The sequence below is a fragment of the Lissotriton vulgaris genome, chromosome 5 (assembly GCF_964263255.1).
Source record: "Lissotriton vulgaris chromosome 5, aLisVul1.2, whole genome shotgun sequence".
Lineage (NCBI taxonomy): Eukaryota > Metazoa > Chordata > Amphibia > Caudata > Salamandridae > Lissotriton > Lissotriton vulgaris.
This window is the reverse complement of record NC_141693.1, coordinates 1966272861-1966344949: the sequence shown is the minus strand read 5'-3', so window position 1 is coordinate 1966344949 and position 72089 is coordinate 1966272861. Positions and strand designations below refer to the sequence as shown.

General features: G+C 44.1%; 1 protein-coding gene across 1 annotated transcript; it reads right to left on the bottom strand.

The window, feature by feature from the left end:
• Positions 1 to 14164: 14164 nt before the first annotated feature.
• On the bottom strand, positions 14165 to 58730 carry LOC147717897 (uncharacterized). Its single transcript, XM_086920581.1, has 3 exons — positions 58199 to 58730; positions 35443 to 35728; positions 14165 to 14339 (listed from the first exon to the last, which is right to left on the bottom strand). Exons 1-3 carry the CDS (start codon positions 58697 to 58699, stop codon positions 14332 to 14334), a joined length of 795 nt encoding a protein of 264 aa, XP_086776707.1. The 5' UTR covers positions 58700 to 58730; the 3' UTR covers positions 14165 to 14331.
• Positions 58731 to 72089: the final 13359 nt, after the last annotated feature.

Here is a 72089-nt window from a genome sequence, read left to right as displayed (position 1 = left end):
CCACCTGCTTGGCTCTCAGGTCTGTGAAGGCCATCTGACTTCTGGAATGCTATTTCCACGCGTTTTGGGGTTCAGTGGCTCAAGTCCTCCCAGGTGTTCCAGATATCCACAACCTATCCTGACCAAGCCATTCAGGATGATTGTGTTGCAACCAAGTTCAAAGTTTGTTCCGTCAGGCAGGGCATTCACCGCCACGTCTCTCTGTAGTCAACTGGTTAATCAGTCGGTATGCAATCATACCTTATGAACATGCCATTTGACTAAACTCGCCTGTTTGGGGACAAGGTAGATTGCACTCGGGAGTGGATCACAAAGCGCAGGGCCACAGCATACTCCCTGGGCTTATCTGCCTCGCCTTGTCAGCTGCATAAGCCCTGCTATTCCTTCTGCCGCTTCAGTAGAGGTAACCCATATCATCAGCCAATTCAGTCTCAGCAAGGTGCACAGCAGTTTCGTGCTGTGGCCAAGGTGTCACCACCATCACAGACATGTTCAGTGTGTCTTTCAGTACAGTTCCAGCCCCCTGTACATCCCCACCTGCTTAAACCCTTTAGAGTGCCCATAGTGAAGCACGTCTGCCTGGTCGGAGGCTAGATCTGATGATTCTTGCCAGGTTGGCCTCATGGATTCTGCAGACAGCCATGGCTATTTTTTGCCACTCTGTCACCCCTTCCACCATCCCCAGTGTGAATGACAAAGAATCATCTCTCTGTCTTATAGCAGGAAGTGCAAGTCCTTTTGACCAAAAGATCTATTGAAGTATTGAACAGGTTCTTGTGACAGAGGAAGGTTGCAGTTATTTCCACTATTTACTGATGAAGAAAGACAAAGGTCTATATCTTATCTTAGACCTATGGCCTCGCATAACCCCATCCTCTGGAATGGAAAATTCAAGATGCTCACATTGGCCAGGATCTTGGCTGCCTCGACCCTGAAGACGTAATGGGGATGTTAGACCTGCTGGATGTCTATTTCCATATACCTATCCTACAGGTCCATCAGCGTTACTTGCGGTTCGTGGTGGGAGAGGAGCTTTTTCAGTTCACCGGGGTCCTCTTTGGTCTCATGAGTGTCCCTCGGGTGTTCATGAAAGTGATGACCGTAGAAGCAGCACAACTTTCAAGGTCAGGGATCCCAGTCTTCCCCTGCCTCCTCCAGACTATGGAAAACCTGACACCTTTGGGGTTCATTATCAATCTGCTGAAGTTACACCTGATTTCTTCTGAAGCACTCCCCTTCATAGGAGCCATTCTGGAAACAGTGTGGTTTCATACCTTGGCATCAGAAAGGTGAGTCCAGGATATTCAACCTATGTTCCCAATCTTTTAGCCTCCGTCCTGGATTTCAGTGACATCGTACTGAGACTGATGTTCTACTGCATCCTCTGCTCAAGCACACCAGGTGGCTTATGTAGGCCCCGGGGGTTATGAATTCTCAGTGAGCCCAACTTCAAGGGCAACACCCTGACCACATCCAGATCTCGGAGGAGGCTGCAGTGGTTATTACAATATCAGATCAGGTCAGCAGCAGACCCCTCTCCCTTCACCACAACTTAGTTTAGGGTGGGGACTGATGCATCTCTTCTGGGTTGGAGCAGACATCTTGTAGCTGAGGGTCATCACATTGACTATGAAACCCTTCCTTACATCCAACAAAGGGAGGTTGGTGCAGGTGCTTAGAGACAATACTACTGCCGTGTGGTACTGCAACAAGCTGGGAGGAGGGGGTCCTGGTCCCTGTGCCAGGATACACTATGCCTCTGGAAACAGCTGGACCATCAAGGCATCTTCTGGTGGTGAGCCACCTGACAGGATTTTTAAATGCCTGGGAGGACTAGCTCAGCCATCGACGTCTAGTGGAGCATGAGCGATAGTTACACCTGGAACCAGTGCAAGGTCTCTTCTGTGAATGGGGAGAACAGTAGCTAGATCTATTTGTCACCGCAGAGAATGTTTAGAGTGACTCCGTAGGGTTAGCGGTATCCCAAGTGAACCATAGTCTATTGCCATGAATTTAGTTACCCTTGTTCTTAGGATTATTGGGTAAATTCAGTCGATTATTATTTGTGGCAGGTGTAGTGGCAGTGGGTGCAGGTGAAAATTCTACTGTGGAACATGGGTTGGCCCGGTGGCAGTGTTTGTTGCAGCATCCGGGTTGAGTGTGTACAGTTCGGCGATAGTGTTTCTTCAGGGTAGGGAGGGCCAGGGGTTGGGGCGGTAGGTGTGGTTCAGGCACAGATGGGCGCAGAAGGACTTGCCTTTGGTGTGCCAGCGGCACGCTCGCTGATCACATTGCGTCTTGCATGAAGTAGGTCCTGGTGTGGGCGAGATTATGTTGGCGGGAAGAACAGGGACTGGGAACACCCGGGTGGGACAATGGCATTGTCAATGGATCAGCCAGACTATGTTGCGCATTGACCTTCTTTGTCTCCCGGCAGCAGGCATTCTGCGGTTGTTAGCAGTTTGCAATATGCCCTAGGGGATCTTCAACAACATGACACTATTGGCCTAACTAGGTCTCTCCCTTCCCCTACCCTACAGCCAATGTGGCATTTCAACGCTTGGTGCACACAGGATCCAGAAAACTGTGACTATATAAAGTCAGAGAGACAATCCTTCTTTCACTCTTCCGATGGTTTCCCTGTTGCATACCACCGGAAATTTGGTTCCCTCCTGTTATCACTCGTGCTGGTCTTATACAATGAGGCAGCTGACATGGGAACCTTTCCCCAGAGCTAGACAGGTCCAACATTGTGGTGATCCCTAGGGTGGGCCGACTGATCTTCCTTATCAACACGGAGATCAAGGTGTTTGCCAAGATCTTGGCCAATGGCCTGCAAATGACCCTGCCCTATCTGATTAATCTAGATAAATGCAGCTCTATGCTGGCTCGGGGTACCCTGCACTGCATCCGGATAGTTCAAGTAGCGCTCTCTCAAGCATTTGCCCTTCAAAACTCCACGGCGCTGCGACTTTGAGAAAGCCTTCAATACACTTGACTGGTCCTTCATGGATGCCGTCCTGGAGCATGCCTGACTAGGGACCTACCTCTGTGGCATTATCAAGCTTTTAGATTCCCACCTGTCCTCACAAGTCTTAATCATTGGTCCCCTGTCCCTTCCCTTCCCCACCAAAAGAGGCACCTGGCAGGGTTGACCCCCCCCCCCCCCTGCACTTGCATTTGAGCCCCTGGCTGATCTCATACACTGTGATCCTCGTATATGGAGGTGGGCATGGGTTCGAAGGAACTGATTGCGCTACATGCAGATGATGTCCTCCTCTTCATAGTGGTTCCACAGACCCCTGGTCTGCATTGCTTGGAACTCCTTTACATCTATGAGGAGGCCTCAGGCCTCCGAATGAATTAAGCCAAATCCCTGCTGGTCCCAGTATGGGGAGACCTGATCACATGCGCCTGGAAGTCGGCGATCTCTGTGCATCGCCTGTTATTCCACTATTTGGGTATCCATATATCCCTGCTCCCAGAGTTGACATGGATTGTTAACCTGACTCCTCTTGTGGCCAACATGAAGAGAGACCTGCAGAAATTAAAACAAATTCTGTTGCATTTAATAGGACACGTGGCCCTCTTCAAAATGGTGGTGTTGCCATGTTTCCTCTATATCTTTCAAAATGTTCCTCTTCCAATCTCCAGGCAGTGCTCTGCATTTTCGTGTGGGCAGGTGGACGTCCTGGCATAGCAAGGGTTAACTGTCCGAAGCTCCTTACGGCGGTGGATTGGGGATGGCAGACTTTTAGGATTATTAGATGACATTGCAACTGGTCATAATTAACAAGTGCTTTAACTGACCCTGATGGGTTTGGATGGGGTAATGGCCATAATATATGAGGCCCAATCCCCGATATCCCTCCCGGCAATGACTCAAGCAGTATTCCTCAGATGGAGAGCAGCACTCCAACTCATAGGGTGGGATGGTAGGCTGACAGCGATGACCTCCCGCCACCCCTGGGGGGAAAAGCCTGCATCACACATCAGGATTGGAGGGGTTCTCCACGTGGGATGCTATAGGTACAACATATCTCTGAGATGTATGGGCAGGGGACCACATTCAGGCGTTTTAGGAACTGCAACAGCAATTCAAGGTGTCACACACTCAGTTTCACAAAAATTTGCAGTGAAGACATGCTCTCTTGGCTGACATCCCCCCGGACACAGACATCCCAGATTATAGCCCCCTTGAAGCTAAACTGCTGACCCGGAGGCTTCACAGGGATGCCATCTCCCAGATTTACTGCATCCTAGTTTTCAATGCACTGGACCACTTTGACAGACTGAGACAGAAGTGAGAGGTGTGGATTGGTGAGCTTGAGGACACAAAGTGGAGGGAGGCCAAGATGGCCTCCAAGAGTTGGCCATTTCCACAACGTTCAGATTGATCCAGCTTAATTACTTACATCTCACATATATGACCCTTCAAAGGTTACACCGAGCTGGCATGATTTCCGAGGCAACCTGCTTCTGCTGCTCCTCACCGGACGCAGGCTTCTTTTGAGTGGTGTGCTCTCTCCTCCACTATGACCAACTCTGCCGCTCAAAGCCAAGGGGGGCCTGCTGGAGACCTTAGGCGGGCTGAGGGTAGAACGTTTGTTAATTGGGATCCCGACATTGTTTACCATGAAGGGCACTGCACAGAAGTGGAATTCAGAGGGGCTGGAGGGCGGGTGTAGACTGGTGCGCCCAACAGGAAAAAACTGTCTATGAGGCCTGGGGATGCCAACAAAAGCACAGGAAGATGTGGAGCAAATGGTGGTAGTATCATGGTTTGGGCGGGTGGGATTGACACTGTTTTGACTATGATGTGTGGAGGCTGTGAGACAATTGCAGGGGCTGTAGGTGTCTTTTTACTTGTAAAAAAATCAATAAAGTTGGTTTTTCCCAAAAAATAATTCATAATGCTTTGTAACTGGAAGATTTGCACTATCAAAATTAAGGAATGCAAAATTAATAATACTTTATTAAAAACATTCTCATTCACTTTCAATTCCCTTTAAAAGTCGGACAATCCCATATTATTGGTTCTATTCTAAAATTATAAGTATCTATCACAATTCAAGTATATTGCAAAACTAAAAAAATGTAATACAAGATATTTCTCTTTCATTAATGTTTTTTAACAAATCAAACATTTACAACATACAACATAAATAACAAGCCAGACCATGTAGAAAAGTGTCTCTTTTTGCATGGTTAGCCCCTACTATTTGCTGGATATCTGATGTAATTTCGAAGTGTGAGTGTACTGGGATCCAGATAACCAGGTCCCCAGTGCCAGACCTCCTTCCCCTAAACATGTACCTGATTGATAACTTCAGTAAATCTTATAAGTCCCTAGTAAATGGTACCCCTGGTAACTAGGGCATTGTTACTGAAGAGGGGCCCCCAGAGCTGCAGCACAAACTGTGTCTCCCTAGGGACCCCACACCCTGACCATGCTGACTGCCCTCGTAGACTGCGTGTCATGGTGCAAGAAAATCCGAAGAGTCGACATGGCACACAGCCCTGTGTAAAAAATCAAAAATAAATGATTGTGATACGCTCAAATACACAAATATCGACAGTTGTTAATAATTTACATTACAATATTAAACAGAAATTTATAAAACTTTGTGTGCAATGCTCTAGAAGTACTCCACCCTGGCCCAAAGTAAACTCCAAAAAAAGACTAGGACAGCAATGTCCTAAAGACAGCATGCACAGTAATGCCTTAGGGCGTCTTAGTACACAGTGTGCTAAAACAAATTGTTCATCCGGTGATTCAAAAGATCAGGTAAACAGTCTTGCTCCAAGAAAAACATAAATGCATTCAATTGCTTGCGGCAAAATGATCCTCTTCACAAATGTTATTGTCATTTCATTTGCAAATTTTCAAGGATGTCGAGTCTTTACAGCAGATATATCCCCAAAATTTAGCTCATAAGGCCCAATGCATTTCGGGTGTAAATTACCTTTCATCGCGGGGTAACTATAAATGAAGGAAAATCACTCTTTACAAATTTGTCTTAGAACAAAGTTCAATAACCCCCCAATCATATATCCAGAGGGGTCCTCTTATGATTTGCATATCCGATATGTTTGAGGTGTTCATTCTTTACATTCCTGTAGCATGTTTTTAATCCATTTGGCATGTTTTTTTCTCAGGCGCATTATGTCATATGTGACACAATATTATTTTTCTGTGATTAGTAATATTTTTGTCGTAAGGGGTTTCTCTGGTTATGAATTGATCACCACAGAGAGGCATAAAGTGTTTACTCAGCAAAGACTGACGCTATCTCACTCGATTTACAGCAAGTTTGACCAGTTGAATAGTATCTTGTGAATGATCCTAGAAGCCATTTTCATGGTAGCCAACCAATAAAGCAGCATTCCAGATTCATCCCTCATTTCCCATACTAGCCTAGTACTCCAGTACTGCCAGGCTCCTTCGGGAGCAATTCGAGGTAGGGAGGCCCTATCTGTCTAATTGGTGGTGGAGGACCACTGATGTTTTCCTCAAGCAGCAACACTCTGATGTCAAAATCCAGATCTCCAGGGTGACACACTGTTTCTTCTTGTCCTGTTCCTGTTGTTCAACATAGGTCTTGGCCAGGCCTCTAATGGTAGCTTTCCCGGCCATCCGTAGCATGCCTCGGGAGAACACTGAGCCTTGATTCAACTCGACCTAGGATTGAATCTCAGTGGAGAGGTACTCTGAACACCGGTCATCAACTAAATGCCAAGCACCTATTCTCTATATGGGGCAATGGTCCATGTGTCTCAAACCCATCCTAATAGTAATTGGGGAGTGGTCTGAGATGACTCCCAGAAGAATGTTAGTCTCTCTAATGTGGGGCGTCCACTGTAATAAGGAGAAAATGATCTCTCCAGGATTAAGTCTTGTGTGCCGCAGACGTATGTGTGTATTGTTTGTCGTAGCAATGCTATATTCTACAGACAGTCCTGTAACACCTAGCCCTCCTTGCACTCTTAGCTGTGGGTGCACCCGTGGAGTCCATCAAGGGATTGGGCAGGTCAATGAAGTCCCCTCTGTAGATTTTCTATTATTAATCCTGTTGGAGAGATACTTTGAACATCGTTTTTTATGACACAGTATATTTGTCAGACAATATTTAGGCAATTACACACTGGTACCATATCTCACACTCCATTCCACTCTTCTGACCAACATATGTACAAAATCTAACAACTAAAATATTTATGTTACACATAATCCTTCAAATATACGATCTTGTGGGATGGAAAAGATGCTATTCATGCCGCGCCGGAATGCCACAGTGCTTTTATTCCGTCTTCGGCAAATTTAGTCTTGCCCAACTTATGACAAACCTTAACACACTTGCCATGAAGCACCACAGACACATTATATTTGTCCCACACTTTAATGTCCTCCTGATAGTTCTACATCATCTTTCACATCATTCATGTCCCCAGAGCCTTTCCATGGTTACCTCTCCACTTCTCTTGGACCACTTGTCTCACATCCACCACACCACTAAAATGCTCCTCGCTCACTTTTTATGTCCACCAACTCCCTGTCCCTACTCCTGCAAGGAAGCAATCATTCTACCCCTCAAAAATGTGAACAGCAATACCATCTACAAACACGCGGAGAGGTAAGTACTGCCCACAATATAGTTTCACACTGACTGAGTCAAAGGCTCCTGTTTGTGTACCACGCTGTTAAAACGCTCCAGTACCCGTTTGCTTCTAGGATGGTACAAAAACATCCTAGCATGTTCCTACCAACGTTAAAAATTAAATCAGAAGTTTTCCCCTTGTATTGTTTCCCAACAAATTACCCACCACTTCTGAAATATTCCTCCAGAGAGGACAGCAAAGGATCATCTCCAGACACATTCTTAGCATCTCCTCTGTACTTGCCCCCTCCAACACTCCAGGCAAATATATGCATTGCTGAGTCATTATAGGAACTAGACAATATGAGCATGGCTGCAACAGTGAATTAAATATAGTGTTCGGCTAAATGAAGGGAACTATTCTGAGCAGAGGAAGCTAGCTCCAGGTACTGAACCACATACAGAAGTGTACATTCATGTTTTCTTTACAATGATCTGTTCAACGTGGTTTGATGCACAAGTTAAGTAACAGTATTAATACACTCAGGGAAGACTACAGTAACAAATTCACACAGACAGGAAGGATCACTTATTTTAGAAGAGAAATAAAAAAGATGGTTGCAACTGTATGGTTTTCAAGTTTGGTAAAATAGAAAGCATGAATATCAATATGAATATATGTACATAATATGATACATTAAATGTTTTGCTACATAATAGTGCTGTGTCGTATTATGCAGGAAAGATTATGGGAAATGTATCTTTGTTAGGAAAAGGAAATTAGGAAAAAATAAAAGCATGCATTTGATATCTTTATAGCCAGTACCAAGCGTACTCTTTTACGACAAACACCAGAAAAACATTGTCATAAATAAATAGTCGATTTTATTGTCTCATTAATAAAAAATAATTACAATATATATAAAACATTAATTACAACACTTCACACAGCAATATCTTAATAGCAATCAAGGTAAATCTATGTTAAAATAAAACAAGTATTGGCACGGCCAATAGGTCTTGCCTTTGGGACCTTATAAGTGTTTAGACATAACTATTGGCTTTGCCAATGTTTTTAAGCTAGCAGTGTGGCTGATGTACACCATGTTGAAAAATTATAATAAAAAAGTGTTACAAGCATTTTAGTTACCTTATATTTACCCAAGAAGACATTTTGTACAACTGAACAACCCTATAAAAAAAATAATTAACATAAAAATGTCTTCTAGTTATTTTGGTCCCTTGCTATGCTGGCAACGTCTTCCTGTCTGTTCTAATGCTTGTTTGTTATAGTTTTGTTTTTAAATTATAGTTTGCATTTCCAACATGCAAAAATTGAAATGCATCATTAAATGAGCCAACACTGTTGCATCAAAACCTATACGCTTAAAGGGCAAGAAGACGGATCCACTAAATGAAGTTTAAATAAATGATCAGAAAAAAAGTGAGCACACAAACAAAAAAAAGAGACAGATGTCCTTTTAACCCCTTCCATGCTGATGACGGAACCGCTCCGTCATCAACTAAAGTTGAGCTGTGCTGATGACGGAGCGGTTCCGTCATGGCCCGGCCGCCGCGCCTGCGCGGCGCTGATTTCGCGCCTGCGCGGGCGTTCTAATGAGCGGGGCGGATCATGACGGAACCGCTCCGTCACCAGCATAGCTCAACCGCGGCTGGTGACGGAGCGGCTCCGAATGCATTAGCAGTCTGGCTAAGTCTAGCCCTCCAATCGCGCATAACCTTAACCCGGAACCTTCACCTTCATTTGAACACTTAACTAAGGCTCTAATTTTGGACAGTTTTTTGTTACCATTTACGTTTTACCCTGCCTGTTTAAAAGTAAATGCTATAGTCAACATAATGTTCATCCGCACAATTGGTCTGCATGACGCTCCGTTAATCTATAAACAAAAATAGCATGTTTAATTGAAATGGGGGCTGCGCTGAGACAGACGAACAAAACAGATTCACTTATAATATACATAATACAAAGACAGATGTGGAAGAGTTCAAGTCCTGCGGTGATGCTCCATGGGACTTAATATTAGCGAAAAAGGTGGTGAAAACATGGAACATTACCCACTTAGAAACAAAAGATTTTAAAGGACATAAGCATAAGCCAGTTGAAAGCTGTGGGCAGGGTCTAAGCCCATTGAATGAATACAGCATGTCTTAAAGAAAGCGCATTCGCGCTGAGTACGCTCGACCGAAAAATATATTGGGTGGCTATAACCATCATCTAGAAAAGGAGAGATTTACAAGTCGGTAAAAATTAGCTGCTAAAAAAGATGTGTATCATTGTGCAAAATATTGTGCAAAGTAACTCTAAAGTGCTTAAGTAGTTACAATCTGTGTTAAAATATTAGGAACAATTGACCTAGAATTGGCTCTACAGAAATTAATGCAACTTGAAGTTTAAGATGCTTCAGTAAATATGGGCTGATTCAAAATGTTAAATGTAATTAGTCTAGAATCCCCTCGATACAGCCATAAAGAATATGAGACTAATTTCAACGTATTATCCACCAAAAGCAAGAACTTGATAAATCGACAAAATAGAGGGATTAATCTGCCAGATAAGCAAAGCAGAATGGCTTGACTGCATGTTCTCACACTGATTCAATAAATAAAGGTTTCAAAAAAGATCGTCAGGCTTGTAGTAGACAAGGGCTGACAGAGACTATATACAATAAAGATTCTTTTGAATAGCCACAAAGTCTGTAACAGTTTGTTGGCCATTGTTGTACTCACCTTGATTGAGTACCTGCCAAGTCTTAACTTGAGAAATAAATCCTTAATATTGTTGGAAGTGTGCCCGTAAATAAAGCTGAACCTCAAGCTTTTCAAATAAAATAATGACAGCTTTTTTGCAGCTAAGGACTCTTTATCCGATATAAAAGATAAACAAGAGCCCAAACAGCAGATAGTTGAAGGTATGAAAGCATACTGGTAAACAGGATCTCCAAACACTTGAAAACTCATGATTCATAAGTTCTTGTCAACACAAATTTGCTAAAGAGACAGTTTCAGATAACAAAAGGCAGCCTATCTCACTAAAAGCCAAAATAGCGGTGATAATATTATCTCCCTATCAACAACGCGGCAGTAACATGCATTAGCGCATGTTAGCTGCCGCTTTTGTAACGCCGCACATCTTAGCGATATACATCGCTAATGAGATGCAAAGAAGGCGTTCCTGACCATTACTCCATGTAACTAATCGCTTACAAGGCTTCGCAATATTTACAAGTATGGATCAGATCCGCGAAGAGATGAAAAAAGCTGCGCAAACCGCAGTTTTCGCCGGACTCTCACACCTGATAAAATCCTGCCTAAGCTATTTGTAATATGGGATGTGGATTTACAGGTTAAGTCCACACTCCCATATTATCAAGCATTCCCTTAGTGCTGTGAAATCATTGCTTGATTTCACACGATATTGCCGATTATTGCCGTCTATCACTGGTTTTCACATCCCCATTTAGCAAAGAGTTGCTAATACGCCACTAACACGGCGACGTGAATCAGCGATAGACAGCGATAATGGTAAATGTGATAAGCGCGGTTTGCGTTGTTTTATCACATTACCTTGATAATATGCTCCTCTATGTGTAGCTGGTCCAGTAATTTGGCATCCAGACCTCGAAAGATTACAGAGCCTTGGGCTAATGCAGCATCCAGTTTTGTATGCATGATTTTGACTAAATGCTCGAAGCGAGGGAATGGTAGCTTGTCACACAAGGTTCTAAAAGCAGAGATGAGAGAAGCAGTTTTAGTTAGACCTTAAAGTGTAAAAATGGCCCTCAAACAACACTCTGACTTTAAATAAAATTCCTAGATATTTGTAATATCTGACTGATTCAATCACCATTCCCCACCCTATTGACATTCATTTTGTTTTCTTTATATTCAATAGCAGCCCGTCCCGACGTTGTCCGGGTATGAAATAGAATGTGTGTAATGTGTGTATTTGGCAAGGGCAATTTATTTTAAAATCTCGCGGTAGACAAAATGTTTTGTTTCATTAGAATAGGGAGGGAGAAGGCCCAGCTGCTGCCCTGGTTGATGTTAGCAGGCGCATGTAATTGGTGTAGTGATCCGCCGCCTGAGCCCGGTTACAGCCCTGGTTGATGTTAGCAGGCGCGAGTAATGTCGTTGAATGAGAGAGTTATCAGCCGCGGGTAAATCCGTTTAATGAGAGAGTTGAGTGACAGCGAGTAGGAGAGGCTGCAGTAATTGTCCCCGCAGACACGCTCATTTGCGTGTTCCCCCGCTTGAGGCCCAGATGCAGGCCTGTTTGATGTTAGCAGGCGCATGTTCTCCCGCTTGAGGCCCAGCTGCAGCCCTGGTTGATGTTATCAGGCGCGTGTAATTAGTGTACTAATCCGCCGCCTGAGCCTGTCTAGAGCCCTGGTTGATGGTAGCAGGCACGTGTAATTTCGTTGAATGAGAGGGTTCAGTAACAGCGCGCCGGAGAGGCTGCAGTAACGTTACTTACCAGGCCTCCAGGTGAACGCATTTGTCACGCCTCCAGCACACGGCCACAGCAGTCGATCTTCTGATTAATGTACACCCCTAGCGTTTCTCATGCCCCCAGCGTGCCCTTTGATGAGGGGAAATTGCGTTCACATGGCATGTAGGCCGGACACACGCCCCCAGCGTTTCTCAGGCCCCCAGCATGTCACGCCCCCAGCGTGCTCCTTGATGCTGCGCAGCAACATAATTGGCGCTTGTATGTACGACTCACATAGCATGAAGGGCGGAAACACGCCCCCAGCATTAGTCACACCCCCAGCGTTTGTCACACCCGCAGCACAAGCCCACAGCCTACGATGTGATGGCGTACCACACGCCCCCAGCGTTAGTCTCGCCCCCCAGCCCACGCCCACAGCACAACGCAGACACGCCCACAAGGGACTACTTTGCTGGCACAGTTCTTTTACCTTTTAAATGTATACAGGATTTAGCCTAACAGCTAAGGCGCTCGACCTCGGCCCTGTGGATCTGGGTTCGAGTCTTGGTAACGACACCAAACATCCTGTGATTCTGGGTAAATCACTTAATCTCCCCGTGTCTAACAAAAATGAATGTGTGTCCTCATGTAACGTAACTGGTGCTATGTAAAGCGCTCTGATACCTGATTCAGTTCGGGTCAAGTTCGCGCTATATAAAACTCTGCAAAAAATAATAATAATATGGTGGCCATCTGCATAGCCTATGTCCTTCTGCTGCAACTGCCCTTTCCAATGCTGTATTGGGTGTTGTTATTGGTGCTGTGGTTACTGAGATTACCCGCCTCAAAGGTTTGGGCTCTCTCTTTATAATATTGGTATGGATATGGATAAATAGGTACCACCAGACCTTTCCTTTCTTCAGGAAATACTTTAAAGTGATTTTGATAAATAACAAATAACCCATGAACCCCCTGCAGAAATCACTTTTAAGGGGTCCCATAAATAATACATAACCCTTTGAAACCCTACAGGAAGTAGTTTGAAGTGGTTTCCATGAATAAAGGGTAGCCCCAGGCCACGTAACGGGATCTACTTTGAAGAGATTTCGTGATATAATACGTAACCACTGGACCCTGCAGGAAGTACTGTGTAGCAGTTTCTAGGCATATTAAGTAACCACTGGACCTTGAAGGAAGTACTTTGAAACAGTTTCTTGGCATAATACGTAACCACTGGCCTCTGCAGGAAGCACTTTGAAGAGGTTTCTTGGCATAATAAGTAGCAACTGGACTCTGCAGGAAGTACTTTAAAACAGTTTCATGAGATAATACGTAACCACTGGACCCTGCAAGAAGCACTTTGAAATAGTTGCTCGATTTAATACGTAACCACAGACCACCCTAAAGAAAGTACTTTTAAACGTTTTTTGATATAATACGTAACCACAGGCCACCCTAAAGGAAGTACTTTTAAAAGGTTTCTTGTTATAATACGTAACCACTGGACCCCGAAGAATGTGCTTCGAAGTGGTTTCTTGATATAATACGTAACCACTGGACCTGGCAGGGAGTACTTTGAAGCAGTTTGTTGTCACAACACGAAATCACTGGGCACGCTGTAAAAAAGTACTTTGAAGGAGTTTGTTGTTATAATACTTAACCACTGGACACCATGGAGAAGGTATTTTGAAGAGGTTTACATAAGTACTGTGTGCTGCAGGCCATACTACCAGCCAGAGGGTACTTAGAAGTAATTTCCAGAAATAATAAGCAAATAAACTCAGTCCCTACTGCAGGAATCAATTTAAAGAGGTTTCCATAAATAATACAGGAACAAGAGGCACCCTAACGGAAGTACATCTGAAGCAATCTAAATAAGCCTTACGTACCCAAGGACAACCAAACAGAAATTGCTTTGAAGAAATGTTCATAAGTTATACTTATTGCATGCCATCCTAACATAACATACTTGTAAACAATTTCCAGAGATAATAAACCAGGCTACACTGCAGGATGCACTTGGAAGCATTTTTCATAAATAACTCATAACATCAAGCCTCCCAACAGAAGGTACTTTTAGTACTGCATCATTTCATAAATAAAAGACCCAGCATGCCCTTCCCAACAGAGTCCCAGTATAATTGCGTCCCATGATCCTTTGCTCTTAGTTCCAAGTTCATCTGCCAAATGCAGCCATCTTTTGCTTCACAGCCAGGACCTTTATAGGAGGTGCTGAAATGTCCTTCAATAATCCGATGCGAACTCCGATTTCTGCCAGTTCTATTCAACTAGAAGAAAACATATATATTCGATAAATACAATGAACAATGGGGAATACAATATGATTTCATACAAGCACAGCAAGCCAATGGGTTTATTCTGGTTTTTAATGCACTAAGAATAAGGGCCTTCATCCTGCTCCTGCAGCCCGTAGCAGTGAGTAATTTGCATTGCCGGGAACTGCAGTCACGCAATGGCAATGCTTTTATAAATGACCACCTGCTTGGAGGTCATTTATAAATTCTCTCCACCATTGGGATGGAGTAATTTACTCTGTCCCCATAGTGGAATGGCGGTATGCAGGGCCGGACTGGGAACCAGAACCGGCCCTGGCAAAGTGGTCGGCCGGCCCCCCTCCGGGAGGAGAGGGGAGGGGGGACAGGTGCGACCGCGTTCTGTGACAGGGCCGGTTTTCGGTCGTTTTTGTTACAGGGCCGTTTTTGCAGCATAACGGCCCTGTAACAAAAACGGCCCCAGGGGCCCAAAACCGGCCCCAACCATGCGGCCCACCGGGGAATTGCCCGGTGCCCTCAACGGCCAGTCCGGGCCTGGCGGTATGTCTGTGTGAATTAAATCAGGTCCTAAATTACTTACCTACAATACCAATGTTTCTGATAGATTCTATATCTACCTGCACTTCTCAACAACCAGGAAGAGCCATCCCTGGCATAAAATAACTTCAGCCAATCTAGAGAATGCTCTCTCTGTATTTGCTCCCAAACCAACAACAGACCCTGACATAATTGCAACAAATGATCAGGGCTGGGTAAGTGAACCCATCAATACGTGAGCCCCACTGACCATTTCAAATGAACAACGCAAAAGTGCTTCTGAAACTTGGTACTTCCCCAGTCTTAAAGTACAAAAATAGGTCTGTCATAAGCTTGAGCAGAAGTGGAGATCACAATATAACGATGAGGATAAAATCAAATATAAGCAAGCACTCAAAACGTATAATTCAATGATTTTTGAAAATAAATCTGCCTATTTCTCAGAGAAAATTGAATTAGACTCAACCAAGGAACTGTTAAGGACGGTTAAAGCCTCATCAAATACATCTCAAAACAAGCTCAGCAACACTAGTCAAATCTTTTGTAATGAGCTGGCAAAGACTTTTCCACGTTTACGACTAACGTTCCCACATTATCTAACTGCCAAAAGCCCCACCCAGAAACCATCACTCAATGTTGTTTTCCTAACTTCTCAACTATAACCCAAGAACAAGTTAGGACGTGGCCACTCGACAAGATGGCTGCTTGAGCCCCGAGCTCCGTGCTTTGGGGAGCCCTGGATAGCGGCAAATGCTTTTTCACGGGCTCTGTGGCTGAAGAAAACAAGCTACTCACTTCGTGGAAAGCCCGGAATTTGACATGCAACATTTCCTGCTAAGAAAAACTACGCCTGTCGCTTGTTGTGGGAGCTTGTCTGGCAAGAGGAGAGCAGCCCTGTGAAGCTCGGGAACAGCACTCTTGACCTGCGTCATGAATCAGAGTGGCTCAGACTAGCCTTGGCATTTCTGGAAACTCCGAGGCTGCTGCATCCTGGTGTCTTCCACTCTTCATTTCAGACAGCTCTGTTTTCATTTTAATTCCAGTCAATTCTGAGATGACTAAACACCTCACCAGATACACTGTTGCTAATAGCACAGACTACACCGGAGCGTACATCTGCCTGACCTTTCCTAAAGTGCTGGTCCCACACTGCTATTACACTGCTGAACAACTATTAATATAATACAACTACTGTTTTGCTGTACTGGAAAACTGGTGAAAACATGCCTCAGATACAAAATAAGGATTGACTTATGTTGCTATTTTACTTAACTCTGGTGTAACAACACAAATCTTATGCAGTAGTGAGCTTATGTTACTAAATGTGAACATTGAAGGAGCACTACCTGACTCTTAGAGCTTAATTTACTGCAGATAAATATCAGCTTTGCACCACGCTGATTCTGGTCCAGGACAGTTATCAAGATTAATAACCCTCTACATATATAACTTGTTTCCAAACCAGATCTAACTAAATTCAGCTGTGTTCTTATTTGGGACAGCCTAATTCATACACCAGCAGTTAACATAATATTTTCTACTTTGTGTGCCTCCTGCTCAACTACCGCTTTCAGGTTTGGATTGACCCGGTGTGACAAGCACATCAGATAAATGAGAGTATCTCAGAAGAAATCTCTACAATAAAGTTGATACAAAGTATAGATTTAAATGTACTTTTAAAACCATAAAATAAATTACAGCCTACTATTCTCCAATAATCCTTCCTGATATATATAAGGTCTACTACTTTACTCCACGTGAAGTATATTTGAAAAGAAAAACGGCCCTCACATTTCGATATCAAAGGACTGCTGCTACGAAGTTGAAGATGCCTTCTAGTAAGATAAATGGGAAACCTGTAAAGCAGTCCCTTTTCTCAGAAGCTCTTAGCCAAGGTTGTTCTACATTGGATGTAAGGACTAATACTACTTTGACATTAAACCATCCTACTCCTATGGCATCAACATCTTCAGACTCCACTATGGAACGTATCCTCCAAGAAATTTCTGATGTAAGCCGACGACTAGATGGTATGGAATCTTCTATCTCTACTCTTATGACTGAAACCAAGTCTATTCGTACGAATATTACTGGATTCCAAAATCGGATGGATAGTTTATCTGCACGAATGAAAATAGTGGAGAACCGACTTGATGCTATACCAGACCATGATCAGGAATTTCTTTTTCTGAGGAGTAAAATAGTTGACTTGTTCGCTTTGGCTTTCCTGAAAAAAATAGAAGGGTTAGGTGCTAAATCCTTTCTCAGAGATACCCTACCAAGACTTACAGGCCTCACTTTTGAATCACCGTTGGAGATACTGGGAGCCCATTGTCTTGGACCGATCAATAAGGGCAAAAATATAAGACCCTGCACGCTCATTGCCTGTTTCTTTCGTCAAGAACAAGCCCGTCAACTGACCACAGTGGCTCGTACTCAAGGTTCATTCATATTCCAAGGTCATGAAATCACAATGGTCGCAGATTTCTCAAAAGAAACTAATGAGCATCGCAAGGTTTTTCGCTCTCCGACTTCGTCTTCGTCAGCTTGATGTCAAGTATGGTCTTTTCAAGCCTGCATGTTTACGAATCACCAAGGATGGGATTTCCAAAGACTTCTTTGATCTAGAGGACCTTCGTCATTTTCTGGATAATCTTTCCCTCCAAAACATGGAATATGCCTGAGCCCAACGCTTTTTAACATCTATGTGGCACCCCTAGCTAACATCATGAGATCCCACGTGTTTATCCCTGTATCGTATGCAGACGATACTCAACTCCTCTTCCCCTTCAAAATCATGACTCCTGAGGTGCGTAACTCCTTCGCCCAGGGGATGAAAGAGGTGGCTCATTGGATGGCAGCAAACTTCCTTCAGTGTAACGTCTCTAAGACCGAGGTGATGCTTTTTGGAGAGGCCAAACGATTGTGGACTCCTGACTGGTGGCCTCAAGATCTAGGCCCAGTCCCTGTGCCCAAAGGGGTGGTGAAAGATCTAGGAGTCAAGCTGGATCAGGAGCTTGCCCTTAAACATCACACTAATCAAGTGGTAGGCTCCTGTTTCCATGTTATTGGTCTTCTCCGAAGGGTTTTCCCCCTGTTACCTGATACCACCAGGAAAACTCTAGTTCAGTCGCTTGTATTGAGCAGACTGGACTATTGTAATGGTTTGCTGTTAGCAGCCAATGAGGGCATCATTAACAAACTCCAAGTCGTGCAGAACACGGCAGCACGCTTGGTTTTGAATGCCCCAGCACGTACACCCTCAAAACCATTGCTGAATCAACTGCATTGGCTCACTGTGAAACAGAGGGTGTTGTTTAAAACATGCTGCATCATCCATAAATGCCTCACTGGTAAAGGTCCTGACTACCTAACTAAAAAAATTGTTCCTTACATCCCCTCGAGAACTCTGAGATCTGGTGATCTAGAGTTGTTATGTGTCCCCAGGTTCTGGAAGACCAGACAAGGAGGAAGGGCTCTGTCCGTAGCAGGACCAAAGCTCTGGAACGATCTTCCTTACGACATTAGAGTCTGTAAGGAACATTTTCCTTTTAGGAAAAAATTAAAAACTTTTCTGTTCAACTACTAGTTCCGTTTAGGCATTACTGAACCCTAAGATAGAGCCTGCTTTGGTCTCAGATGCTGCTAAAGGCGCGGAGATACTCCTCAGGGAGTCGATTCCCAGCGCGTTATAAGTATGCAAATAAATAAATAAAAATAAATAAAATAAATATGCAGGGTCCTTGCCACAAGTCCAATCCCAACTTCTACCACTGAAATCCATGATATTTTCTGGGTAAACTCGACGTGATTCAAGCCATTCCCAGAGTAGAGGATGAGATCTAGATCGACCCATACGTTCCTTAGGAGAATGAGAACAGGTTTTTCAGGCAGTAGCTACCCTTACACAGGAAAGAGACCGGGATAAATCACGGTCTCCTCTAAAATCCTCTTCATTAGAAGAAGGAGTATCTTGATCTGTGACTGATTAATTGTCTTTCTACATTAATCACCAGGTGGTTGTTCATCCCGTTGATGATCACTGGAAAGGATTATCAGAATAAACAACAGTTGGGAACTTGTCCCATTTGTTTATAAACAGAATGCTGCACGCAAACAGAACTAGAATGCAACATTCAATCTTATGCTTGCCTGTACACACTAAGCCCAACCTTGCAGAATCGTAAATCACTCGAGCAAGCTTGTATGACATTAAATAACCTTTTTACATCTAAAGCTGAATAGGCTCTGCAGAGAATGAAGGGGCGACTGCGACTTTACGAACAGGGAGGAAAGACAGGGAGACTGTTAGCTGCCCAATTGAGCCAAAGAGAGGCAGCAATGGCCATTCCAGCTATTCGAACAGCACAAGGTGATATGCTTATGACAGCTCAAGATATTGTCAATGAATTCACTTCTTTCTACCAATCTCTCTATGCCCCAGGTACTCAGATAGATTTGGATAAGATGTCTACTTTCTTACAAAGGTGGATCTTCTCCGTCTCTCTGATGATGGTAGAGCTATGCTTGAAGGTGAAATTAGCAAAGATGAGATTTCCAGAGCCATTGCTAACCTACCTTACCACAAAGCTCCTGGGGAAGATGGGTTCCCTGCTGAATTCTCTTGATGGGCAGGACACAATGTTATTGATACACTACATGCTGCTTTTCAAAAAGGTGATAATGTATCTTCATTGGAGCCTCTTTCTAATAAAGCACTCATCGCTGTGCTACCCAAACCTGGTAAAGATCCCTTGTAATGCAGTAGTTACCGTCCCGTTAATAAATTGTGATATTCAAATATTGGCCAGCATCCTAGCGTCTCGCCTTAGTAAAGTATTACCTTCCCTGATACACCATACTCAAGAAGGCTTTGTCCCAGGGCACTCCTCTCGGAACCATCTACGTACGTTAGCCCAAATACTGTGGTCTGCGAAACACCTTCCAGACAATGCATTAGCTCTTTCACTTGACGCAGAAAAAGCGCTTGATCGCATTGAATGAGACTACCTTTTTATAGTAATGCAACGATTTGGGTTGGTTGATCAATTTATAACCAAGTACGCTTCTTATATGATATGACAATCCATCTGCTCAAGTGAATTGTGGTGGGTTTTTTATCTGACACATTTCCGATTCGGAGAGGAACCCGGCAAGGATGACCTTTATCCCCCCTTCTTTTCCTCTTAGCTATGGAACCATTAGCTGCCACAATTCGCCAAACTGATGAAATCACAGGTGTTACCCTCCCAATCGGAAACTCTAAAATTTACTTATATGCAGATGATATCCTACTCACCCTTACATACCTTCCCTGATCTATTCCGTCTCTCCTTCAAATCATCGATGACATCTCTTTCTTTTCAGGGTATAAAATTAATTGGGACAAGAGTGAGGCATTACCCATCTCTGATGGAACTACAAAATCAGCTATATACGGTTTCTCTTTTCATTGGCAACCTTCACGACATAAAATACCTAGAAGATCTAGTAAATAAAGGTTTGGAAGACATGGTTATAGACAATTTAACTCCTCTGATTTCTCAAATGCAGTGTGATTTTGACAAATTTAAGGCTATAGGGCTTTCTCTTTGGGGTAGAGTCCAAGCTATTGAAATGGTCACTCTTCCGCGTTTCATCTACATCTTGGGCATGCTTCCCCTTCAGATCCCTTTATTTACGGTTCGATCAATATACTCCAAGATTAAAACCTTATATTAGGTTCAGCTAAGCCACGTCTTGCTATGACAAAATTGAAAGCTCACCAGCTATATGGAGCATTGGGCCTCCCATCGAATGAACATTAGGCCCTCGCATTACACGTCTCTCAAATATCTTATTTGCTACCAGGAATCTCCACAATGGGTTCATATAGAGCGCAATCTTTTATCCACAGATTCAGGTCTTTCTCTTTTATATGGAAGCAGCACTAGTCGTTCTGACCCCAAAAACCAGATTTTATCAGCTACGCATAAATCCTGGCAAATGTGACATTGTTTACTAGATTCAAACTCGGGCAGTCACAACAAGGCTCCCTTATGAAATAATTCAGGTTAACGTACTAATGGTCGAACTCTATCTTGGCCTTTGTGGCAAACAGCAGGCATTAACTCTGTAGATCAACTTCTTCATAATGGCGATTTCAAATAATTCTTACAACTAAGGGAGGAATTTAATATTCCTGCACAACATTCTTTTAAATACCTTCAACTCCAACAGTGTTTGAAGAAACATTTGGGTTCGCCCACTTGTCGTTTCAACTCTCACCAAAATGATCCTATTTAAATACATGGGGTAAACATAAAGGAGTGACTTCACGTTCACCTTCACGTTTCACCTCTTTTCCCAATCCCTCTCTCATAATCTTCACCTTAAATGGCAATCCCGTTTATCAAACTCTTATACAGCTAATGAATGGGAACAGCTATTGGAGAATCTGCATAAAGGAACCCGTGAAGCCAGGCTTATATTTTGCTTATTTAAAATACTCCATGATTGGCATTGGTCGCCAGTCAAATTGCATAAAGCCAGCCTAATCTCACGTACTAATTGTTGGAGATGCTCAAATTCTGGCTGAGACACAACTCACATTATCTGTGAATGCCCAAGTATACAACCTTTTTGGAACTATGTTGGTAAAATTTTGCACTCCAAAATGCCCTTACATCTACCACTCACACCTGCCAATATTCTTTTACATGATTTACGTCTTTCCCCAAAGCTCTCTAAACCACAACACCGTTTTTTTTACACACTGCATTGGCTACAGCTAAAATATGTATTTTACGTCATTGGAAATGATCCTCTCCACCCTCACAGGTAGAATGGTTGGTAGCAAAGATACAAACAGCTTCACATGAACGCACAATCTATAACCTTCAGGATCAAACTGACATATTTCTTCAGAGCTGGTCACCTTTTCTAAAACCGAAAGCTGATGATACTACTAATTCTCCCGTTCCTCTTACTGCACCCACATAAGGAGACTAACTTATTGTTCTACATCTTTGTTAATTATGTCTTTCCTAATATTACATGTTCTGTCTCTTCCACTTTTCCCATATTATTTTTATTATTACCTTCCCTCGTCTCCTATTTTTCTCCCCCACCTCTCCGTACCCTGGTTCTACCCCTCCACATTATCCTACATATTTGATTTTTTCCCCTTTTCTTTTTATTTGCACTATTTTACTATTTTCTCCCAAATCTACTTTGTCTTAAACTTTTTGCAATTTGAATATTTTCCTATGATAACACATTCTCTTTGATTAATATGATGATCTCATGTTAAGCTATTGACTCATATTTATATTTGATCAATTTATATGTAATCAGTTAATCATATCTGCTGTATCAGGTTCTTATTTATACAATTTACATATCTAATAATTCTTACTCTCCTTGCATTCTTCCCCTTCCCCTCCCCTTACCTCTCTTCTTCTTCTCTGCTTTTTCACTATTTATCTACTTATTTATTTAATTATTTATTCATAATATGTCTATGTATGTATTCTCTATTTATATGCTTTTATTCATCAACAAATGTCTTGTATTTATTGTCACTTTTATCATTATAAAATCCCTCATTTATTCATTAACAATTTGTTAATACATCCTTACCCTTATTCTCTTGATGTATTTGTATTGCAAAATTCAATAAAAAATTTCAACACAAAAAAGAACAAGCCAGACCCTCTTTGCTAACACAAAATCAGGATCTCCAGAAGACCCATGTCCACCCAAAGAACAACATCTCGCTACAGAGATAATCTCTGGACATCTCACACTCGTATTTAACCGCATGCGCGCTAGCGGGTTTTCCCGCTGAGCGCTGAAAATGAAAAAAACCCACGTTACGTGACAAAGCCAGCTCGTCATGCGCGCAGCGCAGGTAACGCCCATGACGAGCTGGCTTTGTCACCAGCATCGAAGGGGTTAACAAAATCATATACACAAGTATTTTCCCCAAACTTTGGAAGAAAGCAGCACTACTCCCCCTCATAAAGAAGGCAAATCTCCTGCATCAGATCCCTCAAACTATCGTCCCATAGCACTTTGCCAGAATACTAGAAAAATTTCAAAATCATAAATTAACCGCCTTCATAAAGTAAAACAACCTATTAGAAGACTCGCAATTTGAATTCCGCAGCCAGCACAGCACTGAATCCACCCTTATAACTGCTTCAGAGGAGAAACTGGGGCCTTGATACTGTTGGATCTCTCGGCGGCATTGGACACTATCAATCATGATATTCAGCTAAAGTGCCTTTTTAAGATTAGCATTAGGGATAAAGCCCTCTCCCTATTAACATCATTGTTAGTAGCTAGAGATCAATACATCACCCTAGAAAACTTCTCATCCACCACTTGGAATTTTCCCTTCGGAGTCCCTCGTGGGGCATCACTGAGCCCTACTTTATTTAATCTTTACACTGCTCCATTAGTAAAACTCATCAAGATCTTTGGTTTCTCCGTTGTCTCCTGCGCAGACGACACGCAAATCGTCGTGTCAGTCACAGGAAATCCTGCACATACAGCGGCACAATTCTGCCTCTGTATGAAACAAATCGGAATCTGGATGGCTAAAAGCTGTCTGAGATTAAACTTTGGCAAGACCAAGATATTACTCTGCGGAGAAAAATACTGATGTCTGGTCCCCGGCACGGTGGCCACCATATATGGGCCCCATTCCATCCCCATTGGAAAGGTTAAGAATCTGGGTGTCCTCTTTAACAAAAAACTTACTTTTGAAAATCAGATGAGCCAAACTGCATCTACTGTTTACTTTCTTGTAAAAACTCTGAGAGAAATCCTACCTTATATTCCCCCTAATTTACAAAAATCGGTCATGTCTCCATTAATTCTGACCAAACTCGACTATTGTACCAGATTACATATTGGCCTGCAACAAAAAAATGTTATTCAAACTCCAGACCTTTCAAAATGCTGCAGCCTGCCTCGTTTTCAACCTCCCCAAATTTTAATCTGCATCCACAACACTGAAAAACCGACACTGGCTAACTGTGAAAGAAAGGATTATATTCAAGGCCTTAAGCACTGCCTTTGAGGGACTTCTTGCTACTGGTCCAACGGCTCTCAGACAGTATTTCTGCTGGCACACACTGTCTAGACCATTACGCTCTTTTGGAGCAAAGAATGTTGTGGTGCCCAAGTTCAAACCAGCTCAATGTGGTGGCAAATGTTTTACGACCTTGTACAACTAGACTGTGGAACAATCTTCCATTAGAATTAACGAGTTACCAGTCTCTTTAACACTTTAGGAAAGCAGTGAAAACATGGCTCTACCATAGAGGGATGAAAGTGGGGTGCGTGAGGAGCACTCACAGCTAGAAATGTTTAAACCTTCTTATAAATTGGTGCTATGATTGTAAGGGTTGTCACTCCTAGATTCAACTGTAGTTAAGACTAGCCTAACAGTTAGTCCAATCATGCACTGTTCACTCATTGTTTCCCACACCTATTCTATTTGTGACTTTAAATTAATTCATAATGACATAAGTATTCATACTTTTTTAATTTTCTTAGTTTTCACCAAAATTCATTTTGTATAACACAAATCATAAATTCATCATGATCATTTCAAAATCGTAAATCACATATACATTTGTACATAATATTGTTTTTCTTAATTCATATTAAATCAATCAGCATTGACATTTGACACGCCCGATGCATTTCCGTACCCGCATGGTACCTTCCTCAGGGACAATACTAAAAGTAAAAAATATAATAAAAATGTGTGTGTTAACTCATGAGCCCATGGTAGCTGGTTATATATGTGCTTCATTGTATGTGAATGTTCATACCTCAATGGGAATAATATCTGCGGAGTCTCCCTATAAAGTGAAGAGATATCTGTCTGTTATATATGATCTCATGATTTAATAGTGAGTTTAAACGCTGTCAGTCTATATTTCTTACCTAGAGGTGCTTTGAGCTGGGTCTATTGATGAAATGAAGACAACAGTAGTAACGTATTAGAACCGTTACTCAAAAAGGGATGTCAGGGGGAGAAAGGCTATATAGGGCAGCCCCCCACTCAACGCATATGAAACAAAAAGCCCTATTCAGCCTGCATGATATAATTCTCAGACTCTGTAACTAATGGTGCCACACATTATATTGGCTCACCAAAGAAATTGTAATATATATTACTGTGTTACAGGTCCGGACATGCCTTAAAATGTAAACATGAATGTGTACAGACTCACCCACATAGAAAAAATAAGTGAGAACGCCAGGAAAGTACCTCATGGACGCAACACCCGAGAGGGTTCCCGGTTTGTTAATCACCGGTATACCCGCTTCTCATCATCGGCTACTTTCCTGGCAAGGAGGATGAAACAAGTGCAAAAGAGATCTGCACCAAAAAGAATAGAGAAGAAGACAGACAAGGAGTGTACAGTTACACTTCCTAGTGGGACAGACAAAGTTATTGAAAACAGAAGTGCCCACACCCAACAAACAAAAAAATTAATTAAGAATGTGTAGTTTGGCTGGCTGAGTCGATTTTATTCTGGTGCTGCCAAACTCCACGTTTAAAAATGGTTCAACTGATACCATAAGTTTTTACGACTGAACCGACATGTTTCATTGCCTTGTCATTGGCAACTTCGTCAGGGCAAATAGTTGGGTCTCTATTCACAATCCTCCACCTTTCATATGAGGACCTTATGCTCGAATGTGGTAATCGTACCCTCGAGCATCAAAAAGACGGAGTGTCACAGATCACAAGTCCGTCTTGGAAACTCCGAGATGTGAGTTTACCACTGCCGAGTCCCTCCGGCGCTTCCGACGTCATTAGAACCGTACCTATTTATTAATCAGCAATCATATAAGAAAGACTCTATGCAATGAAATTGCACAGCCTACCTGTGCTTAGCAATAAATCGGTCGGGAACCTGTTGGTTGTTTCAAAGAAAGCATAACGAGATTAGGTTAGATCTCTTATCGTTTTTCAATTGGTTGTTACCACTTTTGTTTAAGTTGGGGAAAATCCTACCTGAAAATCTGATGGTCTGCGTGTATCTGCAAAAAAACAGACACGAACATAATCCGACCGTTATTACCCGCATTCTAAGGTGAACGCCAAGTTCATCAATGAATAATAGCCTGAGAAGCACTGATCGACGGTGAACATACCTTTTGTGAATGTTCTCTCGACTTGCGCACAGACGCCAAAATTTTCAGAAAGTTGTCTCCATTACCGTTTGGTATGTTTATACGCGCCTCTGATGTCGAATACTAAAAACGGACTAGAGTTTACTAATACCGGGCGCCATCTTGCAATGGAGCTATAGTGAATCGATCGGTTATTTTATGAGTGTGTATGCTTTATAATATGACTCTATTCACGTTAATATATTTACTATTAACTCGCAGCCGCCAAGGTTTACGAAAATAGTCTTCATGAGAGTCTACCATAGAGGGGCCATATCTGTACCTAGCCTGCCTTTCTGATCTGACACCTTTGGGTACAAGAGCACATTGTTTCTGTCATTAGAAGAATTCCCTTCAAAGCACTCTGCATTGCCACTTTGTAAAAACTGCAAATGTTAGAACGTGGAACTGTGTCCTGGAGATTAAAGGAGTCACAACTGGAGGATACCTATATTTAACCATAGATCTGGGACGTGGAGATTAGAAGAGCTACAGCTGGAGGATACCCATACACGACCACAGAGCTCTGTCCTGAAGATTGGAGTGGAGTACAGTTGGAGGATACCCATACTCAACCACAGATCTGTGACCTGGAGATCAGAGTGGAGTACAGCTGGAGGATACTTGTACTTGACCACAGAACTAAGTTCTTGGGATCAAAGGGGTCATACCTAGACTATACCTGTATTCCACCATAGAACTGTATATTGGAATGCAAAGAGGTAGCAGCTGAAGGAGCTAGAGTAAGCATGTCATGTTGGTGCTTTAGTGGAGAAGTGTGGCTCAGGGGTTAGAGGCGGCAGACCCGGAAGCTGAGATCGGCCCTGGACCAGGGTTCAATTCCCCGCCTCGATGGGGCTTGGGCTCAATAATTCCACGGACTCGATAATTCTCGCTCCGGTGCCTACTCGACTCACGGGTTCACACTCTGCGACTCTGGGCAATAGCTTGCTTAATCTCCACAACGGCCCCTCGCGGCGGGATGCCTGGCTTTCACCTTGTGGATACCCTGCCGGGGTTATCTCACAGGGGAATACCAGGACGGGTTCCCTAAGCAAGCGCTTAGATGCCTGCGATGTGGTGGTTTGCGCTATATAAATACATGTACATTTAAGACCCAGCCCGTTCTATCTGTCAGAAGAAGAATTCCCTTCAAATCATTCTGCAATGCCCACTTGGTAAAACCTGCAAATGCTGGAACATGGAACTGGATCCTGGAGATCAGCGGGGTCACTTCTGAGGACTAGAGAACCAGATTCAGTACTCCGGTGAGGCCTAGAGAATTGTATACTGTACACTACATGATGCCTGGTGAAGTAGATACAGAACTGCAGTAATACCTAGAAAACTTTACACTGTACTCTAGGTGAATCTTAGAGGACGAGATGAAAAAGTTACTTACCTTCGGTGATGATCACTCTGGTGAATGTTCTATCTACTTGTAGATTCCTTGCCTTTTGAATATTTCAGGCATCAGACTGAAACTAGAACCTTTTCAATAGCTCTCTATGTTGACAGGGGTTACTGGCTTTACTTTGTAATAACCAGCCATGAAATGGGGGGAGGCGGGTGGGTCGATGAGAAATCTGCAGGTAGATAGAGTATCCACCAAAACCATTGTTACCAAAGGTAAGTAACTTTCTCTTCTGATAGATACTTCTATCTGCATATTCTGTCTCCGGTGTGTCACAAACACTGTCTGCAGAGGCACCACTGTAGGGCCCTTATGTGCCTGCGTAAGTGACCAAAGGAATGTAGGAAGCTAGAAGACCTATCAGGCATAAGACAATCAGGACTGGTATATGTGCTCCATCATGAAATATTGGAATCATAGCCTGATTGTCCTGAACCGTTTATGGAGGAGCGAAGGCTTGATTCAATGAGGTTTTCAGTACTGCCTCTATGAGCAGGATGTGCTGAGAGGGCAACAGGTGGAATGGAATAGCCAAAATCGAACAGCAACATGACTGTTTTCTACAGGCGGTGCAACACTATCTCTTGCGAGCTGGTCTTGATTATCCAGTCGTCCTGGTAAGGGAATACTGAGATTCCTGCTCTTCTGAAATGGGCAGCCACCACTGCCATCACCTTCGTGAAGTCTCATGGTGCTGAAGTCAGTCCAAACGGAAGGACCACAAACTGATAGTGTTCAGATGTCACCTTAAAGCACAGGTGCTTCCTGTATGAATGACTGCAGGATAGGAATGTGATAGCGGGAATCCTACAGGTCGACAGAGACTAGACATTCGTCATCTTCCAGTGCAAGCAGAGCCTGGGCTAGGGATAGCATTTTGAACTTTTCATTTTTTGAGAAACTAATTCAGAAACTTGAGGTCCAGGATTGGAAGAAGGCAGCCTTCCTCTTTTGGGGACCAGAAAGTCCCTGGAGTAGCACCTCTGACCCTGCTCTTGCTCTGGCACCAAATCCACCTTGTCTTTTTTGAGTAAATATTTTACTTCCTGTTGCAGGACTCGTAAGGGGTCTGGCGGGGTCTGGGGAAGGGTAGGGCGTACCCACTTTTCACAATTAGCAAGACCCAGAGGTCTGAAATAATGGCCCTCAAGGCTTGCGGAAAGGAGGAGACCTGTTCTCCAAAAGGCTATGTGAGGTCTGGCAATTGGGAACTAGGGCTGCATCCCTGCGGTGGTTAGGAGGAGTAGGAAGAGGAGAGGGAAGGGAACAGTAAGGTTCCTGTTTTCCCCCTGCTCTTTATATTGTTTGAACAGTGGGTTTGCCTGCTATTGTTATTATTATTATTATGTTTCTTATATAGCGCCTGAATCGACCCCCGAAGGGGTATCTCCGTGCTTGCCTTGGGAACCCGTCCTGGCTTTTCCCTGTGAGATAGCCCCTACAGGGCATCCCCAAGGTGAAAGCCAGGCATCCCGCCGCGGGGGGCCGTTGTGGAGATTAAGCAAGCTTAATGCCCAGAGTTGCAGAGTGTGAACCCATGATTAGGTCAGGCACCGAAGCGAGAATTATCGAGTCCATGGACATTTGAGCTCAAGACCCTGCCGCGTCGGGAATTGAACCCTGGTCCCGGGTCTGACCTCTGCTTCAGGGTCTGCCTGCTCTAACCAGTGAGCCACACTTCTCCACGTTGCTGGTGGAAGGATTGCTGCTGATGGTCACAAAGGAAAAACCTCTTGAGAAGACTTGAAATCTCTTAAACCGGTGGTAAACTCTCTGCTGCGTCTGGAGTTCCAGGGATATTGCTGCTGTCTTACTTTCCCTGAACCTTTCTAAATCTGAGTCAACTTTTGCCCCAAAGAGACAGAAACCATCAAAGGCCAGGTCCATGAGTGTTGTCCGGACATCGTGAAAGAAACCGAAATTCGTCAGCCATGCATGGCAACGCAAAGAAATGGACACCCCCATAGCCCTGGCAACAGAGTCTGCAGTGTCCAGGCCCACTTGAACACTTGTTTTGTTACAGCTTGTCCATCCCATATTAGCTCTGAAAAAGTAAATTTACAAATGATCCAGAAGGTTAGGTAGACCCAGAGGGCGTACATGTAACTTTCAATGAGACAAGTAGCATTTAGGTACTTGAGGGCCATGCTGAAATGTTCTTCTTCGCTTATTGTTCAATACTTTTGGATTCCCTATCTGATGGAGTACTAGGGAAAGCTCCTGGCAACAACCTCAAGGAACAAGATGCAAAACAACTAGGATTTCCAGTGGTGGATTGGAAGAATGGAAAAATGGGCTTCCAGATACCAGCTTATAGCATCTTGCACTCATCCTGTGAACTGCAGCGGAAGACATGGACTTTTTGCAAATCACAAGAATGGCTCTGTGATTGATTCATTAAAGTAGAGCAAGGGCTCGGTGGTATGTGATGTACGATGCTGGCTTTAGTTTTGGTGGTTGGACCCCGAAGGTCCAACATTTCCACTGCTATATTTATCACTGAATGATAAGTGGTGACCTCAGATGGAGACAATCCAATACAGAAATACAACTCCTAATTCAAGTGATGTATCCAATCCACTGGTGTCCTGTAACCCCACAAAATCCAGGTCCAAAGCCCCAAGGCCTTCATAATGACCAGGATCCGCACAACAGAACATCCATTCTTCTATGAGCTGCTACGCCTCCTGGCATAAACAGTGTAAAAGGATTCTCAGGTGGGGGTAACGCTTCTGGCCGGGTTAGATGAGGTGCTGGTGGTGTAGGTTGTGGACCAGGGACAAGGGTTGTAGTGACGAGTGTAGCGCTGACGGAGGTGTTTGAGTTGCCTTGCAGGTAAGAGGGGCTGGCGCTGAAGTGGAAGATCTTGATAGAAGGCTGCAGGTATCACTGGACTTGTATGCGACATAGGAGCCGAGATTACCAGCGGAAGGAATGAAGTGAAAGGATCCAGGCGTATGCAACGGGAGGGCTCTGAAAGTGTATCCCATCTGACCCATGAGGCCAGTTGGCACTCCACAGAAGAACATGCTTCTTCTGAACACGTTGTACATGGAGTTCAGATATATTGCTGGATCTGTTCCAGGGGTGGGAAATGCTGGAAGTGGCTGACCGGGCTGAGGCCACTGGATGGGTGCCACAGGTGGTAGCACCTCCAGCATTGATGCTGGACCGCATGTTATGGTAGATGCCAGATTCTTCGTGGTATCCTCCACTACTTTGGGCTCTGATGTGGATGGTTGAGGGGAGGGAGTGGGTCTTGGCAACTTACTTATGGAATGGCGTCTCTCAAATTTGTGTCGCCTCTTCTTAGAAGACTTCCACAAAGGCTATGTTTCTTTCTTTTACAATAAACTTGCCCGAACAAAGAACAGACTGAGGGATTTCTACATCATAATTAAACAACAAACTAACCTCACCTCCCAACAGGAACACTAATGAACGCTGTGAAGAAATAGTTAAAATCTATTCTGAGAAAATAATGATAATTTAACCATCTCTTATCCACATCGAAAGTCAGAAAACTAAGCTCTTCTATTCCAATGGTGTACCGATCTCTATGGTAACTCCCTTTCCAGGCTCTACCTTAGACCTGAGAAACACACAAACTCAAGAAAGATCTTCACCCATCAAAGAAGAACACCAACTGGTCAGAGTTCACATCGCTGACAGAAGGGGACGTCCACAAGATAATTGTAAACTTCAACACCACATCCCATACCACTGATCCCCTCTCTCTCCGTTCTGGACTAAAATCATCAACCCTACTCTCTCATTGGTCTGTGTTCCTGATTCCCTCCAACTAGGCCAAGTCAAAACCAGGATCCTAATGACCTCAACAACTTCAAACCTGTCACCAACCTTCCTTTACTAGCAAATGCAATCGAATAATGCATCTTGATCCAACTCATCCAACACATCAAGAAATTCAACCTTCACACCACAGAAACTGCTATGGCTCAATATATCAAATGACGTTCTCAAAACTTTAGATGAAGTTGACTCTTGCCTCTTGATCCTATTTGATCTATCGGTGGTGGGGAACATCCTTTTCAACGCGGATTTTACTCCGCAAGGCTTTCTCAACGCGCTAGAGGATTAAGAATAGTATATTTACTATTCCAACACCTTCCCTAGTGTCCACGGGGACTGGTGTTAGAATAGTAAATTATACTATTCACAATCCGCGCCCCAAACGCAAGTCGTGGTAACGACTTGCGTTGTAAGGGACGCGTTGTGAAAGCACGTTATAGTACGCGTCGTAACGTTGTACATCCATCGGTGGCATTTGACACAGTTAACCACCAAGCTTCACTTGAGACCCTCAAGAATCACACTGGTATCAATGGTACGGTCTTGAGAGGATATAACAATCAGCAGTTTCCTCTCACAGCCTACACCAGTTTCACAGGGAGTTCCACAAGGCTCGATCCTCGCTCCCACCCTTTTTAACGTCTTCATGGAACCCCCTCACAATTATCCTGAATCAAGCAGGTGTGAAATTTATATGCCGATGACATGCACCGTTACTACAAAATATGACCCCACAGTGACATATGCCATTTGAATTCCACAATAAACAACATACAAATCTAGCTAAGCACCAATCACCTAAAAATGAACCCCGATAAAACTGAATGTGTACTCTTTTCCCCCAATTGCAAGCTATTGCCATTCGAAGAATGACTCAAGAGCAGGCAAAGCCCGTGACGGGCGGGCCACCGGGCTGTGACGTGGGGTGGGGGAGGGGCAGGGTGGGGGGGATGTAAAATGCGGGAAACGAACGATTTCAGGTAAGTACCGGAAAAAAAAAACGGATTTCGTTGCGCGCGCTGCATCGCCAAATATGATGCAGCGCGCGGAACAGAATTCCTTTTTTTCCGGTACTTACCTGAAATCGTCTGTTTCACGCATTTTACAACCCCCCACCCTGCCCCTCCCTGCCCCACGTCACCGCCCGGTGGTACGCCCGTCACAGGCCATGCCTGCAAAAGAGCATGAATGCTATGAACTGTTCTTTCATACACTTCAACTCCGTGAAGTCCCTGGGAATCATCCTAGACAAAAACATGCAAATGAAAGAACATATCAACAATTCAACCAAAGGGGTGCTCTACATCCTAAAACATTTCAAGAAAATCAAATTGTTTATCCCACCTGAAGACCTAAAGCTTGCAGTGCAATCACTTGTCCTCTCGAAACTTGATGGCAACAATGCCATAATCACCACCTACCCCTTAAAGTCACCTTGCGCCTCTAAGAACAACTGTTAAGGCAGCCACTAGACTCCTCACAGGCACCAAAAGATTTGACCACATCACTCCTGCACTCAAAAGTTCAATTGGCTCCCAATAAAAGGAAGATGCGTCTTAAAGACAGTCTGTTTCACCCACAAAGCCCTTTACACTGCAAACCCTAAATATTTAGAAAACAAACTTTTGAGAGCAGTTTGAAATCAGGTCTTAAGAAGATCCAACTCACTCCTTCTCATCCCTCCCCAACTGAAAAAACACCCCAGAAACGTTATTTTCAGGTAAAGCTCCATGGATTTGGAACTCACTTCCTAAAGACCTCTGTTGTAATCCTTCTTATATTTGTTTTAAACGGAACCTCAAATCACTACTGATGAACAAATACCCCTGAGCTTGCTACATCAACAAGATCATTCGAAACGGCTGCCTGACCCAAGTCAGCATTTAATCTGTCACTTATGCCTATGGCAGGATTATGTTGTACTATTTGTTGCTATACATATATAATGTTGCCCTTGTGATATACTATGACAAACTTGAATCCTTCTATTAATACTATGGTCTCGGTTCACTTGTCTTGTTAAGGGCTCTAATACTCTTGGGTCTAGCCAGCAATATATAAAACTCTCAAATAAAAAAAAAAAGAAACAGCACCTGCGTCTCTCAACTCATCCTGTACTTGTGTCTTCCTTGGTGTTCATCCTTTGCTCAGGCCATAAACATTTTCCCTCTCCAATATGGCCTTGGGGTACAAACTCCAACAAGAGCCTCATGCCTTCGCATTATGGTTGGACCCATCAACAGATTTCATGAGGGTCAGTGGTTCACATCTGTCCTTCGCAATCTCTGCACTATTTGAATCTGAACATTTAGGGAGAATAAGAACTGCTCCAGAACAAATATAGAATTTGAGTCAACCATGTAGACAACCTCCTTAGATTTGGGCTCTGGATTTGCGTTTATGGCTTCGAAAAAAGGGAACTGGCGCTAGTCCACCGACAGGGGCACTTTATGGCTCCAGTGACGTCAAAGGTATGCTGCTTCCATCATCGAAGTGGAGTCAGTTGCCCCTGCTGGCGTGGCGAGCTAGTTAAAAGGTTACGGATTCAGCCTGATGCCTGGGATATTTAAAAGATGAGGAATATGTGAGTAGAAGTATCCATCAGAGACAGTACTCCAAATAAGGCTTAGAGATTAGGACAGCGTGCAGCAGTGAAATCCTGAGAACTGGACACTGAATTCCAGATAAGGTTTAGAGAACTGCCATTAGACTTCCGGTGAGGCCTAGAGAACAGGACACAGTATTACAGTAATGCCTAGAGAACAGGACACAGTGCTGCTCAAAATGAGGTGTAGAGAACTGGCACAAAACTCCAGGAGAGGCCCAGGCGACCAGACACAGTAGTGTGGCGAGGCCTAAAAAACCAGAATGCACTTTAAAAAACTCACTATTCAAGTAAAGACCTGGTGGACTCCATGTGAATGCTCACATTTTGGTCTTGGATATAACGTTACCTTTCACCTGGTGGCAACAAGAGCAAATAATGCAGAAATAAGACACTTGCCAAAAAGGCGCTAATACAGTTTGTGCATGTTAGCACTAAACTGAACAGAGGGCACACACATTCAGGGATACTCAGCACAAATGTTGTGTGCTCTGGAGAGTATTTTAGCCTGATTTTTTGTGCAAGGGAATACTGTTACCTGTTGGCCATCTGTGCAACTACATTTGTCTCCAAAGGAAATCCCATAGACTGGTTGCAGCTCCTCCCAGAGGTGGAGTGTGACTAGTCCCACAGACAAAGTGTGCCACCCATAGACTGTGTGTTTCCACTTCCACAGTATGCCACCCAAGGCTGGGTATATTTTCAACCCACAAACAGCGTGTCCCCATAGACTGGGTGGTTCCCCTTCCAGACAGTCCACCCACATACTGCATGTCCCTTCTCACAGAGAGTGTTTGGCACCCTGTGTGTCCACTGCCTCAGTCGGAGTGTGTCACGCAAAAACTATGTGTGCCGCCTCTCAGAATGCGCCACCCACTTGTAGCCACAAGTGTATGCAGCCGTAATTAAGTTTAAAAAATCATGATCCGTCAAATTGACATGAATGAGGAAGCTGTTGTGCCATAGGAATATTTTGGAGGATTTAATTGCTGCTAGCATGGTGTATCTTATTGATTACTGATGTGACAACCTTGGTTGATGTGCATGTTTTTTCCGGTGCACAAGGGTTGTGACTTTGAAAGACTAGGGTTCAGGGTTCTGTGTTAAGAAGCAGACTTGACAACTTCTGCCCTGATGATGGTCTCTTATACCGTAGATGAAAAGATCGAAACGTCGACTTGCGCTGTTGCTTAATATTTGCTTTATGTCATGTAACGTAGACATGGATGTTCCTCAACTACTGATAGTAGACAAGGATAATATGATGGCTTAGCAAACAGCAGTGAGACGACCACATATGCAATGTTTCAATAGTGTGTCATTATGTATGTTGCTTTTGTAAGTTGTAATTAGTCCACAGTGTTTTTGTATAACTGAAAAAGCAATAATTAAGTAGAATATTGAAAAAAACAATGATCAAGCCTGGTAGTTGCCTGGCTATATCATCAATGTGGGCACATATGAGATGAAACAGTAATGGCAAGTGGTGTCACAAAATTCTGCTATCTAACCAAGCCCCAAAAACATTGCGCAATGCACCCACTTACATGGCTCGTCATCTTCTGGACAGCGAACGTCTTTGCAGATGTCCTCGGCTTGCGCCCAGAAGCCCTCCTTGCATTCCAGAGCAGCAGTCAGCTTCTTTTTGGTGTCCTCTTTGTTCCTGTCCAAGAGCACCTCCATCAGCAGATTCTCGTTGTGCTTCAGTGCCTCCTCTTTGTAGTGGATCTTCCAGTCTACTTCCCAGCAGCTGCACTCCTTGCCACACTTGTAGCTGAACTTCAGCAACAGTCCGGCGAATACCAAGAGTACCAACATAGCCAGGCCAATCAACTGAGCCAAAGGGAAGAAGACAGAGAGAAGGCAGTTATTACATAGCGGCGAATACCAAGAGCACCAGCAGAGCCAAGCCAATCAACTGAGTAGAAGGGAAAGAAGACAGACCAAAGGCAGTTACCACATAGCTTTTCTCACAGAGGGGACAAAGGGGGCTTAAATCCTTGGTCTTTGCCTGCACCCACAGACAAGCTGTGGTTAACCATGGTCAGATCAGATGAACAGCATCTTTTACAAGTCACTAGGACACACTGAAAAAAGAAAAAGCGTCAAAGGCGGACCCTTCAACTGCACCTCACATATAGTTAAAATAGTATAACATGGTGCACTTCTCTTTCAATACCCGCCGTTGTCTGCTATTACGGCTAGGCAGAAGAAATCTTGACAACATAAAAGGTGGAGCGTGCACCCGTAAACAGATTGGTTTAGCAAGTCTTAGAGTCTATTAAAATTCCATATTTTGTTCAAATCCACCATCCAAAGGTTTAAAAACATCCATCCAATGCGTTTCATTCAAGGTTTCTTGAACTTCTTCAGGGCTGTAAACAATATATATAAAGCCTCAAAATTAGTATGACACACATACAAATATATACGTATAATACACAAAAACACATATAAAAATATTCAGGCATAAACATAACCAATACTTAGAGCACAATAAAACAAAAACAATAACAATGTTTCCCAAAACACTATAATATATAACTAACAAATACTTCTTAATCATTTTGGTATAAATGCATAAGTTTTAATTTCCTATAAGTCTCATACGTATTGGAGGATCTACAAAGAAAAGCACCCCAGATGCCACGATCAATTCCTTCAGTAACCAGGACGATTGCTAGTTGGAGACTTAATTTTCCCACTTCTCAAAATTGTATGTTACTGGGTATATTACTAGAACCTTATTTAGACTAATCCCACAAGACAAACATAGACTGATTTCATAATTATCTTAAAGAACATATATCAGTTGGCAACCTAAGTTGATTAAGAAGTATTTGTTAGTGATATCTTATGGTGTTTTGGGAAGCATTGTTATTGATTTTGTTTTATTGTGTTCTAAGTATTGTTTTTGCTTATGTCTGAATGTTTTTATATGTGTTTTGGTGTATTATATGTATATATTTGTATGTGTTTCATACTGATTTTGAGTCTTAATATATATTATTTACAGCCCTGATGAAATTCAAGAAAACTTGAACAATACATGTTGGCTGGATGTTTTTAACCTTTTCGCCACTGCGCGAATTCTGCCACGGCGTGGGCGGGGCTAGGGGCTGGGCGTGGCGCTCCCGTACTTATGACAGCTCCACGCCGTCATGAGTAACGGGCGGAGCCGTCATGACCCGCACATACACTAATTCGCCAACACAGGTGGGGAATTAGTGCCACGCCATCATGAGCACACGTTAAACCTTGGATATTGGATGTGAATAAAACATGGAATTTTAATGGACCCTAAGACTTGCTAAATCAATTTGTTTACGGCTGCACTGTTCCACCTTTTTTCTCACTAGGGGGTCTATTAGGATGGCGGGCAGATCGCCACGTTTTGCCCGCCAAAACACCCCGCCGGGTGGCCTTTTACCCACCGCCACATTACCATGGCGGCGGGGGACCGCGGCGGACGGAAAGACTGTCTGCCACTTTTCCGCCGGTAGGCAAATGTCACGATTGCCTTCCGGGTGGAAAAGGCCCATTATTTGGTGGCGGTGCCTTGCAGGCACCACCATCCATATTATGATGTGGCTTTTTCAATGCCTTTCCATGGCGGAGACTCTGCCATGGAAAGGCATGCAGAGTTTTCTTTGGGGGCCCGCTGCGGGCCCCCAGTGGGGTGGGGTGTGGGGGGCTGCACTTGGGGGTAACCCATGGTACCCCCCAACATTGGCATGCATGAGGTGGCAGGCACCACACTATGCCTGTCACATTGTGCATGCCAATGTACAACATGCATATATTGCATTGTTGCGGGTGCTGCTTACAGCACCGCCCGCCACAATGTAATATATGCGGGATGCCACCGTCACAGCGGCATACTAAGTGGCCTGTCCCAGCACTGCTAGGGTGCCGGGCATACTCAAACCGCCAAAGGCTACACCAAATGGAGAGGATCTCTACACTGTTATGTTTGCGGTAAGCTGAAGCGGTTGGATCATGTGTGCACACACTTTAGGAATATCCCTGTATTGAGGCCTACTGGAAGACAATTATACAGGACCTCTCAGATATACTGGAGGTATCACTTCCGTTAGAACCAAGGTTTGTGTTATGGGGATCTCATATGATGTAGATATCCCACAAGTTAAGCTTCTTTAAAGTGTACCGGGCTTGGCAGTGGAAAAGAGAGACGTGGCCAAATATTGGGGGGTGCCGGAAGTGCCCACCATGCATGAATAGCAGAGGGGTATGGATTTGTATAGGGTTGCAGAACACGTGGTGTACCGCAGCAGGAAATGTTCCCGTAAGTTCTACAAGATTTGGGGCTGGTGGAGGTCCTACTACGGGTTGGGCACCATAGAGGGTAATTTTGATTCACCTACTTGCTTGACTGTTACCTAAATACAAACCGTTCCAGAGATGTGTGTATGCCCTCATTATACTTTTTTTTCACATAAACTGTATGTTTGGCTGTGATAAGACCTAAATTTCATTATCTATAAGGAACATCAATAGCATCCAAATGTACCTAAAGACAATGGCGCGTGTTGCGCCTGGCTCTATTGATTTTCTTTCTTCTGGTTTAAAAATAAAAGAAAAAACCTATTTTAAAAAAAAGAAAGTCAGCAGAGGAGTCAGGAAGGAAAAGGAAGTAGACAGTTTCAGATGAAGAAATAGAAATACCTGTGGAGGAATGTGTGGCTAACAATGAACAGCATTTGGGAAAAGCTTTTTAAACAATTCCAGAAGTGACACAAAAAGAATCTGGAGCAGAAACCTGGCTGCGAGAAGAGTCCATGCCAGACATAGTCCTGGCCCTTCCCCAAGCTATGCCTATGAAAGATGTGGCCGTGAACTGGGTCGGACTGGCAGTAGTGGGCACCAGGCATTTTCCCAGTGGGCTGGAAGGGTGGGGGCCGGGTTTTGAGTGGTGGGGGCCGTTTGTGTTACTGGGGGCCGGTTTTGCAGCAGTGCTACAATATCGCCACCTGTAACAAAAGCAGCAGCAGTGCTTCTCACTAGCACCCCTACTCCCTGCCTCTTCTGCCTCCCCCGGGCTGGTCCAACTGAATAGCCAGGGCTGGTTTGTGTTCCCATTCGAGCCCTGACCGTGAAGACAGAACCGGAGGGGGGACTGCAATCATTTTTGAAGAAAACATAAAAGGTCAGCTCTCTCCCATAAAACGCTCGGGAAGTGAATGCTTTTCAGCTACCTTTACCTTCTCAGGAATTATAATATATCATTCTCCATGCCCCACCGCAGCATTCAGCACAGCACTCCCCAAATTAGTTGATGAATTTAGTTTGGAAAAAGCTAATTTTACAGTACTAGGTGATCTGAACATCCACTTCGATAAGGATAACTTTGAAAGCATAAAGTCATGCAGGATATGGCAGCAATCCACATGACTCAAGTAGTAAAACACCCCACCCATAAAATTGGTCATACATTGAATCCTATTTTTTTCCAATATCAAAGAGCTCATTATAGATACTCCCATCCCCATGTGCTGGTCCGATCACTTTCTCGCACCCTTCTCCCTTTACACCACTAGAAAACAAATGTATTAGACAAAATTAAAGAAATGTTGATCTAGATTAGATGCCCAAAGCTGGGAAATTACCTTAGTAGATTCAACATTAACAAAAGAAGGTGGAGTGGATGAGAGATACAAAAAATTTAAGAGCTGGCTTAGAGGATCGCTGGATGCTCTAATCCCAATGAAAATGACAGGAACAGGGCACACCTTGGTACTCCATCAACCTTAGGGAATTAAATAGAAAAGCAAAATAAAGCTAAAAGTGGAGAAAAAAAGGTTTGATGTGCCAAGTAAGGCATCGTACAAAAGAGCAACAAAAAAATATCAGTTCGCCATCTGAGAAGCAAGGATAACATACTTTAGCAATAACATAGAAAATGTCCCTAATTCTTCAAAGAAACTGTTTAAATTAGTGAACAGTTTTAGAAAGCAAGCAAAAACTCAAAATGTGCCCACTCCCTCAGAAGAGTGGTATAATACACTGGCTGAATCTTATTAGGAAAGGTGAATAACATCCTGCTTGCCCGTCCTACAAACACTGACACCGACCAACATACTATAATCACAATGGGTGCTTCAGCTAGCCATACACTTACAGCCTTCCCTAAACTACACACTGAGACAACTAAGGAGATCCTCAACACAATCAAATCAAGATGTCCTCTGAATACTGCTCCTCCAGACTTCCTAAATAAAGGAGGGGCATAATATTAGTTGATCTGACAAATCTCCTCAACTACTCAATAGAAAGCAGCATGGGTCTCCTACACAGGAATCTACTGAAAAACGTTACAACCTTCGTAACTGTGATAATGTTAAAACACATGATAAGTATCAGGATACTGATACATATCCCTCTCATTCCTTTCAGGATTCATCTGATAAACGCTTGGAGAGAGGAGGACGATTGGAGCGCAGATCAGAAGAGCTAGTGAAACTAAGGAAGGACTCGTAATGCTTGTCTGATTACATAATTAAACAGGAAGATAAGCCGAAAATATCCAAACCTCAATTAAAAAAGAAGAAGGTAGCTGGACTTAAGGTCAGGCATGACCAGAATTTTTGGACAGTGTGTTAGAAGTCATGAGAGTTCACCAGAACCTTATAGGTTGTCTGGTGGGAGTAGCGCTGTGTAAGTACATTATGGCAGAAATACCGGACCCCAGGATAGGTGTTCTGCTTGTTTATACAAAGTACACCTACCGTTGGAAGGGGTCATTCTCAGGTTCGTTTTGAGAGGAAGTCACTCAGTGGTGCAATATTCTGGTTGCCAAAAAAGATTGGCTACTGGACTTTGTAATGGATTGCCCGAAAGAAGAAATGTTAATTTTGCCTTCTTTTTCTGCCCTCGTTCCAGAATCAATTAAACATTCATTCGCAAAGAAGTGGGCGCTAACGCTACCTTCTGCATTATACCACATCCATGTGGGGTGGGATCACGGTTCACTTTATCATGACATTCCGCCGAGGACAACCCCACAAACTCAAAGACAATCTCCAATAAAAAATTCAACAAAATAAAAAGTTAGAGAAATCGTAAAACAGCTTAAATACCAAGGTGTAATAGAAAGTGGCACCTCTTCAACGAATAATCCTTATTTTCTGGACCAATCTTATCGTCTAGCAATGAATTACAGACATTTGAATACAGCTACCCGCACATTTGCAGTACAAAATGCAAACAGCGGTGCACTAATGAACAACATTGCGTGTAAAAAATATAAATAACACTAGATATCTCGAATGGATTCTTCTGCCAAAATATAGCACCCGGAAGCAGATATTCGACTGCCTTTACAGCGCTAGGTTTTCAGAAACAGTTTTGATGTTTGCCCCTGGGGTATAAGAATAGCCCCCGGCTGTTTTCAGCCAGGGTAACATAACTACTTGAACATTTTGTTGACGAGGCATTGTCCTATGTCGATGCCATATATTTAAAGGACGATGACCTGATCGAACACTTGACCAGAGTAGCCTACATAATATTGGGGTTTGCTACAAATACATTTTTAAAAAATCAAAAATTGGTCACCTCAGTGTCCTATTTTTGGGATCCGAGCTGTCAAGTGAAGGCAAAAGCCTGGTGACCCAATTTCTAGAAAAATGTGAGTTGATTCAACCCACAACCACTCTGAAAAGACTACAATCCATATTAGGATTCCTAAATTTTGGCAGAACATAATTTCTTGATTACACTGAACGGGTTAAACCGCTCTACGAGTTAATACTTCCAAGTACACATAGGACACAAGAACATACAGAAACTTTACATTCCATCCAAGCTGAGAATATAGCTTCAAAACACAACAAACCTGATGATCAGTGTAATCATGGGTACATCAGTGTTTGCATATCATGTTCAATGAAGGTGACACAGTACCAGTTGTATATAAATCACATCTCCATATCAATGCTGAGATGCGTTTTGCACCACTGAGAAAATACTGACAGCAGTTCAGACTGCTTTAGTGAGAGAGCGTGCCCTGGCTCAAGGGAAACAAATTATTGTTGTGACCTCGGTACCGACTTTAGAAGGGGTTACCAGAACAAGTGTTCCTAACGCTAAAGCTTTACATCCAAGATGGATTCAATGGGCAAAATCCCTCACTGTAACAAATGCAGACTACAGATTTGACCTTACATTACAAACAAGCATTTCTGCAATACGAACAAAAATATCCTCTGCCTAATGAAATTATGCCTCTAGATCACTATGACTATGTAATTTGCACTGATGGTTCTACTCAGCCTGCTGTAGGGACTAAACACCAATATTCAGCCACATGCACCGTGATAAATGGCTGTATGCATGATGGGATGTTCCATTATGTCAAAACATACACACAGTCACTTAGTTATTGCACAGCACAGCTGGCAGAACTAAAGGCTCTAGTACTTGCACTACAGTCAGGGTTGGTAGCACATCATACTCACCCATACATATATATGTTTTGTTTGTTTGTGTTGTTTATGTTACCCACTTCCCTATGCTCCACCCTGTGCGTGGCTACCCCGGGGTGTATTGAAAGCAGACCCGATGATGAAGCATGTCGCACACAATTTTGAGTGTGAGTGAGGGCAGTTTTTACCAACACTGTGTGTGCCCCTGCATGCTCTGTCTAGGTCCTTTTCCTCGCTACCCCTCTTAGTGTGTTAAGGTTACTATTGGAGGGTTGGGGCAGTGGAGTAGTAGACCCTCTCCCCCTTTCTTTTGTGTGAGATATGTCTAGACTCTTCCCAATGTGTCGCAAGAGAAGATGTGGTGCTACGATTCCAAGTTTTACTTTTATGCTCAGTTACCCTGATTTTCAATTTACGCTCCGTTTTACCTACATACATTTTTCCACAAGGGCATTTGATGCAATATATCAAGTTCCTAGACTTGCAGTCACTTGTATGCTGAAGTTTTAACTTCTTGCCTGTCATTGGATGAGTTAATACATTGCCAGTAATTGAATTGTTACAATGTATGCAATTCTTACATTTAGTAGTGCCTCTGTGTTCAGTCGCATGCTTGTGCTGTTCAGGAGTAGGTAGTAAGGTGCACAGATTCTTACCCCTTATATATGCATACAGTGGTTTCTCTGCAAAAATACCATTGAAATCAGTCTCATTCTCCAACAGTTCCCATCTGGAATTTATGATTCTTTAAACCGCGTGTGAGACTGGAGAGAATTTTGGCACAAATACCAATCTATCTTCCCTTTGTCTCTTCTGTGGTATTAACAAATCCTTACATCCTTTCCTATGTGCACGGTTTAGACAGTCCTGTAGTATGTTATCTGGATGTCCTCGTGTGGAATAGCGTTTATATTCAACTTCCTTATGGGTTCTCGTATTCGGTTCTGAACATATTCTCCTTATGCAAATGAACTGGGAATAAGGTAGATTCTTAATCAGACTTTTAGGATGAAAGCTCGTATATGCAAGGTCATTGTTCCGATCAGTAGGTTTTTGGTAAATAGCTGTTTCAAATGTATCACTCATCCCTGATTTACTAACTAACACATCCAAAAAGTGAATACTCCGATCCTCTCTGTGGTGGGAGAATCGAATTGTAGGATTGATATTGTTCAACCTCTCAATCATGGTGGTTATAACCATAAAATAAAGATGTCATCAATATACCTGCAGTACATCTTAATATGTTGCCACTCTATGACTTTGCAGTGATTTCTGCCTTTTTTTTTGCCAAGCTAGAAAAATTGGATGTATGATCATATTCACAACAGAAACTTGATATTGTACACCTTACATTGTTACCTAGCGCGTTCACCATACTCATATGCATATACTGTTACATATGCCTATAAGATGATTTTGTCTACCCTACACTAATATTGGTTCCTTGTGCATATACTATGATTTTGTGTTGACGTTGGCTATTGCCTACACTGTGATTTTTGCCCATCGACTGCTTTCCTGATGTTTATTAGCACCACTATCATATTCATATGCTTTCCTTATGTCTTTTATGTCATGCTTAACTAACACCTAATGCATGCTGTGTGTGCACATAGTGTTTATATGACCTTGTATCAGGTAGGCCTCTCTGGCTAACCAGCCTTCAAACCCCACCGTAACCTCTAGTTCCTAAATACTGTGACCACTAAGAACTCGAAAAATCGAGCAGGCTCATCAGTTCTCTTTCGCCATTCAAGGCCCCATCTGCTACGCAGAAATCCCACCAAATCTTCTCGACAAACTCCTTTCTACACGCCCCCATCACTTGTGCCCTACTCTGCCAAAGGACTCCGCTCCACTCCTCTACCAAATGACCCACTGCTGAAACAGGCAATATTCACAGAGGACCCCCACCCCCAGGAAGGGCCCAGTCTGCCGATACTGCAGAAGGACCACTCAGCAATGTCACTCGGCAACACTGTGATTGAAAGGTACAGCTCCAACTCATACTGCATTACATTTCCATGGAAACAAGCATGTAGAGCCCTACTCATACTGCATTACATTTCCATGGAAACAAGCATTCTCCAAGCATGCCGTAAAAGATTTAAAGCGCAAAATCCTCAAAGAACATTCAGAAACACTAAAAACAGACATTTTCTAAACTCCAATTCACACAGCACTTAAAACTGGCTTCATTTTCCACACTAAGAAACCCGCCAAATGGAGAGACATCTTCCTACAACACCTTCACGTAACAAAGACAGTCAGCGTCCCTCATGGAACTAAGCTCACCATAACTCCAAGAAACTTGACAGAAACATATTGTGGTTAGCTCAGATGAGCCATCGTACCAAGAAGACGGCTGGAATGCCAGAAACCGGTGCTCGGAAGCTTGCTTCAGGTCCAGGGAAGGCATGGCTTGGCAGTTCGGGCTGGACTGTTCACATGAGGCACAGGGTCAGACTGATTTGCATATGGGCATGTCTGAACTGGGGTGGTGTGGGGTGCAAAAAAACGATGGAATTAGGCCCAGATCTCTGTACTGGGGTGAATGTATGACATTGTTCTGCATTCTGTCCATCAACTGTGTTTTGGCAATCGTACCAAATAGGTCATAAATAGTTTAGCTAAGCTATTGAATGAAAATATGTCACCACAATCTTCATCTGCTAGGGGAATGGGCCGAGATGCACTAGTCATATAAAACTCACTTCCCCTGTATGCTCTGCGGTCCCTCATACCACCTGTCTTAACACATACAAAGGATATGGCAAGCATGGCCAGAGCACATACACAGGATGAGAGACCAAGTGTCTCATCCTGCTTTAGAACATATCAGAAGAGGCTCCTCCATTATGGGGGAAGGCGAGTCGCCCCCTGATTTCTCGCAGTGTGAGAAGCAGAAACATAAAATGGTATTTTAAATATCATTTTATGTTTCTGCTTCTCGTGCTGCGATTAAGTAGAAGGCAGGGTGTGCCTGGTTCGGGGAAGGTGGCAGGGTATGCCTGGTTGGGGGCGGGTGGGTAGATGGGTCGTGGAGGAGCGGCTTCCCCACTGTTGTGGGCCCTGACTGTTTGGTCGTCCCTCTGTGGCCGACCAAACCAGCCATGCGCACTCTGGATTTTGTGTAGCTCTAGTTCCCTTTATTGGATTTTTGTTGTTTTGGTATCTTTTTAAAGATAAAAATATTTCCTATTTTTATAAATTGGTGTGGGATTTTTATTGTGTGTTGTGTCTTACTTATTTACTGTAGTAATTTTTTTAAATACTTTTCATACCTGTCTCCGAAGTTAAGACATATTGCTCAGTGTCAGTTACCAAGGGTTGAGCAAGGGATTAATTCAAAGGGACCCTTTTCAAGATCCAGTACTGTGTCTGCGGCATTGACACTGGTTGGAGGTGCATACTTACCACCACCAATAAACCACCTTCCTCCACCAGGAATTGATTTAAATAAGGCTAATTAACTAGGCAGAGCGCACTTATGAAATGTATAACATTCTGATGCTACAAACAGTAATGCTTATGAAATATATAACATTCTGATGCTAGAAATAGTAAGACCACAGAATACAATATCAGTGTTTTTACTGTTAAAGTTAAGGACAAGAGTATAGAAACTTCTTTCTATAACAGTTTTTAGCTACTGCTGAGCCTGAGCACTGGCAGGACCAGCCACGCCTAAAGCTGTGCCATGCAGTCAGGTAGGTGAAATTAACATAACTGCAAGGTAAAGCAGAGTCTTCTAAATAGGGAAGATTTTGTGTTGCCATGCTTCTCTGAACTATAAAATGGTATACATATGTAGGTATGGGCTGAGGTCTGACAAGGAGGTGTATGGACTTGTTTTTGAGGTAGAATTAGTCAGTCAATCCAAAAGCATACCTCTCAATGATCTGCATCACCAAGTAGGGTGAGACGGATGAGTTCTGGAGGGTGATTCCATTGACATCAATGGATGTGACCAATCTTTTGGGGAGCCAGTCAGGTTTTATTAGGCAGGGAATCCCATGTAAGGCTTAGGGAGGCATTCAGTTGTTCTGGAAGGTGAAAATGATTTGGAGGGGTGGGGTCACCTGCAAAATGAGGATGAGACTCATACTTATTTTTTAAAGTCTCATAGGGGTAAGCTGAGCAGATCTACGATCTGAGTCGAAGGTAGTTGCAAGTATATGGATAGGGTTGCACCTGGCTGTTCTTACACCGGAATGATCGGTATTTTAGTGGCTTTGTCCGTATACAAATCGCTATAAATCTGGTATTTTTTTCCTGTCATAAGTGTGGAGTCTGTGTTGTTAGTTGATGCGGGAATGTGGGCAGTCTAGAGCGTGGGGTTCGGTGATAGCTGAAGATAGCCTTGGATAAAATCAGGAGCTCATTGTAGAAGTTACAAATTGCTCTAACTAAAGAAGTTACTTACCTTACGTCTTGAAGGAGTTATTACAATAAGTGCATACTTTAAACAGTAAATGTTAGAAGAAAACACTTTAATTCTACACCTGTCGTAATGCCCCCTGACTGATAAATAAATTAAACAAAGGCAGAAAGGTTTGGGTAAAAATTAAAACCGATGATTTCAAAAAAAGTTTTACTTAAGAATCAGCTCTGGGCCTTTTCAGAATCCTAAAACACGAGCAGAGATGGCCAGTATTTTCTGGGAATGGTAGCAATCCCATCAGAGTGACGGAATGTTTATTCACATGTTGAGCCAGAGATTCAAATTCAAATCTCTGCAACCGATATTAAGGAAACCGCTACACCAACCCCCTCAGATATGACTACACCAACCCCTCATATTTGACTGCGGTATTAGGAATCATCAATGGTTTTACCTTTGCAGCATACAAGAGAATGAAGACAACAGTGCGCATGTCCAAGATGGCCGCCGCCTATTAAAGCACTTCCGGATCATCACTTCCCGCCTCATGCCTAAGCAGGCATTTTTATGCCAGAATCTGCGCGCTATAAAAGGGGAGAGCAGTCTTGAAGCAAACAATTAGCGGGTATGTGAGCTTGTTCTTTATCACAATTATAGTGTGCACTGAACATATGTATCTCTACTTATTTTACATGGTATCCTTATTTTACATGGCAACCTACTTCAACTCCAAAATCGCCCGTATCCTAGTCTCCCTCCCCCCTCCCTGCCTGCCGAACCTCATGGACAATGATGCATCTACCAACCTCACAGGAAACAACATACATCCTCAGCTGACCGCTTTCAGGGCAGTAACATTGGACGAAGTAGGCACAACCATGGCCAAAATGAAAAGCGGCTCCCCTCTGGATCCCGCCCCCATTAGATTCCTGAAAACAGTAGCCCCTGTCATCGTGCCCACGATCACGGAGCTAATAAACATCTCGCTCTCTCAAGGCTCTGTCCCCCCTAGCTGGAAGAGCGCAGTAGTCAAGGCACTTTTAAAAAAAACTCATCTGGACCCCGCTGACATGGCGAACTACCGACCAATCTCACTCCTCCCGTGCGTCAGCAAAATGGCCGAGAAACTGGTCAATGGGCAACTGTCACAGTTTCTAGAAACGAACAACCTTCTGCGGCAGTCCCAAACCGGGTTCCGCCCGGGCCACGGCACAGATACCGCCTTTCTCGCTGTCATCGAGGAGACAAGGTGCATTCTGGATTCAGGAGGGTCAGTGGCAGTGATCCTCCTGGACCTCAGCGCAGCCTTTGACATGGTTAACCACCGTGTCCTTCTCCATCGGCTGGCCGTGGCAGGGCTTGCAGGCTCCGCGCTCACTTGGATAGAATCCTTCCTTTCAGGGCGCTCGTTCCAGGTATGGGATGGCAACTCCCACTCTGCCTCCCTCCCCCTCTTGAGCGGAGTCCCCCAGGGGTCCTCATTAAGCCCCACTTTGTTCAATGCATACATGGCCCCCCTCGAGGATGTCGTCGCCCCCTTCGGGATCAAGATAGTGAGTTATGCGGACGACACACAATTGGTCGTCTCTCTCTCACACCTTGACAACCACCCAGACAATCTACGGAACTGCCTCCAGGAAATTCACCACTGGATGTGCGAGTCATCGCTCAAGCTAAACGGCTCAAAGACAGAAGTCATGCTTTTGGGCAAGCAATGGACATCCATCCCCCCATCGGTCTGGCCAGACGTTTTCGGGGAAGTTCCCACCCCGAAACAAGAAATTAAGACCTTAGGAGTCTGGCTGGAACCCGAGCTGTCTTTGAAAACTCAAGCAGCCAAAACAGCAGGCATCTGTTTTGGTCTCATGCGCTCCATCCGCAGGATCCTCCCACTACTTCCGCCCCTATCTAGGAAACTTCTGGTCCAAGGTCTGATCTTGGCGCGGCTAGACTACAGTAACATGGTCTATCTGGGAGCTCCTGAAGCCACCATGGCGAAACTTCAGCGTACACAAAACGCAGCTGCCCGGCTCCTTATGAATCTCCCCTCCAGAGTCTCAGCCAGACCAGCGATCAAGGCCCTCCACTGGCTCCCTATTCGACAAAGGGTAGAATTTAAGGCCCTGTGCACCGCACACAAACTTCTCAATGGTCTTGGCCCTGCTATCCTGAGAGACCTGGTCACCCCATACAAGGCCCCCAGGTCCCTACGCTCGGACAATGAGCGTCTGGCCAACGTCCCTAGATACAGGAAGGCACGCACCGGCGGCCAATGCTTTTCTGTAAAAGCGTCCTCAGGATGGAACTCTCTTCCTCGCCCCCTGCGGCTTGAACCCAGCCATCTCCTTTTCTGAAAAAAATTGAAAACGCTGCTGTTCCCAAAAAAAGGTCCCCTGTCCCCTCTGGTCTCTACAAATGCTACAGCGCGGGGATGCCTCCGGGTCACCAGGCGCTCTATAAATCGCTAAATAAATAAATAAATCGATGTCTACGATTACCGGGAGGTGAACCGCGTTACGGTGGAGGCAACTTGGTCGCAGGAAATGGACCAGAAGACCCAAAAGGAATATAGTCAGCAGCGGTCCCAGGCATGGCGAGAACGCTCGGAAGAGCTCAGGGGTGCCAGTATACAGGGGCGAAAGGCTACCGGTTCAGGCTTGGACTTCCGGTTGGTATTGGTAAGGCAACCTGAATTTCTACATAGGAAGAATGCTTTGTATTCATGCGAACACAATGCTTTGTATTTTTACAATATACTGACATTTTTCGAATCGATTACCTCGTGTTTATTATGTTCAGTACGATTTCTTTGTATATATAATCAGTAAACTCTCCCAGCACTTTACATTTCCACAATTAAAAACATATGGTTGTATAACCGTAACCTATTCTGTGCCTACAATAAAGAAATATTATTTATTGCAGTATGTTCTAATAAATCACTATTCCCGCAAAAAAAAAAGGAGGCAACTTGGTCGCAGGAAATGGACCAGAAGACCCAAAAGGAATATAGTCAGCAGCGGTGCCAGGCATGGCGAGAACGCTCGGAAGAGCTCAGGGGTGCCAGTATACAGGGGCGAAAGGCTACCGGTTCAGGCTTGGACTGGTAAGGCAACCTGAATTTTTACATAGGAAGAAAGTGTTTAGCAGGCCTTTGCACTTAAAGTTCCATTGCTTGCACACATGATGCAAAGAAATGGTGTTGCACACAGTTACGGCCCTTGGTGGCCTTTGGACCAGTTTATTAATTTTAAGTGGTGTCGGCCTGCCTTAGTACATGCACATGCCGGTGCGGGGGAGCTGCACGGACATGCAGTTGAGATCAATATGCAAGTGGGTAGAAACAATTGAGAAGCCTACGCAGGGCCTACCATCATTTCCCTTGGCGGGCTGCCCTCACCTCCTCCAAATAGTGGAGGGGCACAGAGGTTCCCAGGTGTTAGCTATGTCTATGAAAAATCGTATTGGGCACCCCCTCGAGACTACCGATCTATAACTTTTCCATGGTTGGCCGTCAGTTACAGTAAGGCTCCAAATCTATGGCCCCAGGCAAAATGCTTGCAGTATGCAAGCGACCAGTCATTTAATAGTGATACCATAAGCAAGTTCCAGAAATAGTGTTTTACAGGGATACCATTTAACTTGGAGAGGGTTTGGGATGCTGTGTGAGGGGTTTCACCCCATCAAGGGTATGCTTCCACTATTAATTGCTTTAGACATGGGGCAGGTCAGGGGATACTTCAGGTGTGTCTGGTAAATCTTAGGTGGAGCAAGATATATGTCAGGAAATATGCCGTACAAGTCAGTATAAGATAAGACCACAGGGGACTCCAAGGTATTTCACAATTTCAGGCGGGGCAGCATTTTCCTAATTCACCCACTTCTGGCTCAGGCCACCCTGTTACACCATCACAGGTCTCGTCAGGTGCCCATGATATCTGCTGCGTTATGGGGGACTGTACAAGAAGGTGGCTGTGGTTCCCAGATAGCCCGGGCTAGGGTGAGTGCAATATGGCTCGCAGATCGGTGGGTGGGTCGTTTTTAGTTAGAGCTCGTTCAGGTTAACCTTCCGACAAGGAGGGCTATTGTCTCCAATAAACAAAGTCATGGTAAGTGCATTGTTATGTCCAACATGCCTGGAGCCCCAGCGATAATCCGACCACCTGTTAGTCCCCCACGAAGGAATAGACGCAGTAAGTGCATAGTTACGCCCACAGGGCATGGGGCCCTAGCGATAATATTGTCCTGTTACTACGGGTGACATTCAGCAAATACTCACACCCATGGGTATGTCGAGAAGAGGTGGGTAGTGTTGCCAGCTACAAATTCTCCACACAAAGCTAGGCGCCCAGGCGGCAGTCCACGTATGGCAACCTTTGTTACTCTTGACAAATTCAAGTTAGTTAGAAGTATCACCTTTTGTTCAGCCCGGGGAACATCTTCCCGGTATCTCTGGAACAGCCATGTTTGCATGAACCTAACTACGGTACTGGGTGGTGCCAAGTAGTGGGCAGTGCTTAATTTGTAAAATATGAAGTGCAGGTGCTCAAATGTTTGTTGGAGGCCACACCCAGTTTTTTCCAGGCTCCACCCACTCCCTCCACTGGCTCCACCCACTTACTCTATTAGCTCCACCCACATCTTCAACTGGCACTGCTAAAAGTCAGATGTAATAACAATTACATTACACATTTACAAGCACACACCTTGGCACGCTGCTGCACACTTAAAGAGCCTTTAAGACTATGGGCTCATTAATTATGTGTGCAACCTACTTCCTGTAGGTCTATAGGATTGTAGAGCACACCTTGGTTAAATGTGTGGTTTCTACAGAATGATGCTAGTCTGTTTGAAAGAGCCTCAGGAGTACATATCAGCTGGAAGACAATTTCCTACTGGGAACATGGCTGCTTGCAATATGATCAATCACTGTCCTTGGCGGATATGTTTTTGGGTCGAGGTTGGCTTGGAGTCTTAGTTATACACTTAAGTGATTACAATTTAGTGCAACTGTCTAGACTAGCGCTGCTAAAAATGATGAAGGTAATTTATTACAAATGAAACATGTGGTCAGGCATGGGAAGAGTGTGGAAAGGGACTAGTAAGTATGCAGCCTCAGGCAGAGCAAGAAAGAAATTAAACAGAGAGGAGATTGTCTTTTGAGGATAGCATGGTCTCAGAATTCTTGCACACAGCAACATTATGGTAGAGGAATTCTTGTTGTATAAATTGGATGGTGTGCATTTGTCTTGCATGGCAAATAAGCATATCTGCTGAATTTAAGAGAAAAGGTGGTAAGCATCCAAGGGAAGAACCTGTGGTGCTGGAAGGATCAGTGATGGGTGATTTTATGTTGTGGTGGAAGGGGGTCAGGAAAACATGGTACACACAATCAGTGTTTCCTGCTTGTCTAACCATTGTGAAGGTCTAGCCAGCCCAGCAGGCGGAGGGGAGCAAACAAATAAGACACCTCATAAGGTGCAGGGGCAAGAGGTTGAAAGTTATGAAAACTGTGTGTGGCCGGGTATAGATGGATGCATGGATGAAGTAGGAGTAGGGGTGATAGATGGTATAAGTTGCAGTTGGGGGGAGAAAGTTTGCAACACCACGAGTTTCAGAGTCTGGTGGTTAATAAGAGCATTAATAAGAGCACACTTTGTGTTAGTGAAGTGGGGTATTTTGTAGTTGTATTGGAGTTATTGTGTTACATTACAGACCTCTCCTAATAAGGTGGTCTTTTTGTTATTTTTTGATTCTATGTGATGGGTGTCACTGTGTCACTTGCCTCCGAACAGCACTAGCGTGGCTCTCAAAACCAAGCGTCATAGAGGTCTATTGTCTCGCAGTGACATTCGGGACTTGGGAGTCTCGCACAGTTTTAGAAGAGTCACCTGCCTGCCTCTTGGCGAGTGTTAGACCTGCCTGCACGCTCATTCGGCAGACTCACCTGCAAGAATGCACTTGGCAGCCAACGACTGTGACAAAAGGGGGTTTCTGCAAAACTGGGAACAATTCGGTCTACCACGGGTAGTAATAATCTAATAACCCAGGCAACGGAAAGCGGAGAGCTACCAGCCAATCAGTCCTTCTATATAATAAACAGCTACAGTGTGCTCTGTGTTGCATATATATTCCATCCATGCTCAGTCAATCGCATGTTTGCAAACTTTTTGCAAAAGTGTTTTTTTTTTTCAAAGATGGGGTGCCAGAGTGCCGGTGCGTGCGTTGTGCAGATCACTGATTTTGTGCCACTAAATACATGCCACATGAGATCCCTAGAAGAGATAAACAGTTCACGACACAGAAGAGGATCCAGAACAGTAATCTAGTGGTGCCATGTAAACATCCCCAAATAGTACACCATAGCAGCACTTGCTGCCTCGGCAAACAACTGCCATTACATGAACTTTTCTCAAAACCAGCAAAGAAGCCTAAACCAAGCACAGAACAAAGAAAATACACCCCTCTGCCAACAACAAAATCTGCCGCTTTCCGCCCTGCTCTCTTCCGCGGGCAGCACAGAGGAGTCTGAACCCGCACCACTCACCTCTCTCCTCACGTCGACCAGTAGTAGTGTTCAACCCTAATAAAAATAATTAAAGAGCAGCTGAGCAGAGTCCTCCCCGATCGGCGCGCCACTACCTGCCCAGCCCCTTCACCCTGCAACACAGCACCAGATGACACCATGACCAGACTGGTTTAACTAACGCCACTGGCCGCGCTGAAAATAATGTATTGGACCAGCACCTGAAGAATTTACGTGCCTCTGCAGAGTGGAGTTGAAGAGTAGCAGTAAGCTGTGTCTCCTCGATCCTTTGTGTGACACCAGCCTCCGGGGGAAAAACGGGAAATGTGTGAATCCTCTCGGCTTGTTCTGTTCTTCCTCTGCCCCCATGCTTACCCCATCAGAACCCCCAGCGCGGCCCCGCGGCCCGCCCAAATGTGTGTGCATGTTTGTTCCACGGCCCGCCCACCGGAAACAGTCAACACTTCACTGACTGAACTAAGAAGGGCCCGGCCCGCGGCCGCCATGAAGAACCTATTCTATTTATTATTCATTTATGAATAATCTCTTGGATTTAGGCTGCAGGCTAAGGGATTAAGAAGAATCACAGCTGCAACACTATTAAACGCCATGAGTGGGTCACACTCGGAATTCCTGAAAGACACGCTGCGGCTGCACTGACTACAGTAAAGGTACATTTTAAAAAATCATCAAATGAGTGACATGCCCTCAGATGAGTAGACCCGGCCCTGACAATAAAGTGCCAGTGCTAAGCACCGGAAAGCACCGGCACAAATTAAGCACTGGTAGTGGGAATAGCGTATGTCACGAAGAGAGGGTCTCTTTAGGTTCCCGCGGTTTTCTGAAGGTAGTGAGGTCTGCAGGTGGGGGAGGCGCTGCACCAGTCAGTCCTTAAGTTATTGACTGGATCACCCCTGCGGATGTGCAACCACACTGTATACAGGTCCAAAACAGAGTTGTACCTACCAGATGAGGTGCATTTGCCTAACAAAGGGTTCAAACTGGTCCTCCACAGGTGAGCAAGCGATAGGTGGGGGAGGGCGAGTGCGCCAGTAAGCTCTTCGCCCTGTGGCGGGGTCCCGGGCATGAAAAATGGTGTGGACTCCTTTTTGGCATGCAGGGCCGGACTGGGAACCAGAACCGGCCCTGGCAAAGTGCTCGGCCGGCCCCCCTCTCCCCCTCCGGGAGGAGAGGGGAGGGGGGAGAGGTGCGACCGCGTTCTATGACAGGGCCGGTTTTCGGCCGTTTTTGTTACAGGGCCGTTTTTGCAGCATAACGGCCCTGTAACAAAAAACGGCCCCAGCGGCCCAAAACCGGCCCCCAACCATGCGGCCCACCGGGGGATTGCCCGGTGCCCTCAACGGCCAGTCCGGGCCTGTTGGCATGGACTGTCTGACCCTGGAACAGGGCGAGTATTTAAAGGGGGCTCAGTCATGACTTCTATTGAAGAAAATGTAATTTCAGGTGGGTGCCAGTTAAAAGAAAGCTATTTTTGGCTTTAAAATCGGGAGTGTCCCGCCTGATTCCGGTCTATTGGCACGTATGCTTGAGAATCAGCTCCGGGCCTTTTCAGAATCCTAAAACGTGAGCAGAGATGGCCGGTATTTTCTGGGAAAGGTTGCAACCCTATCAGAGTGACGGAATGTGTATTCACATGTTGAGCCAGAGATTCAAATTCAAATCTCTGCAACCGATATTAAGGAAACCGCTACACCAACCCCTCAGATATGACTACACTAGCCCCTCATATTTGACTGCGGTATTAGGAATCATCAATGGTTTTACCTTTGCAGCGTGCAAGAGACTGAAGACAACAGTGCGCATGTCCAAGATGGCCGCCGCCTATTAAAGCACTTCCGGATCGTCACCTCCCGCCTCATTCCTAACCAGGCATTTGGGTGCCAGAAGCTGCGCGTGCTAAATTAAGGGAGCGGAATTTAGGTTAACCGTGACACAGACAGACGTTTTCCAAGAGAAGAAGCCCAAGCAACCTGACTTCTGCCTCAGCGACGTACCGAGAAAGAAGACTGATTCTAACGAGAATGTGTGCAAAGAAACCGAGAACAAGAGGCCCGTGCGTGCGCACAAGCTAACTCGTCTCTCCACCTGTGCGGCATGGCAAACCTTTCCATACTTTAGGATTAGTTCCATATTTCTAGCAAAAAGTACATGTCAGGCAACGTTTTAATCGGTAGATATGGCAAATGAGTCACGCAGATTAAATAATGAAAGCCTCTGACGTCATTTTAGTTTGTTGTACCTTATAATTAATCTTTTAGACATCCTTCCATAACGTTACATAATAATAGCCTGTCTTCTAGCCTAACACTACGAGCTCTGTAAGTAACAGGTGTTATTAATAAGCATAACTACAGATTTTATTAACATGACGAGCCTGAAAAGCTTGATTCTACCTGCTGCCAGGATTCGAACCGTGACCTGCAGGTCACACACAATGTCAGCAGAGAGAGTCATTCCGTGACCTGACACTTGGAAAGTCAAAAGTGCAAATTAATAACGTTGGCATTATTCCCTGCGTGCCTCGACGCGGGTAAACATTAAACTGGAGTCTGTTCATGGACGCTGCGTTAGCAGAGTGCCAGCATACCGCAACAGAGAGTTCGTAATTCCTCTTTCAATACAATTGTGCAATTTTACCCTGTGTTTGATCAGTGCGCAGACAACCATAAAGATACATTAATCTACCAATTCACTTCAATATTGCATCTATTAAGCACTGTTAGGGATGTGCAACAACGGTGACAGCTAAACACTACACAGAGAACCACAGGAGCACTTTGAGTGACACACCGTCGTCACATTACAAAGAAGAAAGTGGCACCCATTGGCTCTTTATTCATTTTTTCCTGGAAAATGCAAACTTCCAGGACAAATTATGAATCAGCAGGCTATGTTTTGAAGAAGTGACAGTAAATGCTGCATAGACTTTTATTTGTGAAACATGGTCACCTGTTGTCAACTTCTGAAGCACTTCTGGTCCAGCTGTTGGAGCAGGATGGTATGCAGTCAGGCCGTTGCTAAGGTAGGTGAACGTTGCTAAGGTATGTGAATAAATGCTTTTTCTATTGACTGGTCTGTAAAGAAAAATGGTCAAATTCTGTCTGTGGAACTGTCTTCTTTATAAGACCATTTCCTACCGGGAAGGTGAGAGTTCACTGTTAAGTAAGGCAAACTTCCAACTTTCAAAGCATACATGTATTCATCATGAAAAAGTTCCAAATGCGACCTTAAATGAACCCAGTATTTTAGTGGAACTGCCCACATAAGTAAACATTTTAGAATAAATAAGGCGCTATTTCTCTCCAGTGCACCATATATAACTCACACATAAAGAATTATACTGCTCAATGTGAGACATCCCCTTTCTGTCAAATGGGCCATAACATTGACTGTTAGTATTTGATCTTCATAACAACCCTAGAATCTCTCCTAACCCCTACAATTGCTCTCACATGAGCTAGGAAAATACTGTCATAAGAGTCAAGAGGTTGGGCTCACAAATCACCCCTCATCTGCCTTCTTTGCATGGAGTAACATTTTGTTTTTGTTTTGTCTTCTACAGAAAATCTTTTTATCTGACTTTTTTCCTATATTCAGTTCCCCTAGTTTACTTTGACACACACTCACTACTAGATATGTCCTGTTTTACTAATATTTTGTAAACCACAAAACACCTTAACTAACAGTACTCTTTCACCTTAGTGCATCAGACTAAATTATATGCACCATGAGCCACTCTGCCCTTAACCTTGCTGGCATTAACGCTGCCCTGAAGCAGTCTTTTTGACCCCTTAGCTTTAAACGAAATATTGGAAATGATACAGAATTACTATAGTGCAAAAAAGGTTTATCCAGTCTCGAGTGGGGATTCTCCACCCATAACATTTTGAGAGGATGTGCCACACAGACCATGCTCCTAAGGTCGATGCATGTGATTGAGTGCCCAAGTAATGGCTTTATGACTGTGACTTTACAATAATATTTAATTCACACACACACACACACAGCAACAGTCTGAATAGTACTTAGGTATAACGATAGGAAAAGACTGAAAGTTATCAAAGAATTACACTCATTCACTTGAATGCACTAGGCACTTGTTTATGAAGAATTTCCCATAAGTATATGTACAATGTGTACCTGTCTGATATTAATGTACAAATATCCACACTGACACGATAAATAGTGCGACCATATGTAAGAATCACAACTACATGAGAAACTATACACGCATTGATTGAACATTAAAAAGTACTCTTAAGCGATAGATTACAACACACAAACAAGTGTAACTCAAAATCTTTCTATGTTGAGTATATATGACAATATGTTTATTTCTTGGTTTTTCATCTCTGTTTTTGGCTCTTTCTCTCACTTTCTGGCAGTCTTATGGAAGCTTGTGACACCTGGGAGTAAACTAGCAGCCTGATTGACACAGTCAACAAGATAACTTCCAAGTTCCCTATTTTCTGGTGTACTGTAATTGTGAATTTACACAAACGTGTCTACTATACATATTTCTGCAACAAAAGTACTGGCAAAATAATTTCTATACTGACAATAACCACACAACAACAAAAGGCTACTTCCGCCATCAAACATTTTGCCTTAAGGTACGCTTACATTGGAGTCTGGGTGAGAAATTAACCATCTTCTAGAAGAAGAGGAAAATAATGTTTGCCCAGGATTACCAGTTTTTAACAAGGAGGTATGTTAGTAGGTTGAACATATGTGCATTGCACATCAAGAAACCCAATAATGTTGTTGTCTAGTGGACATTTTGGTTCTCAGAATTATGAACTGGGTGCAGACTGTTGAATTTCTTTCAGTGATACTGATTTATTCATGTTAAAAGGTGGTCAGAATTGCTCTAATCCTGGTGTGTATAGCAGATACTTTCTTAAATAGAAGTTCACACAACCTACCTTTGACACGAAGGACCAGTAACGGTAACACCTTTCTTCTGCATCTGTGGAGTTACCATCGTTGACTCTGCAGACTATGAGATCTGGGCTTTCTATATTCGAGCAAAGATTAGTTGTCATGCAGGCGACGGGGTCTCCATTCAAGAACACAGCTGTTGCCCACATGAGCAAGGGGAAGAAAAATTGTGACCAAAATCGACGTAAAGATAAGCCGGCAAACTGAGAGCAAGACATTTGCCCCCAGCGCCACCTTTTCCACTTCCATGTCATCACATTTAGAATGGAGAAGGCAAATCCTGGAAGCAGGAAAAACAAAATCCCAAACCACAAATTGTGGTCTATGTGGCATGGGCATGAAAATGCAAGCTGCAGCATGTTCTGGAGTCCAACAAAAATACTCCCCAGCGCCCCCCACAGTAAGAGTCTCAAGGGGGCCCATGCTGTGAGGTCTTTGATTGATGATCCTGTTGTTGGGGGGCTTGACGGCTCGGCAGAAGACATTTTAAAATGATTTTTGTGTCCCACTTCTGACGCCTGATACCTTAAAGAGATGTTACGTGGAATGAGATGTCCTCACACGCCTTAGGCTTTGCAGAGGTGCGTCTGGTTTCCTGTAGGAAAATGTCCGCAGGCGTCAGTACTTATATATTGTTGTCCACGCCCACTGTTGGCACTGATTGGCATAGGTGATATGAGGTACAACAGGAGAGTAGGAACTATGTAAATTGCTTCCGGCCGTGAGTGGAATATAAATCTGCAAACCAGCTCCCTTTGCTTCAAACACTTTTAGCCAAATAGTAGGTTTGATGTGTATTCTATATTAGGTATGGAGCAGTTCTCTCAGCTATAATTTAGATTGAAAGGGTTTAAGATAGGAATCGAAGTGACTGCATGAATACCAAGCCTTTTCCATATATGCAGGTGTGTAGAATGGACATGGCTTCATATGTATTTAAACAGGAATTAAGAAACGTTTTCCAGGAGTAATTTTGGGAAACTTTGTGATTTACAGAAATTCGAAAATCAGCATTAAAATAGAGGTGTAAATTTACAACTTAACGTTGCAAAATTTATTTTTGAATAGGGAATACTTTGTTTTTTAATGTAATTATATTTTTGTCACATTTTATAATAATAGGCAAGATAAACTGTAAACACAATCTTTTAAGTACACAGTGTTATCCTTTAAATGAACAAATTCAATTATGTCTACGTCAAGAGTAACGTGCCCACTTAACTGACTGTCCACTCGTCTCATTTAGAGTTGGGCTGACTGTAAGTATTCTGTTAATAAAGCCCCTGTTGACTCAGTCACTGGAGTATTTTCTCCCACAGCCAGACGGACTAGGGGGTCGTTGGAAAAAGGACTTTACACCATCTGCCATACTTAGCGTGAAGCATCTAAAAGCTTTTTGTTTTCCTGTCTGTCATCGCCAGGAGAGACCTGGCAGCAACGGATAGGAAAAAAAGCTAAATGAAAGCCAAACCATGGAAAACAAAATTATTGCCAACGGTTCCTGTCAATGTAGAGAGTTGTATGCAAGACCGGCGGACAACTCAAAATGTGGTGGGTAAAGGTCCCCATGGCTACCGGATGTAATCTTCCACCATACAGATGGCGTTAACTCTGCCAAACTCTAAGGGCCTGAATACAATGTTGGCGTTGCAGAGCTGTGACTGCACCACTGCACCGCTAAAGCCGTGGTCAGACCGCCCGCCACATTAGGAGTTTCCACTTGTCTGGCAGGCTTTTTTGGTGTGCTCACAGCAGTGCCTCTAAAAGTGTGCACCCCAATGGGAACACCAAAAACTGTTCCTGCGCGTCCCCTGGCAGGGCTGGAGGACATTAGGTCCTGCTTCTCTGACTGATTACCAATTACTAAATATGGAGATCACTGGCAAACAGCAGTGATTTCTATCCTTCAGAGGACCTGCCGTCACAAGTAAATAATGATCCACACATATCCAGGGAATGTATTTCCTGGGTGTGGGTGTAACTGTGTTTTTTGCTATCTATGGGTTACAGGTTTTCTTGGAGATGACTGTCCGAAAAAAGCGATCTCACCATCTGCTCTGAATGTGTTACTGGTCGTATAGCTTTACTCTTAGAGCTCCTACTTTTTGGGTCATCAGAATAAGTTTTCCTGTGGTAGAGCCTGTGGGAACACCATCATCGGAAAACTGGCTATCCACCGACTCAGAACTGAGCGAGCAGACCTGATGAAGAGCAGAAGAAGACTGGACCTGCTGTCAAGTTAATGATTATTTTATCCTGGAGATTGGTGTTCACCTTTCTTTGACAGCAGTTAGAGGATTTTGTAAAGTGAGCTGTCTGGCAATCCTTGTGAAACAAGGCTGTAGGATGTCAGTGTTGAAAGCTCTTTATTTGCAATCCAAAAGTGTGATGGAAACAAATATTTTAATAGACTTAAAATAAACTGAACACTTTACTTGTGATGTGCAAATGATAAATATTTGCAGAAACCCAATATCCAAACATTGTTTGTACACTATATAGTTTTACTATAATTGTATGTCAGTGGGAAATTTATCTAACACTGAGACAACATGCCAGACTCGAGGCCCCTTGTCCTCTTTCAGCCAGGCCACATTTCAGGGCCCCTTTCACTACCTGGCTCTTCGGAGAATAAAAGCAAGAACACTTCGATCAGGTTTGTGGTATGGGGACAAAATCTCCCTGGGTCAGGAGGCCAAATCAGAGCTGAGTTGGTGGTTAGACAAAGTGGATGCCTGAAATGGATGTGCAATTTGGATTGTCACCGGATTACATCCTCGAATCCATTGCAAGCTTCCTTTTATGGGGTGCTCGCCTGGGAACCTAGAATACGGGGGGACTGTGGTCACACGCAGAGAGGTCTCACCATATAAACTTTCTGGAGCTAACCGCAGGGCTTTAAGCTCTGATGTGTGTAAAGCATTCCTAACAGGGCAGATCAGCAATAATGAAAATGGACAGTGTTTCAGCAGCAGCTTATATACAGCGTCAAGGTGGCACAAAATCCACAGATCTATCAGACCTGGCCAAGAAACTATGGGTGTTCTGTCTGGAACTCAAGATCACCCTCGAACCAGAATACTTGCCATGGGGAAGCCAGTGTTTCAGCCAATTGAAATAACAGATTTCTGAGGGACTGCAGCGACTGGACGCTGAACGTATTAATATTCAGAAAATTGTGTCTCCTAATGAGTCCTCTGAATTTGGACTTGTTTGCAAGCATTCTCGCTTTCCAACTGAAGAGATATTTTAGTTGGTTGCCAGACTCTAGCGGTGAACACCTTCCTGCAGTCCTGGAAAGTAACTCAGGCTTACGCATTTCTCCCCTTTGCGATGATCCAGAGAGTTCTTCAGAAAGTCAGACTGGCGGTATGCCTGGTCCTAATAACTCCCCTTTGGCCATCTCAAACATGGTTCCTGCCAATTTTGGAACTTGCCTGCAACATACCCTTTCTTCTTCCCCCAGAAGGACTCCTAAGAAATATTGATAGGGAGGAACATCCTTTGATCTTGACAGGGACTTTGAACCTTCTTGCCTGGAAGGTATCAGGAGATCTAAAGAGATGTCAGGACTTTCAGGAAGAGCTGCGGAGCTTCTTGAGGAGTCCTGGGCTCCAGGGACCCACAAGAGATACAATGGAATACAGTGGAGAAGTGTGGCTCAGGGGTTAGAGGCAGCAGACCCGGAAACTGAGATCGGTCCTGGACCAGGGTTCAATTCCCCGCCTCGGTGGGTCTTGGGCTCAAAAATTCCACGGACTCGATAATTCTCGTTCCGGTGCCTACTCAACTCATGGGCTCACACTCTGCGACTCTGGGCAATAGCTTGCTTAATCTCCACTACGGCCCTCGCGGCGGGATGCCTGGCTTTCACCTTGGGGATACCCTGCTGGGGTTATCTCGCAGGCGAATACCAGGACGGGTTCCCAAAGCAAGCGCCTTGATGCCTTCGTGTGATATATAAAAATTGCAATACATTTACATTTACATATTGAAAAAAATGGTTTGTTGGTGCGTAGAGAGGGATCTGGATGCCGTGGAGGCACATATAGTTGACTTAGTTAATTTTTTAGTGGAACTGTTTGATAAGGGATTTAGCTACAGAACACTTACTGCTATAGTTCTGTAGTATCAGCTGGTTACTATTTTCTTAAATGGGAAAAGTGTTGGAAAAAATGTCACAGTGTGTAGAATCCTTAAACGTATCAGGTTGACAAGACGACCTACGCCTAAGTATACGACTCTCTGAGATGTAAATCTGATCCTAAATGTATTCACTTTTTTCTTTAAAACATCATTTTATTGTTGACAGCCAGTACAGTGCATGAGCCTTGCAAGGGACCCATGGTACATAATCAGGATGACATAAATGAGATTCAACATTTTCAACAACATTCGAGGATTGATTGCAGGTACAATATATGGTGAAGGAAGATAAAAACAAAAGAAGGAAAAAGGAAAGAAAAACAACTGCGCCACATTGCCTCCGTTCAACAAATAGAACAGTCTTGAATATAATAAGTATGGGCGAAATTAGCGAATTCGCGTTCTGCGAATTCGCGTGAAATCGAATCCGCAAAATCCGCAAATTTGTGCGAATTTTTGTTTTTTTGCGTGTTCGCTGGGTTTTTTGCGTGTTCGCTGGGTTTTTTGAGTGTTCGTGGGCCGCTTGCATGGCGAAGTTACCCATGCGGTTGTGTATGGGCACCCTCTGGTTCACCACTTCCACTTTCTGGTTCATCACTGCCACCCTCTAGTTCACCACTCCCACCCTCTACCGAGACCTTTTGTGACACAGCGGCAGCACAAAAGATGCGCCATGGTGCTGGGTATTAACAACGTGACGCATCTGAGAGATGCGTCACGTTGTAAAGCCCTACGCCATCAGGAGGCGTTCGGGCGCAGGGGAGGGCGTTCCTGCGCAGGAACGCCTCCTAAAATTGGCTGAGTGAAATCTACAAGAATTCACTCAGTCACTTTTAGCCAATGCTGCGTCAAAACCCTGCGCCTGCTTGAAGCAGGCGCAAGGCTTGATGCAGCATTGGGGAGATAGGGCCCCCCAGAGCATTGCTGGAGCTGCGTCGCAAGCTCGACGCAGCTCCAGCAATGCGCTGCTTTTACGGCACAGATGCATGACGCACCTGTGCCGTTTTTGCTACATGGTGCGCCGCATTGTAAATGCGGCGCACAATAACTGGCGCATCCCAGGGGATGCGCCAGTTATTGTAAATCTGCCCCTATACATTTAGCCAACGAGGGAGCACTTACTGATTAGACAGCAGAAAGTACTCCAGTTGAGTAGAGGTATTGCACAAAAAGGTGGTATCTTCGTGGACAAACACGCAGGGCGGGATTTATTCTGCCCTCTGTTAGACTCGTTTTTCCCTTGTTTTTCTGCCCTTCTGCCCCCGTTAGACTCGTTTTTTATGCCCTTCTGCCCTGTTAGACTCATTTTTCCCTTGTTTTTCTGCCCTTCTGCCCTCTGTTAGACTCGTTTTTTGTGCCCTTCTGCCCTCTGTTATTCCCTTGTTTTTGTGCCCTTCTGCCCTCTGTTAGACTCTTTTTTTGTGCCCTTCTGCCCTCTGTTAGACTTGTTTTTATGCCTTTCTGCCCCGTTAGACTATTTTTTGTGCCCTTCTGCCCTCTGTTAGACTCATTTTTCCCTTGTTTTTCTGCCCTTCTGTCCTCTGTTAGACTGTTTTTTAGTGCCCTTCTGCCCTCTGTTAGACTCGCTTTCCCCTTGTTTTTCTGCCCTGCTGCCCTTTGTTAGACTGCTTTTTGTGCCTTTCTGCCCTCTGCATCACATCATCACTCAGCGCTACCCCAGCATCACTCAGCACCACCACATTATCACTCAGCACCACCACATTATCACTCAGCACCACCACAGCACCACTCAGTGCCACCACATTATCACTCAGCACCACCACAGCACCACTCAGCACCACCACAGCACCACTCAGCGCCACCACAGCATCAAGCAGCACCACCACAGCATCACTCAGCACCACCACATTATCACTCAGCACCACCACAGCACCACTCAGTACCACCACAGCATCACTCAGCACCACCACAGCATCACTCAGCACCACCCCAGCATCACTCAGCACCACCCCAGTATCACTCAGCAACACCACAGCACCACTCAGCATAACCACAGCACCACTCAGCGCCACTCCAGCATCAATCTGCGCAACCATTCAACAACAACTGGTTCAAATATGTTCTCTCAATGTTTCAAACTTTATTACAAATGTCACAAAAAGATGTTAATATTTCACTTCTGTTCTTGGATTTTCGTCACAATAAAATACACTGAACATAATCTTCACAAAAGTTATTTACAAAAGTTTAAGCTATTGCCATTATAAATTAAAATCACTTTTATTTAAGTATTAATTATTTTAAAAAATTCAAAATACAGCTAAGTCACGTAAATACAAAACATGTTGCATTACAAATGCTATAGGTGTCACATTTGCGAAAGTTATAAATATTGGCATTGTAAATGACAAAGCTATTAATTTAGCTATTTTCAAAACCAACACATAAATAAAAATAATTGTCATTTACAAGACCAATAGCTCAAACGTTCCTAATGCGAGACCAATTGCATTGCAAATGCTTGTTTTTATATCTGTCAGTGCTTCCTGTTGAGGTTTAATTTTCGTGACAGGCGCCTCATTGCCTACTTGTAACTATTCTCTGGCCCTGCTTCAAAGGTCAGACCAGGGTCAGAGAATAGTTGCAAGTAGGCAACGAGGCGCCAGGAAGCACTTACAGGCTTACAGCAGCAGGTGCCCAAGTTGAAGTTAATTTCTTTGTAACCCTTTTGTAAAAGGTTACAAAAAATTAGCTTCAACTTTTGCACCTGCTGCTGTAACCCTGTAAGTGCATGGCTGAAAATTCGCCCCCGCTGATTCGCGGATTTTACCGCGTTTTCGCGAGATTCGCGGATCGTGAAATCACGGGAAATCTGCAAATTCCGCGAGCAGACGAATTTTCAGCCCATGCTTAGAAAATAAGGGAAAGTTTTTGCCACCCACAGTTGCAGCGAACAGAGTTTCTAAGGAAATGCCAATTCACTAGTGTCATAGCAACAATTCTTCAGCGTCATACAGGGAGAGGGGGAGGAGGCTACAGAAACAAACCCCTGTAGTCGGCACACCGTTTCCAAATTTTGTAGTGTTTACGAGAGCCTTCCCTTACTTCAAAGACAGGGAGTTCCAGGCCCATGCAAAAGTCCAGACCCCAAGCGACGGCGGGGATTCATTCTTCCAGGCCTGGGCAATATCTCTTTTTGCCAGCGTGAGACCCGAATTAGGAGGTGGCGCTTATATCTATTCCCACCTATGTTTTCCGTAACATGCAGCATGGCCAACCTTTGCGAGGATTCAATGTCCTACCCCAGAACCTCGGATAGGCATTCAAACACCCCTGTCCAGAATCTTGACAAAGTCGGGCAGGCCCACACGGTGTGTAGGAAGGTACCCTCCATGGATCTACAATGTAGGCAGTGTAGGTATGTAATGAGCCTCGCCCGCCACAACCTGTGTCTGGTGTAGTAAGCTCTGTGAAGGTATTTAAACTGAATAAGATGCAGGCGGGCCGCGATACCGGCACTGCGCAGGGATTCTAGAGCCTCAACCCAATCGTCCTCATCCAAGGGTCCTAAGTCCTGCTGCCATGCCTCTCTGGTTTTTTGTAGTTTGGTAGGGGTATTGGTAATAAGTTTACAATATTTTTATGGCCTCCCAGCCCCGAAAACTGGACAGTTGTGCCAGCTGCGGCAACTGTCTGTTATTCCACAATGGAGTTTCCTTGGTGAGTCTCCCCCACTAGCCCATCGGGTGGAGTGATGATCTCCAAATCTTGAAGATTGTGGCTGTAGTGGGTGGTAACCCGCGAAGCAGTGCCGTCGAATAGAGAGCCATATGGAGGGTGGTGTCGTCTATCAGCCAACGTTTCACAGCATATGCCAGGTCACCACGGTCCCCATGCCACCAGTCATTGAGGACGAGCAGGTGGGAAGCCATGTAATACACCTGAACATCTGAGGTGGCCAATCCACTGGAATAAGTAGACTGGAAACAGGTCCACGGGGATACTCGCGACGCACCACCCCCCAAAGAAAGCGGGCGAGAATAGTGTTTAATTGACAAAACCATGTTGGTTCGATTGGATAGGAATGATTCTGCAGCTGATAAAGGAGACGAGGTAGAGAAATCATCTTAAAAATAGTTGACCTACCATGGAGAGGTAGGGGCAGGTGGGACCACACTTGCGTCTGCTCACTCACCTGTGCCCATAGTGGGCGAGGTTCTTAGTCCACGCGGACGCCTGAGAAGTTGAGAGATATACTCCCAGATATTTGAAGCCGTCCGGAACCACCACTACTTCGCGAGACCAATCAACCAGCCATTCTCCGCCTCGCAGTGGCCACCAAAAATATTTGCCCCGATTCATATAGAGACCGGAGGTTTCGCCAAAGATCTGCATGATGCGAAGGAGGCGCAACCAGGTTCAGTCACGATCTGTGAGGAAGAACAAAACATCATATGTATTCACTTCTTGGTCAAGTAATAGATTTCTAAGCAAAAAAATGCTTTCTATGAAGTTAGCCTCCATAAAGTGCCTGATTTCCTGTTGATGTGTGACGGATGTGAAAGCTTTAGAGGTTAGCAACAGAGTTTATGATGCCTTTGGAGTGAAGTTCGAGATCACTAGAAGTACTAAAACAATGTCTGATTCAGTTTGTTAATCCCAATTTTGACTTGTGCAAAAAATGGTGTGTTGTTGATCGTATGCAAATATAGGACTGTAGAATGAATGAACATCACTCACACTGTGTTAATTGGCTAGTCATTTCCTTTGTTGAATCTTTTAAAAAGGTGACTTGTGTAACGGTACCTCCATGGGTTAAAGGAACCAAGCAGATAGCAGATGTCGACATTAATAGATTTCAAGCACATTCTGTGAGGGGCTCTATGGCTGGTCAATTCTTCTGGAAAGATGGCAGACGAGAGGACATCCTTAGAGCCGCAGACTGGTCAAACTCTACTACATTTGCAAAACATTATCTTAAACTGATTGAACACATGTCAAATTTAGTTTTGCAAAGCCTCTGGTCTTGTAATGAAATCGTGATTCTCCTAATTACTATGCCAATAGAATCTGATTTTTTTATTCTCCATACACTACAACCCACAGACCAGTGGGCTTGTTGAAAGGTTCAACAAGATCCTGAAGGACATAATCATGCGTATGTTGGAGCCCCTGAGATGTAAGATGTCCTGTTACCATGCCTATTGTTTGCCTACAATAAGGTACTGCCGAAGGTAATGGGCTTCAGCCCCTTTAAGCTTCTGTCTGAGTACCCTGTGAGAGGACTTCTCAGTTTTGTGAAAGAGGTGCAAGCTCCCAAGAAGCCCCTACAATATGTAGTCCATTACATGCTAGGTCTTAAACCCAAGATGGGCTGCTACATGATGGAGGCCACTGATTATGTAGAGGCCAGCAGGAAATAATTAAGCAATGATATGACCAGAAGGCCATTCTGGTACAGTACAGTGTGGTCAAAAAGTGAGGGTGATGGAGCCTGTGAATCCCAAAGACCTCCTGGACCATTGGACAGGGCCCTAATGAGTAAAGGAAAGGGGAGATTTACCTCTAGTTGTCTATAACCCTCTTAGGGGTAATGCATGTTAACAGGTTCTAATCACACTTTTAGAGGTCTATGGTAACAATGCTGGTGGTGACAGATGGTGAGCAGGAGGGAAAGAGTTAACCCCTTCCAGAAATCCTACTTTCCAAAGAGCAAGATGGTCTACTGTAGGGAATCATCCAAAACGGACATAAGAGCAGCAGAGAGACTGTCCCAAGTTACTTAGATAGTTCTCCTCTCTGTTCTTTCATCCGACTCGGCTTACCAATTGGTGTACCTATGATATGGATACAAGGGACAGCATGTCAAAAATAAAATGTACAGGCTCTCTGATAAAGTGACAGCCAGCATCCAAAATGAGGTTTCCAAGGTCCTGGAGCTGGGGTCCCTGGTCCAGCCCAATGGTGCCAGTACTCAAGAGTGCCCCACCATGTATCACCCCAAAGACAGTTCTGTGTGAATTACAGGGCCCTCAGTTCAGTCACCATGACTGATGCTCACCCCATCCCCAGAGATAATGCGTCCATTGACAGGTTAGGGGCTATCCCGTTATTAAATACTGTTGCGTGTTTATCTAGGTTCCTGATCGATACTGTGACCTTATGCCCCTATTCGGCTATAAATCCCTTTATTCCCTATATTGGCATAACCGTTCAAGTGCGATTTTCTGAAAAATCATCTCTGGCCTCACACGAACAGAGCCACATTCCAGCATAGTTCCCCCTGCCACTTCCTTTGCGACCAATTAGTGCAATGACAGAGCAGTAGTCACTATCTGATATTCCTAGATAACACTCCGAGTTCTTCAACAAGATAAAAACTTAGCAAACCTGGAAATCCCCGCTTGCTATGTTTTGATTAGTAATGGAACTCTAATGAGCAACTGATAACTATCACTTCCTAGTGACATCTTTAATTGACGTCTTATGTCCAGCAAACTTGCGTCAAACCCGGCACCTGTCAGGTATAAATATTACCAACGTTGCCTTAAGCAATGTGAGCTGTTGTGAGCTGCGAGCTACTGATGCTGGCTGCCTGCATGACCCTGTGTTGGTAAATCTAGCACTCTGTCGCTGCAGCCTGCTATCCTGTGGTGGTGAAGCTGCTGATACCATTATCGCCGCTACAGCGCGAACTATGGTGCAGTACGCTTAAGGAGCTGAACAGACGTCCCTCTGCGAAGACATCCAGCAGATTCCAGCTGCCCGCGGACGCTGTCCCCCCTCCTTCCTCGACGCGCTGAAGAGCAGCCGCTGCCTTTCTCGTGCAGAGAAATCCAGCTACAGCATTTCCGGTTTACCCTCGCAGGTGACTGGGATATCGAGAGAGACCCCAGAAGGAGATACCAATCCTCCATCATTCTATTCAGAGGTATGGTGTTGACTAAACCCTTAGACGAGAATTCTTGAAACAAACCTTGGCAAAACCAACTTAACTTAAAGCTACTTACTTACTCCCCATTTCACGTGTTAGGCTTAGGTCAGGCACACTGGGGTAGGCTTAGTTAGAAGCACCAGTTGAGTATGTTAGTCTAATGTATATATGACTGTATATATGTTTTATTACTTTTAAACCATTGTATGGCTAAGAAACCATATCAATGCTTTTACAGTTCTATTTCGCAATACTTATCTTACTGTACGTACTTTTTATAATAACAATTATTGCAATTGTGGCAATACATTTCTCTTGTACGAGAAGAAAGACTGTTCAATAAATGTTAACCCTTTATTGACAAACGCCCGTCTCTCTATTCTCTACATATCGTGAAAGTAAACTGCACTAGACTGACTGAGTGAAATACATGTCTATTGTTTCACACGACCCTAGAGATCGACTCTTGATCTGAGGAGCAAAGTTGTCATGTTGCACGGTTGTTGGAAAACTGAATCCCTTCTTGTCTGTGCCAGGGAAGCTGATCACTTCCTATGCAGAGAAGAAAGTTTCCAGTGACCTCTGAGCTAGTTGGTAACACAACCCAATTAAGTTTCGCATAGTCAGTGGAGGCCTGGAATATAAGCAGTTCCACGTCGATACTACTGTTTATGTTATTCCAATGCGCAGGGCCTAGTGGGAAACTAGGAACTACACTACATGGCGCCCAAACGTTTGGTAAGGCGATAAACTAACGCAAGACTTATAGAGTAACTCAGTCGTGCATATTTCACACCCCTTTCTCCCGTAAATACTCCAATAGACGTCTGGAGTGGGTGAAAGGTTAAAATCCGCCCGACCTTAGTAGGAAGAGATTCCTATGTAAAGCTCTGGTTTATTCAACGTTGAAGGATACAGTGTTCCAAAATATTGTGCACCTAATCTTTGTCTCCTTGGAGACCTACTCTGCAAAGCCTGCATTTTTTTTTAAATGTCAGACAGTGAAGAAGAAAGGGAAGCAGCTAGGCTGGCATCCATACTAATAGAGGAAGACACGAGTCTCCTAGAAACAGACCCGGATGCTATTATCATCCCGGTCCACTTAAGAAGATCTATAACTTTAAACCTTATAGAGAACGGACTGACACCTCTAGGTGGTACAGTAGTCTTCGTGATAGAGGCTCACGAATATCAGCAGACAGTGGTATTCTATTCATGGATACATTTTCCAGCGGTAAACGCTAGAACAAAAGAGTTTCACTATTACAAAATAGAGAAACCTCCGGAAGAGTACGCTCCTTTCGAGGAGATTGAAATTCCACTTAAATTTCAAGAGCACCTGCTCTGGTTTAATGGCACCCTAAAACACAATGATCACATAACTAGGCTCGGTCCACTAGGTAGACCAGGAGCAGAATATCCTCTGCCAATCGAAATTCTGCCTCTCCCACAATATGCCTGTATAATCTATACAGATAGCTTTGTACAGCATTTCAACATAGAGAGAAAATCCTACGATGCAGCATGTGCGATCATTAAAGGTCGTTGGCTGTGCGGTAAATTCAGACCGAAAGTAACAAAAACTGAATCTGTAAGAAACTGTTCGGTTCAGAGAACTGAAACCAGATCTTTAAAGATGGCGCTCGAAAATGCAGAACGCGAATTCCCGACACTTATCGTGTGCGATTCTCATTTTTGCGTCAACTCTTACAACAATAAACTGCAGAGTTGGATCGAAAACGACTACAAAGATGACACAGGTGCCACAATAAAGCATAAAATGCTATGGAAACAGGTAGCTCTTTTACACAAAGAACTACAAAAGACTCACGTGATTCACGCACAGAGTCTTCAACGTGATAGCGTTCACGTTGCAGGGAATTCATTGACTAATACAGCCATAGCGGAAGCAACTAAACCGGCTTCCGTAGCCACAAAAAAGCGTACAGATAAGTACATAGACGGGGAAACCATGCTGGCAGTAAAAACGACCGTAAAAGGCGACTGTGCAGCACTACCCGTAAACTATCCACTCAATTATGCATACATAATCGATGCAAACTCCGTTCCTTTTGCTTGAATCCCTGGAGTGGGGGACAGAGTAATTCCAAACAGGAACAGGAGAATATTTTTAATAGCAGACGCACACATGGGTTTGGGTCCTAGGCACAGAGAGATCAAGGAATCACTGACTGAATTACAATCAGTATTCTGGTGGCCGGGAATGAGTGTAGAACACCAAATATATGCAAACAACTGTGAAAACTGTAATAGGGATCGCAGTAGCAAACCTGCTACCGGCTACCAATCAGAAAGAGCGTAACGCTGCCTACACCCCATCCTGCGTCCTATTAACAGTTAGGACGAAAAGCACTTAAAAAATGAGGCCACCAGCGCTCGGCTGACGCTAGAACGGTTATAAAAGATTTGCGAGTCTATATCGGCACATACGCAATTACCACGTTCCATTCTGACCAGGGTCCTGCTTTCAGCTCTTGAGCTTATGAGGAGGCCATGGCTAGCATGGGAATGGGGTTGCGGTATTCTTGTCCGTCATACCCCGGAAGGGAAAAGTGTGGTAGAAAGAAAAAACCGGGGCATAAAGCAATCTATAACAGCGAAGGTATTAGGTTCAGGCGCTGGGTGGGTCAAACATTTAATAAGTGTCCAGACTAGTCTTAACAACATGCCAAGAAATTCTCTAAAAGGTTTCAGCCCATACGAACTATGGTTCGGAATTAGAATGCGAGTTCAGGACCTCGATAGTCAGATGTCAGTGGTACAAGAAGATACAACAAACTTTGACATCAAAGATCGTTTGGCTGTTTTACAGG

Excerpts from the sequence above, each read along its gene's own strand:
- LOC147717897 (XM_086920581.1), bottom strand. The coding sequence starts at position 58,699 with ATGTCTTCTGCCGAGCCGTCAAGCCCCCCAACAACAGGATCATCAATC. Across the intron at positions 35,729-58,198 it reads ACTGGTCCTTCGTGTCAAAG|TTGATTGGCCTGGCTATGTT; the intron begins GTAGGTTGTGTG and ends CCTTTGGCTCAG.